Source organism: Quercus suber, unplaced genomic scaffold (genome assembly GCF_002906115.3).
Source record: "Quercus suber isolate HL8 unplaced genomic scaffold, Cork oak 2.0 scaffold_298, whole genome shotgun sequence".
NCBI lineage: Eukaryota > Viridiplantae > Streptophyta > Magnoliopsida > Fagales > Fagaceae > Quercus > Quercus suber.
In genome coordinates, this window is record NW_027069754.1 from 81,982 (window position 1) to 154,070 (window position 72,089).

General features: G+C 36.4%; 1 protein-coding gene and 1 non-coding gene across 2 annotated transcripts; both read left to right on the forward strand.

Moving 5' to 3' along the window:
- Positions 1-7,410: 7,410 nt before the first annotated feature.
- On the forward strand, positions 7,411-25,864 carry LOC111989218 (uncharacterized). Its single transcript, XM_065782328.1, has 11 exons — positions 7,411-7,960; positions 8,548-9,768; positions 9,893-10,220; positions 10,918-11,179; positions 11,273-11,489; positions 11,602-11,969; positions 12,113-12,616; positions 12,903-14,100; positions 14,265-14,618; positions 14,742-14,979; positions 24,816-25,864. Exons 1-11 carry the CDS (start codon positions 7,499-7,501, stop codon positions 25,862-25,864), a joined length of 6,201 nt encoding a protein of 2,066 aa, XP_065638400.1. The 5' UTR covers positions 7,411-7,498.
- A 13,598-nt stretch (positions 25,865-39,462) lies between these two features.
- On the forward strand, positions 39,463-39,536 carry TRNAN-GUU (transfer RNA asparagine (anticodon GUU)). Its single transcript has one exon. It is a non-coding gene; the product is annotated as a tRNA-Asn (tRNA).
- Positions 39,537-72,089: the final 32,553 nt, after the last annotated feature.

A 72,089-nucleotide genomic window follows, 5' to 3' on the forward strand; every position in this document is an offset into this window, starting at 1 on the left:
ACATCAGAGCTTCATCCCTGGCATAGACAGCCATTCTTTGGTTAAAATGGCTAACGTGCTCCACAGGGTCAGTTTTGCTGTTATAGATAGTGAAGGTTGGCTGGTTGAAACGCCGAGGCATCTCCGCTCCTTCGATCCTACGGGTGAAGGGTGACCTGGAAATCTAACTCAGGGCCTTACTCATGGCATCAATGCCCACCGCTCCATATGGTGGTCCTCGAGATCGCTTCTCACGAGGGCGCTCAGCTTCATACGAGAAAGTCTCACTGATTGGAGTTTGAGAGTTCTACTCATAGGTAATATCCTGCCCGTTGTCCAAGCCGTCATTAGGGTGTGTTACAGTGCGTTTCCTCTTCTCATGGCGTAACTCTCTCTTCAACCTTTCGATCTCTATTAGCATGCTGTTTTTCTCTGCATGGGGAGCGCACCTTTCGCTTCGAGGCTGGGTTCGCTCAGTGTGTGTAGTATGCACACTACCTTCACGGTCCTGCCTCCGCTCCAGGTTAAGAAAAGGGTCAATATGTTGGGAGGCCCCAGATTCTGCCGGTTGTTGCCCTTGACGAGCCATGACCAACCGCTGCTACTCTTCCCTTACTTTCAAGCTCTCCCCACAGACGGCGCCAATTGTAGGGTTCAGATTCTTTACGTAAACCCAAAGACAATTAATTTGTAGAGTATGGGTCAAAGAACTAGAATTGGCAAGGGATTAATAACAAAGGATTATCACTCTTTCAACTATTCATTGATCAGTTTCCATCATTCCATGGTTTGTTTCAAACCCTCTCCCTCTATTATATAGCCACTCTCACCCTCATCTCCACCGTCCACGTGGTCCCCATCCATGAACTTGCTCAAGTACTTGTCACGTCAGGCAGCTTCTTTTCATCTCTGTGTGAGTGGTTGTAGGTTAGGAGGCACTGTTCAGAGGTCTTCTCCACATAAATGCGGCCAGAAAAGCTGTTGCAATGCATTGAATACGGTGGCAGCAGCCTTTCCCTCAGATATTTCCTCATCCTTATCGTTCTTGAATATGCTTTGAGCTTATCTTGATCAGGTGGAGTCCTCGGACAATCAATCAGGCTTTTCCCCTACTCAGTTAGTCTTCGATATCATATCAAAGTAAAACATCTTCCTTGGACAGGTGATGTCCTCCTCGGACTGGAGATATCCTCCTCGGACAGCGATGATTCTCTACCAGGAGGATCCCAATTCACTCTGGGCCCTGCATTCTCCGCATCTTTCTCTTCGGATGTGAAACAGTCTTCTCCTGGGTATTCGGCCCATTAACTTGGGCCTGACCCCCTTATCCCCCACAGGTGTATTTCTGTGCCTTGGTAATTGGTAGCATGGAAAATCTACTTTCCTAAGCCCTTTGTTGATAACATGAGGTAGCTTAATTGCAATGTCTCATTATCAGCCAACAATGTAATATATCAAATCATAGTCGATGTACTGCAAGCACATCGTGCTAGTATTTTCTAGTTACTAGTAACAGTAAAATGTGCTCTCAGCTTTAATGATAGTAATTCCTTCTGCAAAATATAGTAGTAACTGCAATGGTGTCCCATCTTTGGACAGTTTTTTTTCTTAGATTCCTACAAAAAGAGAAAAAATAAGTTGAATAAAGCAACAGAACGATGTGGTAATTTGAGAAAACACTCTGATGGGCTTCTAATGTCCTTTTTGACGATAGAAGGTCCAAAACAAGGTTGAAGACTTGAAGCCGACAAGCAACAGTGTGGGTTTACCTCCATTCGAAATTTGCGTATGAGACCCCTATTGGTCCAAATAAGTGAACCTTTGCCAATCCCAACTTGGGTGTGCATTTAACTCGCTAATCTAACTCAATTCTATGTTCCTTCTCAAAAAAAAAAACTCAATTCTATGCTGCCTCAGATTGGTTTTTGTGAGTTGTTTAGTTGGGTTGGGTTAAAAATTTTATTTTGAGTATTGGTTGTGTTGGTTTGATAGTTTTTTTCAACTTATAAGATCCAAACTCAACTAACCAAATATATTAGTTTATATTTTATTACTCTTATTATAATTTTTTAGATATTTATTTTGGCATTATAAAAATTGGTTTTGACAAATATGAAATTGCATTATAATTTAGGCATATTATAACTGATCAAATTCGACCCACATGGATTGGTTTTTACATATATGCCAATAATAAGCCAATCGTAAATTTTACTCCACACTAATAAAACAACAAATAAACAAAAAAAGTGTAACGGAAAAGATGTATTGACAATGCACCTATGTTACATCTTACACGTTTATATTTTTGCTAAAATTACTGAAATCAAATCTTAGAAGATCCAGAGATTTGGCTCTTCCAAAGGTCTCTTTCTCTTCAATATTGAGGGCCTACTAGAGTACTAACTCATATCCACAAAGTTTAGGGATGTGGTTCGTAGGGTTCTCGTTCGATGTATTTATTATATTACTAGACGAGTGAAACTTTGTTTAATTTTGAGGAAAAAGAGAATAATTGTTCAACAAAAGCCACCATATCCCTATTATCAACCCACTTCAGCACCCATATCCAATCGTATTTTCTACACTCTACATGGCAAATGGTTAAGGATAGGCATCCTATGACATCAAACTAAAAAACAATAAGATATGCATCAAATTGCTCCCAAGAAATTGTATTATTTCAGCTTAATTCTTTACAAACCCGCCACTACTCTAGGTTCAGTTTTCCAGTTAATTTTTTATTTTGTAAATTTAAATAAAAATTTCAAAAATATTTTATCGCTCTCTGTGAGGGGGAACACAACCTTTTGAACTCAAGGGTCCGGTAATTTGAAAACCTTAATAGTATTTTTAGTGCCTTGAGAGTGTCTACTTCGAAACAAGATATGAATACAGCACAGTAATTTTGTAAAGCCATATGGAGGTGAAAGTAAAAGTTATCCATTTTATTATATTTTGCAAAGTAATTGGAAGGTGTGGAATGCTTGAACCAGTCAATTGTCCTTTTAGAGTCTTCTTGTACCTTCCTATCAAGAAAAGTTTTAGCAGAGCCAAAACCATACAAATATAGACCTATCATCAATCGTAGTCTCTACCTTTCTCTGTTTTTTCCACGTGAATGGCTTTTTTTTGAGAATGCTCTCCACGTGAACATGATCGACCGTATCGATAGCAACGACCCAGACGGAAGAAAATCACCATCAAGCAAATTTGTAGGCATGTACGTAGCAACATACCATGTCATGATGTGACCAAATGCAATACCTAACATCACTAAGAATGGCTTTTGTGCTAGATATTTTTTTCGAAGTTACAGGTAACTGACGAAGAGTTGTAGGCATATCTTATTGCAAATGGATGGTAGTGATAAATCGATGAAAGGACCAGCGTGGGAGGTGTGGTGTGGTAATTAGAGTACTCATATCACTTTACATGATACTTCAGATGATTTTTGAGTCATTTGACAGGAGTTGAGTGGTTGGAACAATGACACTTTAAAGAATGTGTAGTGCGTGCTCACAACGATAGTCTTATTAAGACTCTAGTGGTATACGTGATATTGTCCTTATTATCATATGGCGTTGGTGGATGAGTTCACATTAGAGACTCTCATTTCTTTCCTTTTTTTTTTTTTTTTTTTAGCAAAAAAAATAAAAGAAAAAAGAAGATAAATCGATGCAAAGGTGCAATTTTCTATGGAATGAAATTGCTGGTGTCTATTTTGTTGAAAATTTTAGGGATAGTTATTAGTGTGTTCGTATAAATCTGAGTTAGGCTTTAGTAACTCTCATTTAGTACCAACTTAGTTTTTTTTCCTGAAATTTTGAGGGTTTTCTTTAACTTCAGACAATTAGATTTATTTATTGGATATATGATTTTTTCCTCTAATAGTGTGTGATTTTATGCAACTATATAATTCACACACTATGAGAGAGATGGTGTATATTTCGATACATTTAGATTCTGGTTATGAGATATCTATTTAGAATCAATGAGTCAATAGACTATAGATGTTTAATTACGTCTAATATTGTGGCTAGTTATTTAATGGTGACACTTTTGAGGTTTCTTTGAAAGTATGAACTACTTGTGATGATGCTCTTAATTTATTCTTTAATGTTTATTGTTCTCTCTTCTGAGGCTACCCAAATACCACGAATGGGCATGCTTTTCCATTAGTTTTATCTATACCTAATTATTAATTAAAGAATCTTCTAGGCTGAATTCACTTATTGTATGTACCGACAGACTTTCTTAATTATACTTTAGACTGTTCAAATCGATTATAGTACCATTTCCTAACATAATTTTTTATTACACGATTGTGTTTCTTCTAATTCAATCTACTCTGAGGTGATCTTTTAAATTAATTATATATATATAATTATATGTCATTGTCATTATTATCATCATCATTCAAATTCTATCTCGGCCCTTCTAAGATCTCTAGCAATTTTTAATATGTATTAGGGGTACTCATAGAAAGCACTAGCTATATGAAAATCAGTGGTAACAAATCAGAATGAAGAACGCATTGAATTTGTTGAGAGAGATAGAGAAAGGAGGCCCATTTGAAAACAATTTCTTTGGACATTCTCATCTTTCTATAATGGGGTCGAGTTTGCCATTTTCAGCATTTGTGTAATTTTATAATCTCCTTTGCTTATCTTTCAAAAGACTTACCTATATAGTCCAAGTTTCTAGAGCCTTGTCAAGCAAAAAAGAATTAATAAAAAATGTTATTAGGGTGTGGTTGTTACACCTAAGTAGGATTTTGTATTTTTTAATGTGCTTAGGAGTGATCTTAAAATGATTATTATATCCAAGAGAGTATGGATTGGCGAAACTACGAGTGGGTTGGGATAGCAACGCGTTTGCATTGCTATCTGCGTCTACGTTTCCTTGGGTGGGTCCCGTGCACTGTTCACAGGACCCACAAATATCTCTTTCAGCAAATATAATTTCTAACTTGGGTCCTACGGTACTATTTACACATTTAAAAATTATTTTGTTATAGTGTTTTTAGTTTTCAGTAATAAGCGGTATTTAAAAGACCTTACATCAGGGTCGGTCCCCTCAAAATTGTAAAAATCTTATGTAATTCATTAAAAATATATTACTTATGTATAAATTAAAAAAATATTATACATATGAAAAGGCAAAGTAACTAGGCTTATAATGCTCTAAATCTCAATTAAAAATTTATATATTTATAAATAAAAAATATATTTTTAAAAAGTATATAATTTTTTGCAAGTTGTGTAGTAAGATTTTGTACTATAGATTGTAATTAAATAAAGATACTTACCTTTAATTATTATTATTTATTTTTGTACTTTTTTAGTGCCCAATAATTTTAAAAAATTTTCAAGCTTAATAAATACGCTTTTTTACAGTACACATGAATACTAATTATTCATATTTTTTTATTCTGTCCCCAAAGGACAAATCCCTGACTCTATCACTACGAAATAGTAATCATTGGTGGAAAAAAATTGCAAGGCATTACATCCAATGAGATGCAGTTTTATAAACTGTTTGACAAGTTGCAGTGCGATTTTAAAAAATAAAATAAAATAAAAGTCCTCGTTTGGGTTTCTATTTTAACTTTCTTAATGTGTGGTACGGTCTTAGACAATAAATTAAAATTAACATGAATTTTTTTTTTAAAAAAATCTTATATAACTTAATAAATAATAATTTTAAGGAGAATGCAAACGAGTACCTTTAGGGTACTAGTTAATCATTCATTTTAAAAAAAATTTTATATCACTTTTATGGGAAATGAAAAAAGCTGCCAAAATATTCATTATTATTTTTTTCATTTTCCATAAAAATTTTATTTAAATAGATTATTAACCAGTATTCTAAGAACATTCGTTAGCATTTCTTTAATTTTAATAATAATTATAATTTTATATAAGATAGAATAATAAAAAAGAATACATGTACTTAGTTTACGAAGGACCATAACTAACCCCAAAGCTTTGGCCGGATTTTTTGTTATTGTTGATCCGTGTTTCTAATTTAATGGTAGCTAGTATTAGCTAGCTAGGTGAGTAATGTAGAGTCCTAAACTGTACGTAATGATAACATAAAAGTGAGAGAGATTGATCACGTACATGATTGGAACCCTGTACCTAGAACATAAAAAGCTTTGAACTTTTAGGTTAACCTAGTGTTGCGACATGTAATCAAGACTGAATACGAAGACTTTCCTAACTATTAATTAAATCTCACATTAAAGGTATTAGAAATGATAGTAAGAAAGGCTCGAAAGATTTTGTCCAAAAAAAAAAAAAAAAAAGGCTTGAAAGATAATAAAAATGAAAGGCTCAAAAGATATTAAAAATAAAAGACTCAAAAAGATTTGACACGGGTTGTTGTGCAAGATTATCGGTGATAATTAAAAAAATAATGTTAATGATAGACCCAAATAAGAGTTAATATAAGCTTGCCAATTCGATTGTTGTAAAAAATGTTTTCACTTTTTTTTTTTTTTTTTTTTTTTTTTTTGGACAAAATATACAATATGATATATAATGTATTCTACATGGAATATTTAAATGTTTCATTCGTGTTAATGTTTTAAAAGTTTAGCATAAAAATTTAAAAGGAAAAAAAGGTTAAATTGAATTACATACAAGTATATTATAGATTTGAATGAATAATTGATGGCTTTATATTATATTATTTCTTTTACTATATTCCAAATGAATAGCATAGTTATGTTATTTTAAAATAAATTTGTAAGTTATCATTGAAGAACATATAATTTAGGACACTATTAGGTAATGTCATTTATATCCAATTTATAAGCTTTGTATTTCTCTGTGAGAGTGGGGATCGGAATTTTCATCGAATCTCCCTTAGGACCCATGGCTTTTTTTTCAAAACAAAAAGGGTTGTTTCCCTTTTCTATTTTTTCCCAAACTATAGTCAAGTGTATATTCAATTGAGAATCTAATACAAAGTTTCCTCTAAGAGATTCTATCCTCCAAACTTGTTGGTCTCTTTTACCCTAATAAAGTGTAGAATTTTACATGTCTATTTGTTGCACACTCTGCTGGTAGAGTAAAAGCCTAAGCCGTTACTTTATTCTTCTAGCAGACGATGTTTTTTAAATTAAAAGAAATTATAGATTACGAAGACAAAACTATATACTTGTTCTTATCATTTTCCTGGGGAAAGAAGTATTGAATGTACTACAAGAAAGTCAGTTTCTTGTAAAATTGCTATTAATAGTAAACTGTCCTTTATTTTGAATGCTTATTATAAATTGAATCTAGCATTTTTCATTAGATATTTTATCGAGAATACAAGTGAGCTTAGCAGCTTATATATTTAAGCGTATAAACCTCCATTGAATTTCTTTGGTACTCTATTTTGAGTTAACACCTTGTTTCATTCTTTATAGGTAAAAAAAATTCCGCAGTCCTTCGAATCAGTTGGCCAGTATTTTGGTTCATATTTTTACCCTTTATTGGAAGAAACTCATGCACAACTCTATTCAAGTATGGAGATTATATCAACAGCACCTTTTGCTGAAGTAATTGCACTTGATGAATCTAAGCCATACGGAGAAAATTTGTACGATGTTCAGGTTGATAACTGGAGTAACCAATGCAGTGATCGTAGCAAGGAGCCTTACAAAACGTTGCCTGGAGATATTTTAATTTTAGCAGATGCTAAACCTGAGCATGTTTCTGATTTACAAAGAATAGGAAGGTCTTGGGCTTTTCTAATGGTCACTAAAATCCTAGAGGATGATATTGATGATGATGATATTCGAGAGGATAATGATACATCTACTAGCTTTAAAGTCAAGGCATTGAAAGATATTGATGTTGACGGTGGGAAGAAATCATTGTTTGTGGTTTTCTTGACAAATACAATCCCTAACAAGAGAATGTGGAATGCACTGCACATGCGTAAAAATCAGAATATCATTAAGAAAGTCTTGTGCACTAGTTCTTTGGTAAGCAATTTGGGTATGAATGTTGAAGATTTAATACTACTGAGCATTAGATTCAGTTGCAAAATGGAATTGTCCCATTATGATTGACATATGATTCATGTGGAAACAACAGAATACTTAGCATGGATTATAGTATACTGATGTTGTTTTAATTATTATTTGACAAAACATTTTACTTTGGAAGAATTAAGAGGAAGATAATTTTTTTGTGCATTACTCTAAAGATGTTCTCTTAGTTGATCCTTAAGCAACAGTGCTTATTTACTTATCATACCAATGGAAGTTCCTACTTTTCTCTTTTAGAAGCTGGTATTAGTATTCACCACCCGCCCCCACCCCCCCCAATTTACAACAGTTGTGCCTTTAAACTGTTGTGATAATATGGTTTGAGTTTATTAGCCCTCTCTGTCCCTCCCGCACCAAATTTTGCTAATGAAATATCATGCACATGCATTTCGTTAATTAATCTGTAAGTCAATTGCAATGAGGGAAAATTGTTTTGGTTTTTCTAAAATTTTACTTGTTTTGCCGTCATTTGTTGCTAAGACTTTCTTTAATTATTTTCATTTTCTCATGTTGAACAACAGAATGAGGAAGACTGTGATCTCTGTTCTGCACAGAGTGATGGCAGCTGGGATGAGAAATTGGCAACGAGTATTACTTCAAAACTGAATGAATCCCAAAACAACGCAGTTCTTGCTTGTCTACGTAAGATACATTGCAGCCACAAGTTGTCTGTGGAACTTATATGGGGTCCGCCTGGTACTGGCAAAACAAAAACCACTGGCACCCTGCTTTTCACTCTTCTAAGAATGGGATATAGGACTCTTACTTGTGCCCCAACAAATGTTGCAATTAAAGAAGTGGCCTCGCATGTCCTAAAGCTGGTGAAAGAATCCTTCGAAACGGACATTGGAATTGATGCTTTGTTGCGCTCATATGGAGATATTCTCTTATTTGGGAATAAGAAGCGGCTCAATGTTGGTTTGGACATGGAAATTATATATTTGGATCATCGGGTCCAAAAGCTTACTGAGTGCTTGGGACCTCTGACTGGTTGGAGGCATTGTTTTACTTCAATGATTGATCTTCTTGAAGATTGTGTTTCTAAATTTCACATCTTCTTGGACAATGAACTGATCAAAGAGAGAGAACAAAACAATGAAGAAGAAATTAAAGAGAAAGAAAGTGAGGCTGAAACTGATGGTGGTGAGGGGAAGTGCAAGTCATTTCTTGATTTTCTGAGAAAAGGATTTGTTACTACTTCATCACCACTTAAAAATTGTCTTCTAGTCTTTTGTACACATTTACCCAAGAAATACATTCTCGAGCACAATGTCCAAAACATTTTTTCTCTTATTGACCTACTTGAGTCTTTTAAAACCTTGTTGTTTAAAGATAATGTGGAATCTGAAGCACTGGAGGAGCTTTTTTCACACTCAGAAGTAGGTCAAGATATTTCTGAGCCATTTATGGATATACCATTCCAGCTGAATATAAGGAGAAAAGAATGCCTTTCTCTTTTGAAAAAACTTCAGGGTTCATTTAATGAACTTGATCTTCCGAGCTCTATGAACAAATGGTCAATAATGGATTTTTGTTTCAAAGCAGCTTCCTTAATTTTTTGCACTGCTTCAAGTTCTTATAGGCTGCACTCTGTGGAAATGAACCCACTGAACATTCTGGTTATTGATGAAGCTGCTCAATTAAAGGAGTGTGAATCGACCATTCCCCTGCAACTTCCGGAATTAAGGCATGCTATTCTTGTTGGTGATGAGCGCCAATTACCAGCAATGATTACAAGCAATGTATGTAAATGCTGTTTGGTTTTTGTGACACATTCGTACCTTTGTTTACATGTGAATTGGTTTGCTTTGTATTTTTTTTTTTTTTTTTAATTTTCTTTCAAAATATTTTAATTTTCTTTTGTAGATTTCTGAGGAAGTTGGTTTTGGGAGAAGTTTATTTGAGAGGTTGAGCTCATTGGGTTGCACAAAGCATCTTCTCAGTATACAGTACCGAATGCATCCATCTATAAGTTTTTTCCCAAATGCAAATTTTTATGACAACCAGATTTTAGATGCTCCAAATGTTAAAAGAAAAAGCAATGAAAAACAGTATCTTCCAGGGCCAATGTTTGGTCCCTATTCTTTCATTAGTGTAATAGATGGTAGGGAAGAGAAGGATGATTCTGAGCGTAGTTGGAGAAACATGGTTGAGGTTTCTATTGTGATGAAAATACTGCAGAATTTATACAAAGGTAACTCCTCTTGAAGTCTCATATTCTATGCCAACCTCGAGATTGTCTTTAATTTGAAGAATAAGTTCAATCAGGCTTTATGTTGCTGATGGGCTTATTTTCACAATTGCCGTTGTCTTTGCTGATGGGCTATTTGTTCAATTGCACTTCATTCTTTCTACTCTATGATCTTATTCTTGACTTTTTGCCACCTTCAAGTCATTCGTTTGATGCCAGTATAAACTGATTTGATTGATCTCTAATTCCCTAGAAAATACAAATTGGAGGAAGTTGATGAGTTTTTACAAATGAACTTTGTTATTCTGTAAGAAATGATACAATTGCAAAGGTAGGAAAATCTATTGAGAAATCTTATAATGTATGTGTCTTGTTGCTTGTCAAGCAAGATACATTTTGATCCTTGCAGATGATGTACATCTTTACCCAAGAGTAAGTTAATTCAGCATGTGTTAGGATTGGAACATTATGGAGTCTCAAGGAATTCGAAAGTCAGCGTATTAAATCTTTTAAAAGACTGTAAAGTACACATTTTTGTCATTCAGAATAGTCATATGTTTGTCTCCGTTACTTGTATGTCTTTACCTCAACCTATTATGATGGAATCACCTCTGATACAGAAACAAGTTCTTAAAGTTTGTTTTATTTATTTTTATATTGATTTATTCTTTCCCTCTTTTGGCTTTTGTTTTTAATTTAGCATGGATTGGCACTGGCTTCAAACAGAATTACCACATTGGTGTAATATCTCCTTATGCTGCTCAAGTAGTAGCAATTCAAGAAAGACTTGGACGGAAGTTTGAGGCTCTTGATGGGTTTACAGTGAAGGTCAAGTCAGTAGATGGGTTCCAAGGTGGGGAAGAGGACCTAATTATAATATCGACAGTAAGATCTAACACTCATGCATCGATTGGGTTCACATCGAATCTACAGAGAACTAATGTTGCTCTTACAAGGGCTAGGTAATATTTTATGTAAGTTCTTTCAAAAAGTTTGTCTTTGCTTCCTTTTTAACAAGTATTGTAAATAACAATTGGCCTTGTAATGCCTTTCAGGCATTGTCTATGGATATTGGGAAATGACAGAACACTAGTGAATGGTGGATCTGTTTGGGAAACCTTGGTCCATGATGCTAAGAATCGTCAATGTTTCTTTTATGCTGATGAGGACAAGGATTTGGCTAAAGCAATATTAGACGTGAAGAAAGAATTTGAACAGTTTGATGATTTGCTTAATCGTGATAGCATACTTTTTAAAAGTGCTAGGTGGAAGGTATTTGGCACCCTCATATCTATATTTTTCATTATATATTCTTAATACTCTTTCTTAATTTGCTTATGTACTTATTATAGTTTCCTTTATTTCCTTTTCGCAATCTCCACAGGTTCTTTTTAGTGATAACTTTCTGAAATCATTTCAAAAACTGAAGTCTGTCCGAACAAAGAAGTCAGTTATAAACCTTCTACTGAAAATTTCCAGTGGCTGGAGACCCAAAAGGTTGAGTGTAGTTTGTGAAAGTTCTTCACAGATCTTAAAACAATTTAGGGTTGAAGGTCTTTATATTGTTTGTGCAAATGACATAGTAAAGGAATGGAGTGACATTGCAAAGGAATTGAGGTACTTTCAAGTTTTAAAGATCTGGTATATAGCACCTATAGAGGATATTCCAAAATTAGTGAAACGTCTTGATAGTATGTTCGGAAAATATACAGATGACTTTATTAATCGCTGCCAAGAGAAATGTCTTCAGGGGTATGTATATTTTTTTGCATTCTTGTAGATCCATAATAATGTTTCCAATTTTGAAACTTGGATGATGCCTTAGTTTGATATTTTAAATTTACTAGGATTTCTTTTTTATATTTTGAAACTTTTTCCCCTTGCTTTGTTTCTAGGGATTTGGAAATTCCAAAGAGTTGGTCAATATCTTTTGAAATCGTCCGGATTAAGAATCTTGATGACAATGAAAATGGGAGTGATCTAAGTGGTTGTGCTGCTGATGGCAGAAGTTATGTTGAGAATGCTAGAGTGAGTGAGAGTCTTACGCTGATGAAATTCTACTCCTTATCATCAGGCGTAGTGACCCACTTGCTTTCTAACCATGATGGTGGTGAATTGGATCTACCATTTGAAGTATCTGACCAAGAGCTAGAGATAATCCTTTTTCCTAGAAGTACATTTGTACTAGGGCGATCAGGTACTGGGAAAACTACTGTTTTGACTATGAAGTTATTTCAGAAAGAAAAACTGCACCATATGGCAAGGGAGTTATTGTATGAGGAAAAGGAGGTTGAGGAGTCCGCTGCTGGGATGAAGGAAAATGTATTGCACCAACTATTTGTGACAGTGAGTCCTAAACTGTGTTATGCTGTAAAACAACATGTTTCTCATTTGAAAAGGTGTGTAGATTATCTAATTAAACGGTTTTCGTGAATTTACTTTGCTTCTTTATGAATTAGTTTGCTTGATTTCTGACTAGAAACAATTGAACTTAGTATATACTTCAGTTTCTTCAGGTTTTTGAGAAATTGGAAACATGACATATGTTTGATATTTCTTTTTGTCCTTGACGTGGATTGGTTGTTTCATTTTGTAAATGTGATATGTACTTTTCTTTCTAGGCAATAATGTTGGTTAATATAAAATGAAAAGCCTATTGTAACAATTTTTTTTTTCCACATTCAGCTTTTCCTGTGGTGGTAATTCTTCAAAAGGAAGTAGTTCAATTGATATGGATGATTTTGACAATGCCTCTCAATTTAAGGACATCCCAGATTCTTTTTTTGATATTCCTCCCCTGTCATATCCTCTTGTCATAACATTTCACAAATTTCTGATAATGCTTGATGGAACTGTGGGTAATTCATACTTTGAAAGATTCCATGAAGCAAGGAAACTTTCTAATGGTCCAATAAGTGGTAGTTCAGTTTCCTTACAGAGCTTTATAAGGATGAAAGAAGTTAATTATGAAAGGTTTAGTACATCATACTGGCCCCGTTTCAATACCCAGCTAACTAAGAAGCTCGACTCTTCTAGAGTTTTCACAGAGATTATTTCCCATATAAAAGGTGGCCTGGAAGCTGTAGAGGCAGGTGATGGTAAACTCAGTCGTGAGGACTATGTTCTACTATCAGAGGGCCGGGTTTCCCGTCTATGTAGACGGAAGAGAGAGATAATATATGAAATCTTTCAAAATTATGAAAAAATGAAGAATGAAAATGGTGAGTTTGATTTTTCTGATCTTGTAATTGATCTTCATCGTCGATTAAGAGTTGAAAGATATGAGGGCGATGAAATGGATTTTGTATATGTGGATGAGGTGCAGGATCTTACATTAAGCCAAATTGCTTTATTCAAATATATTTGTAAAAATGTTGAAGAGGGTTTTGTTTTCTCTGGTGATACTGCTCAGACGATTGCGAAGGGAATTGACTTTAGATTCCAAGATATAAGATCTCTATTCTACAATAAGTTTGTGCTGGAATCAAAAAGCAGTGGACAAGATGGAAAAAAAGAGAAAGGAATAATCTCAGAGATCTTCCATTTGAGCCAGAACTTCCGTACTCATGATGGAGTTCTTAAGCTATCACAGAGCGTGATTGAACCTATTTATCATTACTTTCCTCTATCTACTGATGTTTTGCAGCCTGAGACTAGTCTTATATATGGTGAAGCTCCTATTCTGCTTGAATCAGAGAACAAAGAAAATGCTATCATAACTATTTTTGGCAGTAGTGGAAATGCTAGAGGAAGTATTGTTGGCTTCGGTGCAGAGCAGGTAATATTGGTACGAGATGATTTTGTTCGGAAGGAAATTACCAATCACGTTGGGAACCAAGCTCTTGTTCTAACTATTGTGGAGTGCAAGGGCCTTGAATTTCAGGTGCATAAAATGCATGTTTACTCGTTTGTTTTATTACTTTACAATTTATTTATATGTTAAAATATTATCACTTCATTTGTTCAAATCGAAATTCATTAACATTATCAGTAATTTATTGGGTCATATTTTTTGGCCCATTTATGACTCATAATTTCATTGTGTAGGATGTATTGTTGTACAACTTTTTTGGCTCGTCACCTCTGAAAGATCAATGGAGGGTGATATATAAATATATGGAAGAGCAAGATTTGCTCGATCCAACTTTACCCATCTCTGCCCCACGTTTCAATGAGGCTAAACATGATGTGTTGTGCTCCGAACTGAAGCAACTTTATGTGGCTATCACTCGTACCAGGCAGAGGTTGTGGATTTCTGAGAATTCAGAGGACTTCTGCAAACCAATGTTTGACTATTGGAAGAAAAAATGTCTTGTCCAAGTCAGACAACTGGATGATTCACTTGCTCAGGCAATGCAGGTTACTAGCAGTTCAGAGGAGTGGAAGTCCCGCGGCATTAAGGTTACTATTGATTATGATCCTATTTGAAGGATCTATTGTAGCTTCTCTCTCTCTCTCTCTCTCTCTCTTTTTTGGTGAAACCATTACTGTGGATGTCCAATTCTTATATCTGTTTTTTTGCAGTTGTATTTAGAGCATAAGTTTGAATTTGCAACCATGTGCTTTGAAAGAGCTGGTGATATTTATTGGCAAAGAAGGTCCAAGGCTGCTGGCCTTAGAGAAAATGCTGACCATATGCGCGGTTCAAATCTTGAAAAGGCAAATGTTATGCTTAGGCAAGCTGCTGAAATATTTGAAACTATAGGCAAAGCTGATTCTGCTGCACAATGTTTTTCTGATTTGGGGGAGTATGAAAGAGCAGGTATGCATTGGATTCTCTGACTTTGGTCTAATATAACCTAGCATCTTTTATGTTTATTTTGTTATTGTTCTAGTGTCGCAACTATATCATTATTATGGAAAATAACATCATCTAGAAATTTAATGTTTGAAAATTGAAAGTTAATATTTTGAGTTTTAATGTAATAAAAGTTGGAGAAGATAATTCTACGTTAGATAGTGGTGTTTTCCCTGGTTTTTTAATTATTTTTATTTTTTATTGTTTAGAGGGAGAGGGTTTGTTTTCTAGTGCAATGTCTAAGTCTCATCTTGCCAAGTGCAAGTCCAAGTGCTAGTGCATAGTCAAGGTTTGAGAGCAGACACATTATAAAAAAATTGATAGGTAGGACACTGTTCAAGTTATCCTTCTCTAAACCTCACTTAGATGGGACCAACATTGGAATGACCCCTTCTTGAATAAGTTGAGGAAAATATTTAAGAGGGGAAAGGTACTCCACATTGACGTAATTCGGAAGAAGTTCCTGTAAGAGAATACTTAAAAGACCAAAACTATTTGAAGCTTTGTTTGAAACCAAAACTGTTGAGTCCACATGACGAGGTTGGCAAAACATGATCAAATGTAATCAATTTTTAAGAGTCTTAGTGAGTATTTTGTGTGTTTGAAGTCCATTTCAAATTCGAGACAAGACCAAGATTGAAGAAGTTCACAAGTTTATGGAATCTTGATATGTGCTTGATCAAAAATCACTAATCTCAATCTATTGAGATTCGTGCGAAACAGATTCCAAGTATATTTCAATCAACCCTCATGAAGCTAGGGTATCATGGTTTTCAATCCAAGGTAAAAAAATAAAAATAAAAAAGCAATTCTAGGGCTTGCTTTCAAGACTTTTGGAGAGCCGTGTGGTATAAACAAACTATAGGAGATTTCCAAGTTCTCTTAAAGCATCAACTAAGGATCATTGTTCATGTTTTCAAAGATTTGGTGATCAAGGTGAAGTTGTTGAATCTGGTTAATAAAGAGTTATTGGAGTGAATCTTCAAGTGGGTACTTGAAGTTGTGAGCGGGTGTTCACATTCAATAGAGTTCGCTTGTATTAGATTTCGTGGATTTGAAGCTGTATATGGTCACATTAGTAAGTACTATTGGAGACAACAACATGGAATAGGGTAGGGGTGTCCACCCACCTGTTTGTTTTTAGACCCTTTAAAACACAATCGGATTAACCTAGTTAACAAGCCAAGTTATTACTTAATCCAAATTCCAGATCTAGGTTAACACAATCATATAATCATATCAATGCAAAGTGCGGAATATAAAGAAGACAAAGATATGATCACCTAGGAAAACCAAACCAGTAAAAAACTTGGGGAGGATTTAATCTAGCTATCCTCAAGGTAAACCTGAATCCACTATGAAAAAATCGAAGTTTTACAATAGCGACTTAGACCACTAACATCCTATTGCTACCCACCAGTAGAAAATTTACTGACACGACTACGTACAAGCTCCGAGATCACGGACTCCTTTCTTGGATTCTCCAACAAGTAGAAGCATTCTTGTTTGCGTATCTTTAAGCTCTTTAGTGTAGCAACTGAATGATTATCAAGCTATCAATGAAATCTCCTTCTTGATAATCCTAAGTATGTGTGAAGGCAATCACCTCTCAGATTTCACAAGAGATTCACACACAGCAAATAGAGCAACCCCTAAAACATGGCTAGGGTTTTCCTTTTATACCTAGGGCAAAACATAAAAACCTACACATTATATGAACTTAAGGTTGAGTTGGAAATTCTGCAAAAAAAAAAAAAAAAACAATTTACACGACTTTCGATCAATCGAGTCTAATTTTCGATTGATCGAGTCAGTCAAAATTGCACACTCAATTCTGCAGTTAACTCGATTCTAACTTTACATAAAAGATATACTTTGAGCAAGTCTAAAACAAGACTAACAACTTGTTTTAATTATGATTTGCCAACAATATAAATTAGAGTTCTAATACATTAGTTTCTAAGTACTTAGAAACTAAAACCACCCACTAGACCCAACCCATCCGCCGAAACTGACCAGAACTGACCCACCTGCAATCGACCCTAAAAACCGACTCCAATTGTTCTCTCCTCTAAAACCTGCCTCAACCGACCCGACCATGAAACTTATCAAAATCCGGCAATCCAAGCTCTTTTTGGCAAGTTTTTGGTCAAAATATTTCAGATCCTCTAAGATTTATGTTGGATTTGGGGAGATCTCACCAAATCTAGTGAGATCTCAGCCAGATCTGGTGGAAATCTTATCGGATCTAGCGAGATCTCTCCAGATCTGGTGAGATCTTTGCCGGATTTGGCGAGATTTCGCTTGATACATTGTTTTGGCCATCTTCTCTGCCGTTGACGGTTTTGACCTAACCGATTGCTATCTGACGTGAATTTGACCACTTCGATCTAACTCCCTCGTCGGTCAGCGGTGGGTCTAAAATTCCTCCACTCGATTTGGTCGGGTTGGTTGCGGGTTGGGCACAAACCCGACTCGGACCGACCCATGGACACCCCTAGAATAGGGTTATTCTATTTGTAAAAACTTCAATTCTACATAGTGGATCTATTTGCATCAAATTCAAATCCTAATCTTTGTTGGAAAAAGATTAGGAGCAGTCTATATAAATACTTTTACATAATTTGTCAAAGTTAACATAGGCATTGGGTTTAATTAGATCTTTCTAGCTTTGTTAAAGTATTTAGTTGTAATTGCCTGTTTCTTTGAAATTATGATTGCTTAGGAAATCTTAGTGTGGTTCCTTAGAGTTTCCCTTTTTCTCCTTCAATACACTAATATAAAACTAGACAATCCCCTCAGGTACTACCACTTAACACAAACGGTGATGTGTGTTGTCAACCTATTTGGCCGGATTTCAAGAAGTTTATTAGAAAATTTTCTTTCTTTGTTCTTTTTAGTTTTTCTGGAAAAAAGATGTAACTATCCAACTCATTTGACCTCCTGAATAGACCTATTGTACCAAATCTTTCCAATTTTCTTATTCTCTCAATGGTTTGGTCTCTAAACCATTGGCAGCTTAAATATTCCGATGTATATCTATATATTTATCTATAATCTATAAATACTATATAACCGAAATCTTTGACTTTTTATTGACAGTCTTATATTATGCCACTTAAGCTTTGAAAGATTTTACACATCATCTAATTTTTGTTATTTTTTAATGCTTATAGTCCCTTTTTTTTTTCTTTTACTGACTAATTCTTATTTTCAGCTGATGTTCCCGATACTTTTTCTTCCTCTCTTCTTTGACTCTCAGATCTCATTGTCTCTGTTCAAAGCCAAAAGCCCTCTCCGTATGTCACTTTATGTCCCAACTTCTCTTGGGTGCAATATAATCTCTCCTCTTTTCCTCAAACCTGATCTATTGGAAGAAGTATAGGCTGTCTCTCCTATCTCGATCTCCTCTTCTTATTCTTTGTGTTTTCTCTACTTTGCGTTGCTTCTTTTTCTTCATTTTCTTTGGGTTCTCTTCCGTCTTCTATTTCTTCGTTTCTTCTCTAGTTTTGATTTGTTTCTCTCTGTGTGACCGCTTCTCTTTATTTCTTAGTTTTTTCAATTTTGGTTGCACTGGCTCTACTGCATTAGACATTTTGATATAGAGTCTCAGGGATTTGAGCAGTGGCGGCTTTAGAAATTTTTCTTAAGGTATTCCTTAAGAAGCATAAATTATTCAATCTAATAAAAAGAGAAATTCATATATTGACAACAACAATAAAAAAAAAAACATGCAAATACGTAAAATTTACAATTGTTTTTTACGAGTTTTCATATTTTGAAATCGTTGCATGATAGTTTCATTATCAATGCTACATAGCTAAATCTCTTTTAATGTACACAACCAAACAATCATTCATCCACTGAATATAGAACAAATTACAGAGCAAAATTTAATTTTATTGGCATAAAAAAAAAACTAAGGTGTTCCCAAAATTTTTTTGAAGGGTAGACAAATAAAAAATTTTAAATTATTATATATATATATATACATATAAAAAATAAAAATCAGGTGAAGGTGGTCTTGGGACCACCCTGGCCTTAAGGTGGCGCCGCCGCTGGATTTGAGGGATATGGAAATTGAAGAATTTCTTATACATCCGATTGTGCATGAATGGGCTCCGACAAAAATTCCTCAGATAGCTAAATCTCTAACCTCAACACTAACCAAGAAAGAGAGTTCAAAGAGGCCAGTAGTGAAGCATCAAAATACTGATTGGCTCGGTAGGAAGTGAAGTGCATTGATGTGGTGGCATCTCTTATTGCAACTGTGGCCTTTCAATTAGTAGGTGGATGAGAATAAAAGAAGGTTAAAAAAATGTTGGTGGAATAGTTAAGAGTAAAAAAAAAATATAAATGTGCTAAACATACAACAAATTTCACCACCTAAATGTCACTAGTCATTTAAAAAAAAAATTTGATATTTGTTTATATTATTTATTATGATATTTCTATTTATCAATCACAATTATTATTGTATCAATTTACAAAATGTTATCTTATAAAATTTCTAGTATCTTTAGCATTGTACAAAACAATTAGTTTAGTGTATGTATATAGTGGTAATTCTGAAATGGTCTTCAATATGAAATTAACTCCTTGCAATGTACACCATTGTATTTGACAAAATGTCTCACTTATGCATTAGTTTAAGTCAACTTCATGATTTGTGCCTCTTGTTTAGTTTCCACTGGTCATCTTCTTCTTACTTTTTTTGTTTTTGTTTTTGTTTTTTGTTTTTGTTTTTTGTTTCATGTGCATTTAGGCATACTAGACCATCAATAATTGGTATTTTTAGTACATTAGAACTTTCATCAAAACAACCCAAATTGCAACATTAGAATAGTAGTTTTTTTACAATGGAATGTTTTAAGAATTATGTTTTTGTATTAATATACATTTGCAAAGATAAATAAAAAAAAATGAAGAAAATTATAAATTTGATAACATTTAAACATTAAGGGATAAGACCATTACTCAGTGAGAGATAGAGGGGAAAATTTCTTTGGAAAATATTAGTACTATTTTTTAAAAATATCTTTAAGTAGTTTTTCCATGCTATGCACGGATTAGCGACTAATAATATACAGTAGCAGAAGACGTTTGACTATTAGTTAACCTTTTAATATTTTACCACATAAGCTTTAGCTATGAAGCACAGGTGCGTTTCGAGGCTTGGGTATGGGTGCGGGACTTGGCAATTTTTGAAAAAGGTGGGTGCAGGTGTGGCGGGACTCGGCGATTAAAAAATTATTAAAAATATTATTATTTATATTTTTAATATATTGCTAAGCATACTTTTTCACATTATATAAACATATACCAAATTTAAGAACAATAGTAGATAATAACTAAAACATGATGTTCATAAATTAAATACAACCCACAAGATTGAAACTAAAACATTCCATGATGTTCGGAAATTATAATACAACTCACAAGTTTGAAAATAAAACAAAATAAAAGATTATCAACAAGACAATCAAACACCAACATCATCATCCTCAAGATCAATAGCTTCACTTCGAACTTCACTTTCACTAGTAGTAGCACTAATGTTAGCATTCCCGATAACCATGGCCTCCAACTCTAGCTCATCAAGTGTAAAGGCTGCATTCTCACTAATAGCCATGGCTTGAAGGCATCTTTTTATCAACTTCAACATTTTCAACATTGAAGCAAATCTAGTATCAGCAACTTGGAGCAGTTTTAATGGACAAAATTCATTAAACATTGCCAACCTCATTGAGATAAAAACACGTATGAAGGATGCATCATCAGCAATACGTGTAATCCAACTATATTCCTCATATGTAACTTCATTCTTTTCAGTGTTTTTTACTGCACAAATATTCTTCAAAGCTAGATTGAGAGTGTGGACAACACAGGGTGTCCAAAATATTTTAGGATTCTCACCTTCAATAAGAGCTCCAGTAGACTTTAGCACACTAGCATTATCAGTGATGACTTGGACAACTTTTTCATGTCCAATCTCTTATATAGCATCCTTCAACACCCCAACAATATAATGTTTATCTTTGAACTCACTTGACCCATCAATTGCCTTTATAAACACTGGACCCCCATCTGATACAGCCATACTATTAATAAGAGGCCTCCTTTATGGATTTGACCATCCATCAAAAATTATACTTACACCATTTTCAAGCCAAGAGTCCTTAATTGGTTTCAAAAGTCTTTCAACATGAGCCATTTCTTTTTGCAAAAGTATTGTTCTCAAGGCATTGTATCCAGGAGGAAGATAACCTAGAATGCTATGGGTAGCAGCATATGCATAGGAACTATGATAATATGGGATCTTTGCAAAGTTAAACGGAAGCCCACCGGTGTAAAACATCCTAGCAATTCTGCTATCCAAATCATGTCTAGCATTATTTTAGAATGCTTTCTCTAAAGGAGAATTCATAGTCACCTTCCTCCTCTTACCATCAACCGGATTTGTACTATCACTCCCTTCCTGTCTCTGAAATGGGGAAATAGGTATAGCAGGCCCACGGCCTAAGGGAGGTGGGGGTAAAGGAATTTGACTTCTCCATTTTGTCTCTAACTTATCATTCTCAACTTGATTATGCATTCGCTGCATTTCTAGCCTATGGCTCGATGTCGTCTTAAGGCATGCTTTAATACCTTTGCCAGAAATTTTTAACAAATGAGCCTTAACCCTAGAATAGGATCCCATATAAACTATACCACAATAGTTGCACTTAAAGTATGTGTTTCCACCTGATTTAACAGTAGCACCAGTTAGTTTTTCTACTTTAGTCATATACTGCCAAAGAGGAGATTCATCATTTGGCACTTCTTGATTAGATGAAGGTGAAGTTATTATGCTAGTAACTTTGTCCATTGCAAATTCGATAGATTCAATTTAACCTACAAATAATAACTATTAACTAAATAAATTAATAATAAATCAAACCCAAGTTCACAGATTCACAAATCACAATGAGTAATAAGTAATAACTATTAACTAAAGAAAACTAAGATTGAAACCACAAATTAGCTTGAAATCATAAAACTAAGATTGAAATCATAAATAAAACTAAATAAAATTGAGATTGAAAAGAAATTAAGATTCACAAATCACAGATTCACAGGTTCACAAATCACAAATCAAAAATCAAACTAAGATTGAAAGCTTTATATCAATACCTGAGTTGAGAATGCGTGAGAGAGAGCTGAAGTTTGAATGAAGTGACTGAGTGATTCAGTGAGGTAGAGAGTGATTTAGGGGAGACGGAGAGCAGAGACAGAGTGACGGACTGAGAGATGAGAGGTAGAGAGTGTTTCAGTGAAGCTGAGCACACCGCTGAGAGCACAGTGAATCAGCCATTTTGGCGTTTTGCCCTATACGGCCGATATGGCCTGAGTCGGTGCAAATCAACCTGATTCAGCACGAATTGGCCCGAGTCCGAGCCGCTTCGGCGCTAGTCAAGGAAAAAAAAAACACGTGGCAAGACGCGGCCCGACGTGGCACTGATGCGCGGTCAGCAGAGTTCCTCATGAGTCGCACAGCATCAGACACAGGTGAGGCTCCTTTGGCGCCGCGTCCGTGCATCCCAGAGCTTTAGTAGTCCCACAATTTTACACCATTTTTTATTAATTTTTATTTTGTCAAAATGAGAGTTTTAAACAAACTATTACTCAGCAAATTGAAGAGTTTTAAACCAAATGATATTTAGCAACATGGAGAGTTTTAAACCAAACTGTTATTATGTCAAAAAGAGAGTTTTAAACCAACTACTACTTAGTAAACTGAAGAGTTTTAAACCAACTATTACTTAACAATATAGAGTTTTAAAACAAACCGAAGAAGTTTGACTATTAGTTGACCTTCTAACATTTTGCCACATAAGTTTTGGTGGTCCTACAATTTTACACATCATTTTTTTATAAATTTATTTATTATGTCAAAAGAAGAGTTTTAAACCGGCTACTAATCAGTAAACTGAAGAGTTTTAAACCAATTACTATTTAGCAACATGGAAATATTTAAACCAAACCGACCTACTACTATATATATACAGCAGCACACCAAAACCCTCTATTCGATTTACCCTCTCTTTGCCATCTTTGCTCTATTGTTTTTACAAACTCTTCGTCCTTGGGCCTTAAGTTATCTTTTAATATTCTATATTTGTGTATCTTTTTTCGTATTTTTACTTCTATTGCCCTTGTGTTTTTGTAATATTTTATTAAGAACCAAATTTCTAGACACCATGTTTGATTCTAGAGTTTTTATAAATTGAGTAAATGCTAAAAGAAAGTTACAGGTAAGGGAAATATCTTGATTTTTTTATTCTCACGTTTGACATCTTTGTTTTGTTGGATGAATACTTTGTGCCATAGAATGTTATTTTTGTATCACTCTATTTGCTTTTTTCCCCCTAAAAGAGCCTCAATGGAACTTGAACAAAATTTCTCTCCAAACTAGTTTGGACTTTGGAGAGAAACTCTTCAAACTCCTTATATATATCTTTATATTGAGTGTAAACTTTGAAAATCTAACCGTTGGATTGAATGCTCTTATTATATCCTTCATGCTTGTAAATTTTCAAGAAGATCAAAGATCAGTTACTATGTTATCAAAAAAATGATAAAATTTCAAGTTTTTGTAACCTAAAATTGTGTATAAAAAATAAGTTTATTTATTGAATAGTAAATAACGTCTAATTTGAACGAAATTTGATATGTAAGTTAAGAACATAAGAAACATGAAATTCAACAATTATATTTTCAAAATGCACACCCAAAATTTTCAACTGTTGGAGAGAAACTTTGTTTGTAGAACTTGGAAAATTTTCCTTTGTCATCAAGTTATTGTATTTGTTGTTCCATGTTTTATAAAACTTTAAATGTGGTAGAAACATAAGTAGTGTGTCTTTATTTCATCCTATAAAAAAGACACCATATGGTTATTTTTTATATCTGATCGTTTTATAATAAGTTAAGAAATCCATTGCCCATTATTTTTTTTTGGAAAAGTGTTTGGAAGGTTAAGGCCCCTCGGTGTGTTTCTTTTTTTTGTGTGGACAGTTGTATGGGATAAGATATTTACAAGTGACAATTTGAGGGGTAGAGGGATGGACTTTGTTGACTGGTGCATTATGTGTTGTTGTAATGGGGAGATTGTGGATCATTTGCTATTGCATTGTGGTAAGGCTTACAGGTTGTGGAGTTTGGTATTTAGATCTTTTGGAATTGCATGAGTCATACCAAGATTAGTGGCAGATACTCTCTTTGGTTGGTGGAATTGGTTTGGAAAGCATTTGTCTAGTAATTGAAATTTAGCTCCGCTGTGCTTAATGTGGTGTCTTTGGAGGGAATGAAATTGGAGGACGTTTGAGGACTTGGAAGGTTTCGACGACTAGCTATTGGCTTCATTTAGTGGCACCCTTTTTAACTGGTCTAGGGTTTAGGGACTCACCTCTAGTGATTTTCTACCTATGTTCCTTAGCTCTCTCATATGTAATTAGTATCTTTTCTTTCTATTTTTTTCTTCGTTCTCTGTATTCTTTTATCTTTGCCTTATGTCTCTCAGCGTGAGGTAGTGTTCTTGAATATACATCTTTATTACTTATCAAAAAAAGTATTATAAATATTGAATAGTGAAAATATTTAAACATCATTAAATATCCGGTGGTTTGTTCCTAAAATTTGATCCAAATTTCATTTTTGTACCACAAATGTAAATAGTTGCAATGTCATCCCTGAAAATTTATTAGGTACAAAGTATGTCCCATATATTAACCGTTAATTTTAACTTCTTATTATTGCAGGAAGGCTTTATTTAGAAAAGTGTGGGGAGTCTGAACTTCAAAGAGCTGGGGAATGCTTTTGTCTGGCAGGATGTTATGAACTGGCAGCTGAGGTGTATGCTAAAGGCAACTTTTTCTCAGAATGTTTGAAAGTTTGCACCACAGGAAAATTATTCAACATGGGTTTCAAGTACATTCAGTATTGGAAAAATAATGCAACTAAGGATTTTGGTGTGTCTAGAAGAGGACAAGAAATAGACAAGATTGAACATGAATTTCTAGAGAGTTGTGCTCGTCATCATCATGAGCTTAAAGATAGCAAATCCATGATGCAGTTTGTCAAAGCTTTTCAATCCATAGATTTGATGCGCACATTTTTGAAATCTTTGGATTGCCTTGGTGAGCTTCTATTGTTGGAAGAAGAATCGGGAAACTTCTTAGAGGCTGCCAGCATTGCAAAGCTGAGAGGGGAGATTCTACGTGAAGCTGATCTTCTAGGGAAGGCAGGGAATGTCAAAGAAGCGTCCATGCTATTGCTCTTCTATGTGCTGTACAATTCAGTTTGGACACCTGGAAGCAAGGGCTGGCCACTAAAGCAGTTTACACAGAAGCAGGAGCTTTTGGCAAAAGCCAAGTCATTTGCTAAGAACGACTCAAACTTTTATTCTTTTATTTGTACAGAGGCTGACATTTTATCAAATGAGCAGAATGACTTGTCCATAACAAAAAGGTATTTGAATGCTTCTCATAGACATAATAGTGTTGGAGGTGAAATAATTTCTGCTCGAAAAATTCTAGATGCTCATCTTCAGTCAAACTCTGCAAAGTATGTGTGGCAGGATTATTTTGTTTTTGATCTGACAAAGCATTCGGAAGAGGTGATCTCTAGAAATCAGATTTCTGTAGAAACACTGTTTTACTTTTGGAATTTTTGGAAAGATAAGATTCTAAGCATTTTCAAGTATCTCAGATGTCTTGACACTCAAGATGTTAATGAATATAGAAGTTATGGAGATTTCTGTTTGAATTACTTGGGGGTGCGGAGGCAGTTTGGGGGGGGGGGGGTATAATGTAGATGATTCTAATAAAGAAATCCTTCTCACTTTGTTTTTTCTTCACAAAATATATATTAAAGTTATTTACTAATAATGAATTTGTATCTTTTTTTTTTTTTGGGTAAAAAATGAATTTGTATCTTATCTTTAGGACAATGTGCTCTCTCTTTTTCTGATTATGATTTGTGGGACATGAATGACATGATGATTGATGACGGACTTTATCTCCTCATAGGCCAAACGTCAATTAGTTGGGCCTCTAATACCTTATACTTCTTTTAGGCTTATGCCCGCAACACACAGTCCATGAATTTGGTATTCAAAGCTATAATCCAATAATGTAGTCTCGGCCCTTGACTCGATTAAGCCCAAGTATCCGACAAGCCGTGTTGTGTATAAAAAAAAAAAAAAAAAAAAAAAATCTATTGGCCGAAAGGGATCCTACAATTCCAATTTCCAAAATTTGGTTCTATAGATTGAGCTATTTATAAATAAATAAAAATAAAAACTTGAGAGGTGAAACAGATTTTACCCAAATATAATTTTATAAAAAAAAAAATTGTATTTAAACTAACAATGAAAATAAGCTGACATTTGAAAACAAAGACTTGATTCCTTAGGCTAATGTTCAAGTTCAAGATTAGTCCTTTGCTTTAACAAGAAAATAATATCTATTAGATATATACATCTTCCCTCTTATCTCTCTTATGACTTGAACTGCACTAAATAGTTATTTTTTTCGCAATCCACAATTAAGTAGGCTTTAAAGGCAATGATTAATAGCCAAGATCCTCGTAGGCTTGCAGCTCAACTGGTTGAAACCTTTTAGTATGTCCATGACATCTAAGGTTCGAATCCTCTCTCTCTCTCTCTCTCTCTCTCTCTCTCTCTGTGTGGGGAGGGGGTAGTCACAACAAAATCCTCTCTCTCTTTTAGGAGGTGGTAGTCACAGCAAATAAAACTAAAAAGTAATTGAACTTTGCTAAAATGAAGGTTTGAATCCTCTCTCTCTCTGTGATAGTTAACAAATAAAACTAAAAAGTAATTGAAAAATTAGTAAGTGTTTTACAGTAAAGTCCAGCCAGCTCCTAGCCCTCCAATAAGATTACTGACTTCTCCCAGAAATGAAGTCTCTCCGGTGTTGGACCCTGTCAATGATATTCTTAGCCTAGTAAGTAGTCAATAGAGAGATTGAGTCTGTTATTGATTTATGGGCCCGGGCTGCCACTCAGTCAGGCTGTTCCTTTTCTCAAGCTGGGCCCTACGCTGATGGAGCAAACCCACTAGGTTGGTCACTGAACCCTAAGGTCCTTGTTTGGTGGCTTCCCTTTTGATTGGTTCCCAGTGTGGTGAAAAGGGCTCCAGAATTTTATTTTATTTATTTTCTTGACAAGCTATAGAATTTTAGTACCTGAATTGTATCTTTGGGCTATGTAACAAAAGGTGTATGATAATATAATTCAATCCACTGAGTGTGACATGAAAATGTCTACCTTTAAGGCACTGAAACAATTTAGAGCCCAATTACTAATATCCACATTAATTAGAGTGTGATAGTGAGCCACAACCCACAAATCTTTCTTCTGTTTCTCTTCTGCCCAAGGAAAAGAGGACCTCAATTCTCTTGAATTATGTAAAATCTATTAGTTTAAAAAGCTAGCTTAGGATCAAGTGCAAATTTCTTGCCTTCATGTAATTCTGTTTAAATTGTTGTGTATTCACGTGTGAGTTAAAGTCCCACGTGGAAAAAAGAGAGTAAAGAAATTAAAATATAACTATATATAACATAACTAGACTCAAGCTCATAATCTTTTTTTTTTTTTTTTTGAGAAACAAACACACACACATAAGGGAGAGAGAAATGAGTTCTAACTTCTAACACAAAAGCACATCACAACTCCACTAAAAAATTGTGGTAATTTTTAAGAGAATGTAAGGCAAGTTATACTATACATAACAAAATTTTTTAAGTAATATGGGAGAATTACCATTTTTTTTTTTGTTGAAAAATAAACACACACAGAGGCTCATAATCTTTTTTTTAGAGATAATTACAACATGCTACTAACTCTGCAGTTCGAACTCTTTCCGCCTTAGACCTCCAAGCACTTTGTGTATGGAGAAGTGCCAATTCAGTTACAAGGTCTTTGGCGAGGCTCATAATCTTAATTCTTAAGTTTTTAGGTTAAATAGTTATTCATAACTGTTTTATATATATGAAAAGGCATACCATGTTTGTTACAACCTTCTAACAACTACCTTCTTCAATCAGTTTTTTATCATAAGGTGATGATTAAGTATCGTTATAAAATTTAGGAAGGTCATGAGTAATGTCTGGTGCTCATGCTGCTGCTAGTGCCCTTCATGTACTAGAAAAGTAACCTTTTTTTCAGCTTTTTGGAAAAAGGAAAAATGTTCACTTTTAGCTCCGATTGAAATAATGGATCATCGTTTTGTAAAATTGTAGTTCTCATGCCAAAAAAAAAAAAATCACCCTCTCCATCCAATTAAATCCCTCACTAATGTGTTCTGAAACCGTTGCTGTAGCAAGTTTAATATATATATATATATATTAATACCATATGCTTTCTTTTTTGTTTTCCTTATTTGTCAATCATATAAATAAAATTACCAATTCAACAACTAGAGGCACAAGCACAACACAGGAAAGTACCTTACGCTTACAGCACAAAAATAATGATGAAAAATACAAAACTGAATCTTGAAAGTATATATAGAAGCCGACAGCAGTGGCAGTCCTTTAACTTCAATAGTTGGATCCATAATACTCAGGGGTCATCAGTCAAAGAATGTATTTTTATTACAAACGTACTAAGTCAGTCATGTTAATAAACCAATAAGTCGATGTTATATCATACTATTCTATACTCTTTTTGATTCTTAAAAATATGAACTTATACTCTTTTATTAGATTTGGTCCTACTAATCCCCACATGTTATTTACTTATTAATTTATTAATATGACCTGACTTGGTATTCCTGTAACAAGAGATACTTTTTTAATAGCCTTAGAACAATTAGTCATATAAAATGTGTTAAAAATTATATTCCTTTATTGTAACTCAAGTTATACTTTCTTCTTCTTTCTTCTTCTTCTCTCTTTTTCTCCTTTTCTGTTCAACTAATTGAAGATTGGAATCAAAAGGGGAACAAGTCCAAAAGTGGAGGAGAAAAGAAAGCATGATTTTGCTTGCTGCAAAACTTTACCAAAATAGAGTGCACACTTTGCCTAGAGCAAGAGAAAGAGAATAGATCATAGAGACAAGGAAGAAAAAAGAGATACATGAAAAAAGAAAGGAAACTAAAGTCATTCATTCTATCTTATCTTCATTTCATTTCATGATAAAAAGGAAAATACATGAAAGGTGTAAGCGATGCATGCCTAGCAGCATTACAAACTATTACATTCCTCAAATACTTAAATCCCAAACCCACAATCTAGTCCCAAACCTTAGCAAACAAACAAGCTACTTCGTATGCATCTCTTACATCCCATGCTGTTCCAACCCAAAGAAAAAAAGAAAAGAAAAAGAAGAGTAATGGCAAAGACGTAAAAAGTACAATAAACCAAGGTTAAACAAGGCAAAAACAGAGTAAAAAACACAATTAGACCTAAAGTTAAAAGGTAAATTCGGACCGCTACCCTCAATTCCCCGCGATGCAACAATAACGCTCTCCCAATTCTGCCCTTTTTCAGTCACTCAGGCTAGAAACTCAGGAGAGTGCAATTGCAAAGCTTCTGTTTTTGTTGTTCTTTTGCCATCAGCTTTCACTCATATTTACAAAAGAACCTTTTTTTTGCCTTGTTGCTGCCACCACCACCACCACCATCACTTCCTTCGTCGTCACCACCGCCCCAATTCATGAAGCACCGCCATTGGATATTACTCATCTTGATGTTTCTGCTTAGTTTACAAAAAAAAAAAAAACTAAAACAAAAATGTTTAGAAAAAATGAGCTGAAAAATTGAAGTGCCTAGCTAAGCTGCCTAGATAGCAAGTAAGAGAGGCTCGAAAGAGTGTTTTGAGTATAGGATTGAGGGGACATTATGGGTCGTATATAAAGGCGAGATTGTAGCTTTTGTGGTTCAACATGAGTGGATATATATATTTTTTTAACCTTTTTTTTTTTTTTTTTAACTTATCTAATTTGGTGTTATATTTAATGTATATTTCTTAAAGTGAGGTTGAAATTCTTGGTCCAAGCTCGATAAGGGCATGTTTGTGGGGAATGCAAATAACTCCACTAACTCGGTTTCCAAGGCTCTTGGAATTTTCATATTATTCTCATGAAGCTCAAAAGGAAAATGGCCATATAGGCACCTATGCGGAAACTTTGCTGTAGTGAGACCCCTCTCATTGTAGTCATCATGAGCTCTCCAAATTTTCTATCATACTTGCATGAAAGCTTTAGATGTAAACCAAATCAATGGATAGCAGATTGGACCCATGTCTAAAATTTCAATGCAAAATGTTACGCATACAAGCAATCCACTTAAAATGAAGAGAAATCATTTCTAGCTTAAGATTATATATATTTTTGAATTTTACAATGTACATAATATTGCGTTATTTCAATTTTAACTGAACCAACATACTTCTAAATTTATAACGCTCAATTTTAATTGGAGAAGATCATTTTCCTTTCCTGTTGTGCTCAAATTTTCAATTAAATTATCTTTTTGTAGGGTTCAAGAAGAACAGATGTGGGTTAAAAAATGGTGAGTTCATCACTACTATTATGAGAGAGCTCTCATAGTAGAATCGCTCTTGATGGGTTTGGTTTGTCAGTATATGTGAACGTGGCTTTGCATACAGCATGAAAAATAGGGAAAAATAGGGGATAGTGTTTACAAATGATCTCACACGGCGCAAGACAGAAGTGTTCATGGCTAACTTTATAGATTTATTACCTTATTATTGAGTCTTGGAAAGATGTAGTGAATGGTGGGGCAATTATCTAGAATGGTGTGCGTAAAATTTCCAAAGCAGACCATTGGACCAAGTTTCAGCTGACCCTGCCTGTCTATGTGTAATTTGACTAATTTCTGCACTATGCATGGATGATTGAACAGCGAATAATGAACAATTATTACCCAAAGAGAAGAAAGAGCAATGAATAACAGTTCGTTAAAAAGGAAAAAAGAAAAAGGGAAAAACATGCCAAAAACTGGTAATCAGTGGATATACATACATACATACATACATATATATATATATATAATATTGTCAGTGAAGAATATTAGTAGAAATATAAATGCTAATTAACCCTGTTTGACTGCTATTTTAAAAAATAGCTTTCAGTTTCTAAAAAAAAAATTATAAAGCAAAACATTTTCTTGAAAACTTTGGATTTTTTTTTTTCTCCTGTTGATGGCAATTCATGATGGAATGGAACTTAAATGGTGTCAAGAAACTCGGGGGTGCAGTGATATGTCAGTGGTGCAGGGTTAGCTTTGTTACCCCTAAATAGAATCCAAATTTTTGTACTCAATTATTTGTTTTTGTTAGTAGAAGTGGTCTATTACTAAAGCAAAGAAGTTGGTTGATTTATATATTATGCTTTGTAAACAAGATTACTGTGAAAATTTCTAATGTTAATTTGGTTATGTGAATACATCTTTCCTTGTTAAGGTTGTGGTTATTGAATGACTCTATTGTTTAAGTAAAAGCTGTAACAGTATATTTAATAAATCAAAATTTTTTTTTACTTATTAAATTTTATTTTATTATAGTTATATTATAGACATGTTTCTTTTTTTTATAAATATTTTTCTAATTATAAAAATCTACTAAAAATATAATCTTGATTCTGATTTTTTAAAAAAGAATAAGAAAAAAAGAACTAATTGAATCTCAAAAATGTATCTTAGTAAATTTTTTACTGGCCATAAAATGTAAGAGGAGAATAACGATAGGTTAGATCTATTTCCAAAGCTAAAAATAAGGATATTGGAAGATAATATAATTCAATAGTAAATTTGTCAAAAAATATTTTAAATAAAAATTATGGATAAAGTTTTCTCCAAACAATATTGGAGCTCTAAATTATATAATAACTTATAAATCTAATCATGTAAATTATTTAAACAAATCATATAACTCATTAAATATATCATTTGACTAAAAGTACATATCGATATTTTTTCAAAAGTTATTATATGACATAATATTAACCAAAATTATGTTATTTGTAACTTAAATATATACACCTGAAATTAACATCATTAATGAGATTTCACTTGGTTGTTCTCTTCCCAAATACTAATATGGAAAATTAAAAGTGCTAAAAAGAATGTGCTTTGTCAAAATTTGGTGGGGAACACAGCCTTGGATTTGAAGAAATAATTGCATAAGTCATTATCCATGGTGAGACAGAGATAAATACTTTTAGGTTTAATGGAGGAAGAAGTGAATTGATAAACAAACAAGGAAAACTGGAGCTACAACAGTACTTTACCATGGATTTGTCCATGACATGAGAAAAAGCAAAGATATAAAGGACTCAGTGTAAGTCAGCGATTAGATTCTCCTAACCTTTCCTTTTGCTATTCAAGTCACTCTCCATTTTTTTCTTTTCCACTCTTTTCTTCCTTTCTTTTTACTTTTATTTTACACTCTTTTAATTTTTAAATAATTTCTTATGCTTTTCTGTATTCGATAGTTTAAAAATAAAAAATAAAATTAATTTTTAACTTATCTTGTTTAGCTCGGTGTGAGATAGTGTTGTTTTTTCTAATTTTTTTTGAAAAATAACTTTATCCGATCTCAAATCAAATAAGAAAAGTCAAAAAATATTTATTCAATTTAATTTAAATTCGCTACCCAACATTAAAAAAAAAGGAAGAAAATTTTCTTTGAAAATACAATTTAAAAATTAATTTATTTTTCAGAAAAATTAATGTCAAAATAAATAATGTGGGATCTCACACTCACAGTGTTCCACCACCAGACTACCAAAAAAGTTGGTGGGCTGTCTCAATAATTGCCTGATTGGTCTGGTTCTTTTTACTCTTTAGGATCATCACAACCTCGTACAGCCTTCTGATCTTGATCGACGGCTATTATTTAAGACTTAGCTCCTCGTTTATCATATGATATGATGTTGCATTTTTAGCTGTTGAAAGTTGACTACCAACAATTCCCATGGCCCTCATGATAGAGCAATAACAGATTAATGGGACCCATTATTGCACGGGGCCCTATAAGTTGAAAATTGGAACCTCTTTTTTTTTTTTTTTTCTTTTTGAGAAACGAAAATTGAAACCTCTTGGTAGTAGTTTTCATACACTTTGAGTGCTCCACTTCCCAATCAGTGAAATCACAGCCGTCCAATTTTGCTGATTGCTAACTTGATTGAGCCAATTAGGCCCCACCATGTTTAACGTCACCTCTGCGCCATTTATACGTCAAAATCAAATTAGCTTTAACAAAATTTCATTCTAATCAGTAGTTTATTAAGTAGCTGTACGAGCTCTCGGGTTTGCTCGAGACTCGAGAGTTGGGTGTAGTATCTTTGAAGGTGATTCAGAGTCTGGTAATAAACTCTCCTAAAGATGTTTCTCCCTCCTTAGCCCCTTTTGGTCTTTTAATGCAGACTGCAAATTTTCTTACGAAATCCTTCCATTATATTAGTTTTTCTTATATTTATTGTGAAAAAAATGCTGTTGCTTATGATTTTGTTTGATATGTTATTCATGTTATAAGTTTTTTAGTATAGACAGAAGATGTCTCACCATACATTTTTGTTGTAATTTAAGCTGATCTGGCTAACTTCACTTTATAAAATTATTCACAGCTTCTTTTCCAAAAAAAAAGAAAAAAAAAAGAAAGAGAAACTTGTTAGAAACAACTTTTGTCCTATAACTTATAACAATACTAATAGCATACTCATTTTCACAACTTGTTAATTTGTGTAACTATTAGTGATCGATGAAAAGTAATGAATTCATATAATTAGTAATGGGTAGAATTATCAATAATTCATAGTCGCACAAATTAGCAAATGGTTATGAAATTGGATGCAAAATTTTTACAATTTTTGTCATAACTTGAACTAGATTGTGAGTGGGGAAAGAAAAAATTGTAGGTGCATTTGTAAATGCAAATCATAATTACACATGTCATCAAATTATTGCAAATTAAGTGATCCCACCAAGAAGAACTGTTAATCAAATTTGCCTAAACTAGCCAATGCAAGAGTCCAAAAAAAAAGGTGAAGAAAAAAATAATCAATCATTGGATACTCATCTACGCCAAATTGTCTCGTATGGGAAGAAATCCTAGAAAGTGGCAATTGTGTATGTGCCCTTTTATTTTCATGTCTCGTGATAGCTAGACAGAGTGCGGCGCGTGAGGCCTTGAAAGTGTATCTAAGCTGGCACAAAAGTGGAAAGTGGGACCCACTCACTCCCCCGAGGCCCATTTGATTTGAGCCGTTTCAAGCCCAACCTGGGGCTACATTCGGTGAACACAAATGCTCTGCTTTTTACATTGGATCCCGTTAGGTAGTGTTCACCTTTTTTTTTTTTTTTTTTTTTTTACTACATGGTTAATGTGGTTAGGTGTGTAAAGAATTTGGAAGAAATTGAGGGCCAGTGAAAGTGTTTTTGTGTGTGTGTGTGTGTTTGATTTGATGTGCTTTTTGGAGATTTGAGTGGGTTGGCATTTGGAAATTTTGGCTACAGGGGATAAAGTTTGTCTTTATTGTTGACATTATGGTATTATTATGCAATTGCAAGGAAGTCACTATATTCTTACCTTAAAATATAGGTTTTGTTCAAGAAATTATAAAAAAGAAAGAAAGATGGGATTAAATGGTTTAATCTTTACGTGATTGACATGCTAGTGCATTGCTTTTCGTGGGTCCTAGTTATTTTCTCTTTTTCTTGTCTTCGAGTGATTTGTCACATTGGATTTGGCTTTTCATAGCCAAGGATATACCATGGGTGATGATAATGGTAGCTAGTCAGTTTCAAGTATGTCATACATGGGTCCCTAATTTGAACATTTTTAAATCTGGGAATTCGATTTTACATCTCATTTTCAACAATTAATTCATACCAACGTCATGAAAGCTTTATTGTCCAAACAAGAGATCTAAATCAAAGTTGGTTAGATAAAAAATGATAATAAAGAGAACCTAGAGAATAACACCGTCTCCCCCTTTATCACTCAAGGTCTAATATGCATCTAATTAACAACCCTTGCCTAAACCTAGGAAGATCTATATTCTTAGTAAATCAACATTCAAATAACAACTCTCACCTAAACCTCGGAAGATGTAAATTCTTTATACTTGATTTACGATAGAAATAAGATGGATAAACGACTTATCTATCTAATTTTAATAGGGTTATAAGTAGGTAGGTTGAAGAGTAAGAATCATGATAAGGGCTATTATCAAATAAAAGTGACAAACTATTAGTCTTTGGCAATGTGGGGCCTATTGGGAACGAACGACTAATAGGAATGGTCAAAAGTCGTTTGATCTGAAGATTAAACTACTATATGAACTCAGAAGAGGTTTAGAAGAGAAAATGCAGAGTGACAATTGTAGTTAGGAAAAAGGTATAAATCTTCATGAATCAACGGGGCGGGGGGTGGTTATCTACAAGCTTTTGTAGGTGGGGTTTGGTAAAGTGTAGGAGTTCTAATAATTCATCATCCCCTCAAGTTGAGTGGTGGAACATGAGTCTAGGGTGTTGTTTTCACTATCTCGTAGCATTGAATGTGAAATCAACAGTTGGTTATAAGATAATAAATACAAATATGATGGATCGAGGGCCCGACACTTCTTTTGAGACAACTTTTTTTTTTTTTAACAACCCTCACCTAAACCTAGGAAAATCTATTTTCTTTGTAAACAACATTCAAATAACAACTCTCACCTAAACCTAGGAAGATGCCTATTCTTTATACTTGATTTACGATAGAAATAAGATGGATAAATGACTTATCTATCTAATTTTAATAGGGTTATAAGAAGGTAGGTTGAAGAGTAAGAATCATGATAAGGGCACTTGTCAAATGGCTCTTGTCAAATAAAAGTGACAAATTATCGATCTTTCACAATGTGGGACCCATTGGGAATGAATGACTAATGAGGATGGTCAAAAGTCCTCCGATCTCAATATTATACTATTATATGAACTCAAAAGAGGTCTAGAAGATAAATTTAGAGTGACAATTGTAGTTAGGAAAAATGTATAAATCTTCATGATTCAAGGGGTGGGTTGGGGGGGGGGGGTTATCTACAGGCTTTTGTTGGTGGGGTTTGGTCATCATCCCCTCAAGTTGAGGGAGGGAACATGAGTTTAGGTTGTTGTTTTTGAGGGCGTGGGTGAATGTTTTCATTAACTTGTAGCATTGAATTTGAAATCAACAGTTGGTTATAAGATAATAAATACAAGATGTCTAACATGTAGTGCCTAAGTCTCTGTGTGGCCTAAACAAGCGCAAGGCATGCCTTTTCAAACGAAGAGTATCTAGACTCATAGCCCCCTATGTTGTCAGTGGTAAGGGGAGAGTCTTACTCAGATAAAAAAAAGCCCTTTCCCCTTTCTCTAAAAGGTAAGGGGGGGGGGGTTAATCTACATGCTTTTGTTAGTGGGGTTTGGTCATCATCCCCTTAAGTTGAGTGAGGGAACATGAGTTTAGGTTGTTGTTTTTGAGGGTGCAGGTTAATGTTTTCATTAACTTGTAGCATTGAATTTGAAATCAACAGTTGGTTATAAGATAATAAATACAAATATGATGGATTGAGGGTCTGGCACTTCTTTGAGACAATCTTTTTTGGGAGACCGACCAAATTTTTATTTATTTATACCAAACATGCTTTAGATGACTTATGTTAGTTACCTCAGCCACCAAGTAATTTTGTTCAATTAGGGAAGATCTTTAAGGAGATCATTTGTAAGTGGTTTCATTGTCAAGCTCAAATCTTTCGTTTTGGTCTAGCTTAAGAGGTCATGGATCCCTTAAACCTTGGGTTAGGGAGACTTGATCCCTTTAAGAATGATTATGACAAATTTCGTAAGAACAGGTTAATTCTAGCTTCATAAATAATCCAAAAAATCTAGACTTTTCACACATGCCATACATTAATATATACCAAAATCATTTATTTTTTAATTTTTAATTAGGATTCTAACGGGCTTGGCTTGGTTTGATAGGTTTGAGTATTAACTAAATGATAACTTCACAGTAAGACTAAATTGAATCAATTATTGTAGTAGGCCCATGTGGTCAAACTTGCTCAAATTTCAATTTGTTTGACACATGGAGATTGTTGAGGGTCATTTTTGTAAAACAAGAAGGAAGCACAACTTAGCAACACAGGCAGCAAATAGAAGTGGTAAGCATAGAATAAAACCATTAAGTCCAAGCGGCAGGAATAATGAGTCACATGTCCATAAAATAAATAGATAGGCCTTGAGGAAGCAAGTGAGCTCGAAAGGCCCGGAAAAAGAAAATAACAAACTCATAGGCAACGTATGATGTGAAAAAGTAAGAATGAGCCACGGCAGGCTCAAAGTAATGTAGGCAAAGAGAATAGGGGATTGTTGGCAAACCCACAAACCCCAAGGATGAGTATGGAATAATTGAGCTGAGGAAGCCCAATGAAGAAAGTAAAAGCCTATGGGAACACAAAGTTAGGAAAATGGCCGAGGAAGCCCAAAACAAGTAAACGGGCCGAGCATGCTCAAAACAAGTAAATGAGCCAAGGATGCCCAAGGGGACACAAGAGCCCCTAAGTAAGAAAGCTCATGGTCATGCAAAGCCATTTGGGGAAGAGAGTAAACAGTAGGTCTAATAGAGGACTAGCAGGACCAAGTCATTACAGCAGGAATGATAGAATAGTATGGCAGGAAATGATGGCAATCAAGAAAGGGGCTAAGAGAAACATAAAACCCAGTATCAAATGAAGCCCAGCCCCTAAAGGGAAACAATGAATTATAAAACGGTCCACATAAAAGAACAAAGAAGCGCGGTAGACTGTGCAAACAAAGCTTCAGGTTGCGGCAAATGCACAAGCAGCAAGCAAATTTTGGACATACATAACAGGGAAGCATGCGCAAGGCCCAGGCACCACTAGCCTGTATCCAGCCAATATGGGACGTGGTGGGGTCATGGGTCAGCGGTAAGAGGTAAGGGGGGTGTGGTTTGGTGGTGGGGAAAGAGGAAAAGACCTATTTTGAGGTTCCTGCCCAAGCCTTTTTGGGAGGTATGTTCTGCTGGGATGACAGACAGCCAAAAAGAGGCAAGGTTGAGGGAGGAACCGTTGGGTGCTTGCTGTGGGAGAGGGAGAAAAAGCATTTACACCATGGCAGGAAAATGTGTCACGGCAGACTAACAAACGACACAAACCTGCCTTTGTCTGGTGAGGGTAAGTGGTACACAGACGAACTCCTTGGTGGTCGGCAAGTACGCCCAGGCCAAACAAAGGCGGTTAAGGGGTAAAGTGGTAAAATCCGGACACGGCAGGCCCTATAAAAGGATCCTTGCTGTGCCCTGTAAAAAGGATCGAAAAGAGAGGTATTAGGAAGTGAAAAGAAAGCAAAAGGAAAATAAAGGAAAGAAAAAAGATAAAAGAGAAAACAGAAAACAAAAAGAAAGAGAATATAATGGGCATGCACCAGTAGGTCGGTTCCCTTCTCTCCCCCTCGAAATCCCACTCTGTTGGAGACAATTAAACAATAGAGATTTCTTTGGGAACTAATCATTTAGGTCCGGTTCTCTTAAAGTCATTAATCCCCACGGTAGGATCTTTTCCTGGGAGATTAATTTCTTTGAGAAGAGGAGTTCTTTCTTTTTGGTCTTTGCCTCTACAAACCCAAACTTGACTTGATATTATTTACTCGATTAATTCATATTGTCACTTAATCCTTTACTTCTTTTGTAAAAGCTATTGTTATTACTGTGATTGTCATATATAGGAATTACTTGGTCATTTTTCATTAAGAAAAGTCACTATATTTCTATTCTTCTGCTATTGTTTTATCTGTCTGCCGTAAATCATTTGAAACAGTTCTGCCTATCGTAAAGTACACTCTTAGCAGACGAGACCTAATTTGCGCACAAGCCGGCCCAAAGTAAGTTACAGTTGGGTCGGTCTCAACTCTCCTACTCAGAATACTCGGGCCCATCACCGCAGAAGACAGTCCAGCCCAACGCACAACACAAAAAAAAAGCCCCAACAGAGATTCAATAACTTTTGAAATAAAGATTTATGTACATTTAAAAATGAAACATTTCTCTTATTTGTTTTATTTTGTTTTCCGGTTCTAATGCCAACACTATATTTGTCTCCTAAAAAAATGATAGATAAGAAAGAGAAATTTTGAATCCTAAACATTTTTATTTAAAACTCTAAAAAATACCAACTATTTGTTACACAAATTTTGACATGCAATGTTTTGAATTTTAACAGGCTCATAATTTGCAAAGTAAAATATACTAGTTCATCTCTTTAATGCGCAAAGTTGGCAACACTGTTTCAACTTTGGCGGGGAGCTAAGTGAAAATAAAGACGATACAGCTCTTACGGTTATTCACTCTTTGAAGTAATTTTGTACATCCCAAGCAACAACAGCTGGAATAGCTCAGTTGGTTAGAGCGTGTGGCTGTTAACCACAAGGTCGGAGGTTCAAGCCCTCCTTCTAGCGCTTTTTCCATACCATTTTCAACAATTTGGTTAGGTTATGTCCACAGCCTGATTATCTTATATTTTTATAGATCCTGGATCAAAGGAAATCATTCAATTATGGGAGAACTTTGTCAAGGTTACATCTCCAAGGAAATACAAAAACTTCGGCTAGTGAAAATCTGTATATTTCATTGCACCTCGGGCTATTAGACTGCTATCATTTCTGAGTGGAAATTTTGAAACAAGCAAACCATTATTCTTCATCACCAATGAAAGCAATTATCAATTTTTGACCAATATAATTTAGTAGTATTAGCATTAACACGGAATGTATTTGATATATGCATTTTACCTCTTACAACATGTGAATCTTACAGAACTATATACTTATATATTGTGAGAGGTATGGTGCATATGCCAAATGCATAAGATAATTATCGATTGTAAATAACCTCACTAAATCACAGACCTCGAGTGAATGTGTATGTACTTAATTATGCTTGGAATTTGAGAGGTGGGTTGGTCTTTTGTCTTCTTTATGCAAGCTCTTAGTAGTTAGAAATGTATCATACCTTAATTTAGAAATAAGAGGTTATACCAACGAATACCAAACACATGACTTCATTTTGCCTAGAATTTGAGGGAAAAAGGAAAAGTTAGAAATTTATCATGCCTTTATCTAGAAATAAATACCAAACACAAATTTGTATAGTCGAATTAAGTAATAGAAATGGACATTCTTTAGTAAAAGATTATTGGCCTATAAATTATAATTTATTAATAAAAATAAAAATACTTAATAAATTATCAATTAATCTAAAAGTTTAAGCTATTAAAAATGATAATAAATTTAATTATTTAATCTAATAAAACCATTTAGCATTTTTGCGACAAATGTAAGAAATAAAATCTTCCTTGCTTTGGTATGAATTCGCTCAAGATACCACATGAAGTATCTTTGTATTTAACCCTTTTCTATAAATAGTTGTAAGAATCGGTTTATATATGAACATTTGGGTTGGTGTTAGAGTGTGGCTGTCAAGTCATTTATGAAGACAGTTCCTTTCACCTTTCTGATATGATGCTTCCGAGTACAAATTAATGTCATTTGCGGTAACATGCTGCCGTGGTTAGTTACTTCACTAATTTGGTGTGGCGTTTTTGAACCCAAATTTAAACCAAATACACCAAAGTGAATGAGCGTTATGAATGAAAAAGTCTCAGCTTAACTTTCACAAGAAAATTAATCTTGCTCCCAATAGCTTAGATTGCCTTTTTTTTTTTTGGGTGCATACCTGAACTTTCATACAATCATGAAAAAAAGAAAAGAAAAGAACTTTCATACAATGATGATTACGGTGGGATGTTTCAAGATTATGTATCTCCTTAAAAAAATTTGTATGCCTATATCAAAAAAAAGAAAAGAAAAGAAAAGAAAAAAAGAGTATCCCTTTAAGAAATTCCATAAACATTGGCTTGTAGGAGTTACCATTTAAATTTGAATTTTCCATTCTCAAAGTCAAAGAAACATGTATCTTATGCATTGAAAATTTTTGAATAGGAAATTAAATTCATTATTTACAGTGGGTTCAAGATATATAATTTTCACAATTATTAATAAAATGTTTACAAAATTTCTTCCAAGAAGAAATCTATTGAGACTAAATATCTTTATATATGAGGCTATATGTCAGTCTCACATAGGACGTATGCGCCCAACTCATACAAGATTTTCTCCTATATATGAGCATTGACAAACTTTACAAACTTGCATTCCTTTTTCATGTGATTTGGATAATGGAATCCTTTGACCCATAAATAAGAGAAATGTTAACAACTCAGAATGAGATACATAGGCATTGAAAAAAAAAAAAAAAAAAACGTTGTGTCATATACTAACATGTAGGTATGCCAAGTGTTTTATTAAAACGATAAAATTTAGAGGAACATTTAAAAAAATTTCCTTTTGTTTTCTTTTCCTTTTGTTTCATAATATTTCTTGAAAAGAGAACATGTGACATGTATGAAAATTTAATTAATCAGGGTGTACAATACATCAAACACTTCATTCAAATCAAACTTTTGTTTTCAACCCAATTCAATCTATTACAATCGATTTAGCGTATCCCTAATTGGAGTTGTAGAATTGTGGTGGCTGACAATGTGATATGAATAGAAGAAGTCGCATCTTCCATATTGAAAATTTAGATCAGACCCAGAAGTGTAAGGGATATAACAGAGATTGTTGTGGGGCCTTGCAGTTTAGTGAATGAATAGGCATAGCTCTTATCTGGGGCAGTAGAGTTTGAATGCTCCTCCTCAGAGTTCTCGTCGCTGTCATGAGATGAAAACTTAATCTTGCTCTTACTCCTGCCTCCTCCAAATCCTCCTCCACGTTTGGCATCTATCGGGGAAAGGAGGAGGATCATTAGGATTAGCGCAATTGAAAGTTTGACATGGTTCAAGTTAGCCATCTTCTCCAACTGCATGTACAACACACAGAGGCAAAGAAAGACTACTTGGGAAATATTGGCAGAATGACAAAGTTTAGCTACAAAATTAGTTGTAGTTTAAGGTTACAAACTCACTCAATAAAATAAATATTACAACATATTTTGAAAATCTAACCATTGAATGGCATGTTCTTTACACCCTTAATACACATGTTAAATTGTGTGTTAATCGAATATCATTTACTATATAATCTATAAACTTATATTTTGTGCATAATTTTAAATTACAAAAACTTACAATTTAAAAAATGTATTGATGACATAGCTATTGATTTTTAATTTTCTTGAAATTTTGCAAGTATGGAGGATATAAGAAAATGATGTAATCCAATGGTGGATTTGTCAAAATTCAAATCTAATAAAAAGATATTAAGTAAGTTTGTAGCCTAAAGTTACAACTAATTTTGTAGCTAAACTTTGTCCTTGGCAGAATACACATCATTATTTATTAAGGAAAGAATACTAAAATTAAAATTGGTTAATCAACAAATTTTAACCAAAAAAGTAAAACAATTTTTCCTTCATGTGGAGGTGCTTTCTATGGTTGGCAACAGCCGTTATATATACCACTAAATGATAAACAAAGTAAGTTTGCCATGTCACCTTACTAGAAAGATAAGTAGAGTTCCAAATAATATAAAAATTCATCAACTTAAAGTAGAGATGCAAAAAGAATATAATAAAATCCACCAAAATTTGTTTATCAGTCAAAATTTTTGAGAGGGTTATGAATAAGCTAGCTGGTTGGAAGGCAAAATTTTTATCATTTGCAGGAAGGTCTGTATTGGTGAAATCAGTCATGTCATCTATCCCTAATTATGTAATGCAGGCTGTTGCCCTCCCTACTCATCTTTGTGAAAAATTAGACAAAATTAATCGTGATTTCTTGTGGGGTTCTTCTAGTGAAAAGAGAAGGCTGCATTTGGTGGGTTGGAGTAAGATTATTCGGCCTAAGGAAGAGGGAGGACTTGGGATTCAAGCTGCTAGAGCTAAGAATTTGGCTCTACTAGCCAAACTAAACTGGAGAATGTATCAGGAAAAAGAAAGTCTATGGGCTAAAGTGATCTTGAGAAAGTATTGCTCGATAGAGAGAAGGAGAGCTAGAGACCCGGATAAGCTTCCAGGTTCTCCAAATTGGAGAGTTATTAAGGCGGGGTTTCAAACATTTGCTGGCATTTGTTGGGGGGTTGGAAATGGAGAAAGAGTAAAAATTTGGACTGATAATTGGATAAGGAGGAGTTCCTTGAGAGAGTTGATTGAAGGCCCTCCAACTCAAAGGGATACTGATATGAAGTTGTCTGAATTGCTTATTGGGCCAATACAGGAGTGGAAGTGGGAAGTTTTATCCTTTGAGTTGCCTCCTGGTGTTAAGGAGAGGATTAAGGCTATTCCAAGGCAGCAGGTGAATAGAGGGGAAGATGTCATTATGTGGAAATGTTCTAAGGATGGAGAGTTTAACACCAAGTCTGCCTATGCCTTGTCAATGGGTATGCAGCAAAATTCTGCGCCTTTTCCATGGGCAATGGATATGGAAGATAGACACAATGCCAAGAATTATTAGTTTTCTTTGGTTGTGTATGCATAACAACTTGCCTGTGAGGTCTGTGTTAGCTATGAGAGGCATAATAACTGATAGTTGCTGCCTTTTGTGTAAAAATTTCCCAGAGACCATAAGCCATCTGTTGAGAGAATGTGTGGTGGCAAAAAAATTCTGGTATAAACTTAAGGTCCCCCCTGAAATGGTTAGTTCTTTTATTGATATGGATTTGATGTGTTGGTTGAGAGTTAACTATCAAAGTAAGGTGTCTCATTCCTCTTTGGTGCCGTGGAGCTATATTTTTTCTTTTGCCATTTGGAATTTATGGAAACAAAGAAATGGAATGGTGTTCAATGATAATACCTTGAATGTTACTTTACACAGAATTAGTAAGAATCAAGCTTTGGAATTTTATTACTGTGTGGGTAAACTCAATAGTCAAAGGAGGAAGGTGGTGTGTACTGTTAGTTGGAAAAAACTCCTTCGAGTTGGCATAAGTTAAATACGGATGGGGCCTCTCTTGGTAATCCAGGTATGGCAAGAGGAGGTGGGATTATTAGAGATTGTGAAGGTAGGTGGGTGAAAGGTTTTGCTAGGTCTATCGGGTTCACTACTAGTATTTTAGCTGAGTTTTGGTCTCTAAGAGATGGGTTGTTGTTGGCAGATCAGATTGGGGTGCAGAAGTTGGTGATTGAACTGGATGCTAAGGTTATGGTTGAGTTAGTTTAGTCTGTAAGAACCTCTAATGCTTTCTACTCACCTCTGTTGGCTGATTGCAGATCTCTTATGGGCAGATTTCAACATTGCAAGGTGCAACACGTGTTCCGTGAGGTGAATAGAGTGGCAGACGCATGGGCTAAGTTTGGTTGTAATATGCAAGAGAATTTTGTAATTATGGACAGATCCCCATCTGATGTAGTTTCTAACTTTGTGTACTCTGATGCTATTGGGGAGAACTTTTGTAGGCCTACTGCCTCTAATTTAGCCATTTTGGCTTAGTTATATGATATTTCCGTTTCACCAAAAAAAAAAAAAAACCTTTTGTGTGTAAAAAAATTATGAATAGAATAGAAAAGAGAATTGTAAATTTATAGAAAAATGAGAGAAATAAGAAAAGTAAAACAAAAAAAAAGTAAGATAAAGGGATAGAGGATAAGTGATATTAAGGTAGAAAATAGTGGGGAGATAGAAAGGTAAAAGGGAGAGAAAAAGTTTGAAAAAGTACAAAAAAAATTTGGAAAATTTTTAAGAAAAAAAAAATTAAAAATAAGAGAGTGAATAATGAAAATAGATAGTTCATTCAAGATACTACACTACATATCTTTGTATTTAAATATTTTCTATAAGGGCATATATTAATCATCTATTTTGAAAATTATTTTATTATATTTAAAAATATTGTCAAAAAATATAACAATTTTTTTATAATAAAAAAATTTCTTAAAAAAATTTACTAGGGCATATGTCAATAAAAACCCTTCTATAAATAATGGTTAAAATTGGTTTTTTTTAGAGAGAGAGAGAGAGAGATAGTGGTTGTCAAATCGTTTATGAAAGACAGTTCATTTCACCTTTCTGATATGACACTTCAAGTACAAATTAAAGTCATTTGCAGTAACATGCTGCCATGGTTAGTTATTTCCCTAATTTGGTGTGGCTTTTTTGGACCCAAATTTAAACCAAATACAAGAGTGAATGATGGCCATTTGCTTAGAGATTTACGGAATTATTGTTCAGTTTTTAGTCTTGTAGAAATACATGTTTGAGTATTATAAAAATATATGTTAAAAATGTTAGAGCATCTACATCAGTATGTGGATAATCTTCTATAATACAAAAACTTCCTCATTTTACACATTTTGGCCAAAAACCCTCCCACATCAGATCGTGTAAAACTGTGTAAACTCTTCTAAAAATTTCCATGAGCTACAATAACCATGGATATATACACGGTTACTATAGCTCGTGTATAGATTATTTTAATAATTTCTAATTTCACTACTTTTTTTTTTCTCTCTCTTCTCCATTTGCACAACCAACCCCTCATCATTTGCTTCTTCCTCCGATGGACACTCCCATAAACAAAATCAAAAATCAACCACCACAAAATCAACAACAAAATAACCCACAGACATCACAAAACCAAACACACTCACACACGGACACACCAATGGAGATAGAGAGAGTGGATTGGCGCTTGTGGCGGATCGGCGTGCTTGGATCGGAGTGCTTGGATCGGCGTTCTTCTCGTTGTGCTTGGATCGAAGTTCTTCTCGCCGTGCTTGGATTGGAGTTTCAGATCGGTGCCGTGCTTGGATTGGAGTTTCAGATGGAAATTTCAGATCGGCGATGGTTCGGAGCTGTGGATCGGAGCTCGTGGGAGCTGTGGATCGGAGTGGTGGTTCGGAGTTGTGGATCAGAGCTCGTGGGAGCTGTGGATTGGAGTTGTGGAGCGGTATGGACCGAGAGGGAGAGTTAATTCAGAAATACCAGAGATGGGTTGTGGGCAGAGAGAGAGAGAGAGAGAGAGAGAGAGAGAGAGAGCAAAATAAAAAAAAAATGGGCTGAGAGAGAGAGAGAGAGAGAGAGAGAGAGAGAGAGAGAGAGAGAGAGAGTATTTAGCCATTTTGGCTTAGTTATATGATATTTCCATTTCACCAAAAAAAAAAAAAAAAAAAAAACACAAAAAAGCACTATGACGAGGGCACCCTCATTTCTCTTGTGATGCACTCTCGTTAGGGTCAACTGTGATTTTTCACATAAAAATATTGTACTTTCTCACTTCTCTCTCACACATATATCTCATCCCACGGCATAAAAAATTAGTCGTTAACCCGTGCTATGCATAGGAACCTATCTATTTGTGAGGTAAATTAAAATAATTTTATAAAATCTTAAATTAACTAAGAAATTATATCATTGCATGATTAACTTTTGTATGACTTCAATTTATGTTACAATTTGAAGAAGAAGTCATTACTTGAACGTGCAATGGCTTACAAAAAAATTTATCAGAGAGTTTCAAATACTGCAAAAAAATAACTCAAAAATTCAGATATTTAAAACTTTTGAAAGACCAAAAAGTATTAAAGAATTAGATGATTCACTGCTTAGAAATTATTGAAACAAAACCAAAACATATATGACTAAACAATAGAGAAATATAAGAGGGTTACATTTAAAAGCATAAACCATGACTATAACTATTGAAAGGAATTAGGAGATTCAGAGCCTACAAATTATAGATAATATATGTGTGTGTGTGTGTGTGTGTAACTACATAAATTCAGATGTTAAAATTTTCAAAATGCCAAAAAAGACATATAATTAAAGAATAAGTTATTGAAACAATTCAGAAAAATATGACTATTCAAAAGAGAAATATAAGAAAAAGAAAAAATATATGGAAAAAAAGTACACGAACCCATAGAGCAATAAGTTTTAAATTTTAACGGGTCTAAACTTTAAACGAATCTTATTAGCATATGGTCCACGCTAAAAAGTGTTGAGCAGAAGCTTGCGTTGAAATAATGAAAGTCATACCTCCACTTAATATACTTTCATATCGTGAGATGAAGTAAAGACATATGCAGTAGTAGCAACCTTCAATTTCAATTATTGCAAGTTTTTTTTTTTTAATATATATATCTTGTAAAAAACAACTAAAAATAATTTGGTTGTTCATGTACGAAAATTACTTTTTAAAATTTACATGAAAAACCATAATTTTTTTTAATCAAAGTAGAGGGGAAGAAAAATAATAGAAGAAGAACTCGTACGTCTACTTGGCTTTTAAATATATATATATTGGGGTTTGCACTACTATTATAATGTTTATGATTAACCTCACAAATTTGGAGATAAATTATCAATGTTTGAGTTTGAGTTTAAGATTGAACTTGTTAGAGAGATAGAGTTTCACTTTTTGTTAAGTTTGGATTAAACAAGAATAATTTACAACCAAACGGGCATCTAATAATTTACAACATATTTTAAATGAAACACTATATAGACCTTTTATTTAAAACATATTTTAAAAATCTTGTCTAATGTTCTGAATCTATGCTACATCTACTGTATTATGTGAGATGACTGATTTTTTTTTTTTTTTCCTTATAAACTTTATATTAAAAAAAAAGTTAAAGTAAATCAATTATTTTTGAGAAATTATAATAAATCATGGCAAAACATAAAAAAGGAACACAACATAGATAGGGGAGACAAAAATTTTATTGAGTTTATCCAAGGAAATGGTAATTGATCAATTATCTATGAAGAATGGCAATGCATGAAAATAAGAAATTTATATACTTTGAGTTCGAGTTTAAGTTGGATTTGTTAGAGAGATAGAGTTTCACTCCTTGTTAAGTTATCAATGTTTGAGTTTGAGTTTGAGTTTAAGTTGGACTTGTTAAAGAGATAGAGTTTCACTCGTTATTAAGTTTGGACTAAACAAAAATAATTGTGGTGAAAAGTTAAAAAGAATTTAAAAAAAGAAAAAAAGAAAAAAAGTGATGTGAAAAATTGTGGTGCCAGTAGAGGCTTTGGATATATATATATATATATATAGCCAAGTTTTTTATTCTATTTTATTTTTCAGAAAGACCAAAGGAACCAAGTTGATTAGAGAGAGAAATCATAAAACTGCGTCATTATTATTAACTTGAGCATAATTCATATATGGGGATGCAAAAAATATCTATTTTACATTCTTAAAACTTACTTTATCTATTTTACCAACAAATAATATAAACAAATCAATTCTACACTGATGTTTCAAAAGAGAGAGAGAGAGGAGAGAGATAATAATTGAGAATAAAAAACTTTTACAACCTAGCTAAAATGAGTTCTTATTTATAAGAACTCATTGTAGATACATTGTAAAAAATTTTGGAATTACACCTGAGTAAATCATGTTTTTGATGTATGGGTGTAAAATAACAACTTGGGGGTTTTACGCCCGCAATGCTAATGCTTATTATTTTATTTTATTTGCTGAATAAAAATCTTATTGAACCACATCAGATACAATAGCCTGGGATGCCTTAGCCAAGATAACATTAACAAAACTTCGAGGGCCAAATCTCATATCAAAATAACCAAAAAAAGACTGGCTAAGGGACCACCTGGCTAGCACATGCGCAGCCTAGTTAGCCTCCCTATGAACCCAGTTAAAAGATACATTGCCATTGTCACTAATTACATTCTTAACTAAGTCCACAAAATTCAATATTCTCCAAGGAATTAACTTCCCACTAGCTTTAATGGCATCTATACAAATTTTACAATCACTCTCTATAATGCAATTACAGAAAGAGAAATTCATAGCAAAGTGAACAACCAAAAGAATGGCATTAGCCTCTGCTTGATCAAGGATGTTGGTGTTAACTTTCTTTGAAATCTCAAACACCAACTTCCCTCTCCAATCTCTGGCAACAATAGCTATACATGAAGAAAGATCACCTACTGTTGGATCACAATTCAACTTTAGCATACCTTGGCTTGGACAACACCACCTGGCACTGATTCTAGTTAGGACACTTGCCAACACTGGGACTTTGGGCTGCCAATGCTCCAAATACAGCTTCTGAATGCTTTTGTTAACTTGACCCTCCACTAGAAGAGATCTCTCATTAATTGCTTTGTTTCTCCACATCCAAATCATATCTAAAGTTAGAGCTCCAAATAGTAAGAAATCATTTCTTTGCTCTTTATCAAGCTGGAGAGATGGCAGAGGATCAATAATTAACTCAATCAAATGGGACGGAGATTGAACTTGCCATCTATCAATTCTAATGTTCCAACGACTACCAACCCATATTGCTCTAGCAATGTGGCACTGAGTAAATAGGTGCAGGGCTGACTCAGTCTCAACATCACAAAGAGGGCAACTATCATCAGAGGAGGGTGAAAACTCACTCAACTTGTCCTTAGTGGGAAGAAGATTGAATGCTATTTTCCAAAGGTGCATCTTAAGTCTCTCATGAATGCTGGCCTTCCATATTTTCCTTGTAAGAGAAACACTATTAAATGAATTGCCTCTACTAGTAATGAGACAATAACAAGATTTCAATAAGAACTGCCCATTTTCAGATTTGGTCCAAGTCCATCTATCTTCTAGACCAAAAGACCAAATTGGGATGTTTTTAATAGCTACAATAGACTCATGGTCGAACAAGTCATTTAACAAAACATCATTCCAACTTGAACCTGAAGGATTTAGAAGCTGGGAAACTAGCAAACAAGAATTGTTTACTTGAGCCCTTGGTGTTGGAATAAAACCTAACTTGTCAGGTAACCAAGGATCTTCCCAAACTAGAATAGTATTCCCAAAACCTACTAATTTACATGCTCCCAACTTGATTATATCATTCACCCTTTCAATACTCTTCCAAACCCAAGATGCATTAGAGACTTTAGGAGCTCTAAGCCAATCAGCTCTAACCTTGTACTTAGCAGCCAATTGCTTCACACAAAAACAAATTTTCTTTGAAAGAATCCACCAACCCAATTTGGAAACTAGAGATTAATTCAACTTCTCAAACATTTTAAAACCAAGCCCATCTTCATCTTTCGGCCTACACAAATCATCCCATGCCATAGGAGTGAAAAACTTGTTAGAATCCTCTTTTGGCTTCCACCAAAAACGTCTCATTGCCACATCTAACTTGTCATTAATTTTCCTTGGAAATAAAAAGGTGGACAGTATAGTTAGGGATGGTTTGGGCAACAGATTTAATCAAAGTAGCTCTACTTGCTCAAGATAGGCTTTTACTCTTCCAACTAGCCAATCTTGCATCTACCTTCTCCTTAACATAGGCAAAATCTCTGGCCTTGTTATTTGATAAGAATAATGGCACCCCCAAGTACTTAGTTCCATGCCGGAGCTTTCTAAATCCCAACTAGTCTTTAACTTGTCTAATAAAATCAGGATGGACTCCTTTCAAACTAAAAATTCTAGATTTCTTAACACTTATAATTTGCCCAGGCCATTTGCCATAACAATCCAGACAATTCAACAGAGTTCTTATTTTTGACTACTTGGCATTGCAAAATAGCATCACATCATCAGCATAGAAGAGCTTTGTGATAGCTGGAACTCCATTCGCTAAATGCACCCCTCTAATATTACCCTTATTCTCCTCTCTATTAATTACCCTTGCCAAGACCTCGCAGCCAATGATGAAGAGATAGGGAGATAGGGGATCCCCCTATCTCAGACCCCTAGATGGGTTGATTTTTGCTTCATGACTCCCATTAATCAATAAGGTGTAGCTGACTGTGGATATACATTACTGAATTAAGGTGATAAATCTCTCACAAAACCCAAAGGCCTTAAGTGTAGTCAACAGGAAACTCCACTCCATTCTATCGTATGCTTTTTGAAAATCAATTTTCAAACCAATGCAACCTTTTTTTCTTTCTTTTAGTTTTGAAACTGTGAACAATTTCCTGCACAAGAATTATATTTTTAGCAATATTTCTATCTGGAATAAAAGCTACTTGAGTTGGATCAATCATCTCATTTAATAAAGGTCTTAGCCTAGAGACTAAAATTTTCAAAATCACCTTGTAGCAAATGTTACGGAGACTGATAGGTCTAAATTGATTGAAATTATGAGCACCTTGAACTTTGGGGATAAGTGTGATTCAACTCACGGAGCATACATCCCTCTATGAAGAAACTTTGAACAACAGCTACAAGTTGATCTCCAACTATCGACCAATAATGTCTATAAAATAAGCCAAGCATTTCGTTTGGCCCCAGAGCTTTGAGGGGGTGCATTTCAAACACTACTCTTCTAATATCATCAGCAGATGGCACAATAGTCAACATTTCATTCTCCTGAGTTGAAATACAAGGTTCAATTAGACCATCTAAATCTGGAGGGACATTGGGAGAGGAGGAATGGAACACTTCTGAGAATTTGGAAGAAAATTACACCCCAATCTCTTTCCTATTCATCAATCGAAGCCCATCCTCTTCCTTTATCTCTATAATAAGATTTCTTCTTCTCCTCACCAGAGTGGACAAATGAAAATACTTTGTATTTCGATCTCCTTCTTTGATCCATAACTCTCTGGATTTTTGTTTCCATTTAAGGTTCGCTCTTTCTAGCCATTCATCCAGCTGAAGATATAAAGCTGTTTCCAACTCCAGATTTTCTTTAGTAGGAGCTTTGTCTTGAATTTTTTTTATTCTTGCTTTTATTTCTCTAATTTTGGTCTTAGCATAGCCAAATTGATTCCTATTCCAAGCTTTTAAATCATGTCTGGTTTGCTGAATTTTCCTAGCCAAATTGAAACAATGAGAACCTTGTACATTACCTTGCCAAGCTTTTTCTACAATCCCAGTGCTTGAATCATCTTTGGTCCATATTGCTTCAAATCTAAAAGGCATAGCCCTCACTGATTGATCCATATGAGTGTCCAATATAATTAGAGCATGATCTGAAGTAGGGGCAACTAAATGCTTAACTCCAGCTTTTGAGAAAAGACATTGCCACTCATGGTTGCACATAGCTTTGTCCAACTGTTCTTTAATGTTAGCAAGACCTTCCCGTTTGTTGGACCAAGTGAATCGAGAACTGATAAAACCAAGATCAATTGCCCCAGTACCATGAACAAAATCGCTAAAGCTTCTAGTTGAACCTTCACCAAGATATCTACCACCTCTTTTATCCAAATTATTGTACACACAATTGAAATCCCCCATTACAAACCAGGGGCCTGCAAAGGCACTAACCAAGTCCTCCAAGCACTTCCAAAATCTTGCCCTGCCATTTACGTGGGGAGGGCCATAAATCAAAAGAAAGAGCCAAGGTGAGGAAGGAGGATCAGAATAGACCAGAGATGCAATAAAATTTTTATCAGAGTACACAATCTCTAAATCCACTCCAGCTTTCCAAAAAATGGCTAGACCTCCAGATCCAAATAATTTAATTGCATGTGCTAATTAACCATGCAACTACCCACCTAACTAACTTCCTAAATGGATCCAATTGCCCCTATAATGGAATTTGTTTAGCATTGGCTTATCTTCAAATCTTTTATTTTATTTTATTTTTTTTAATTCTTACTTTTTTCTTCTCTAACTTTTTTGTTAATCTTTTTTTTTTTAATAGCTAATATGAGTGTCTAATACTTTTTAAGTATACGACTATTCTCCCTAAGGTGTATGGTTATGAGAAAACCCTTCTTGAGATAGCCTTACTTCATACTCACACACATAAGACTTGTAAACCATTAGACGAACCTCTTTAACACTTTATTTTATTTTATTCTTTGTTTTCTAAAAAATTTTTATAACACATGGGAGTAGTTGTCTCACGCTTTCAGTTATTTATTTATTTATTTTAATTTCTTATTACTTTCTTATGCCTATAGAATTACTATTGTTGATGCCCACTTTTGACAAAGGGCCCAACAGCCGAAGAAGCCCAACAATATAGAAAAGGTGAGAAAGGGAAAATAGTAAGGGAATAAGGAAACAAGCCTAGTAGACTGAAAATGACAGGATTGATGGTTGGCAAGCCCACAGCAATAAAAAAGAGGTAAAGAAGAAGTAAACGAGTTGAAGAAGCCCAAAGAATGAAGTAGTAAGCTCATGAGAATAAAAAGAGGTAAAGAAGAGGTAAATGTGTCGGGGAAGCCTGGGAAATGAATTAGTAAACTCAATAGGTTGGCCTAAAGGCCAATAAGTCCAAAAAGCAATAAGAGATAAGGATGTGGTAATTGGGCCAAGGAAGCCCAAAGGATCTAGCAAAAAGCCTGTGAGAGTAAAAGAGGTAAAGAGGAAGTTGTTGATGCTCATTTTGGGAAGCCCAGTAGAAAGAAGAAGCCCAACAACATGGGCAGAAAAGAGTTAGTAAATGGATAAAAACCATTAAGCTCAAGTAGCAGGAATAATGGATCACAGGCCCACGAAATAAACAAATGGGCCTTGAGGAAGCAAATGGACCTAAAGGAGCCCGAAAAGAGAAAAGTACCAAACTCATGGGCAGTATATGATGTAGAAAAGTGAGAATGGGCCATAGCAAGCCCAAAGTAATGCAAGCAAAGAAAGTAAGGAGTTGATGGCAAGCCTATGAGCCCCAAGGATGAGGGATAAGGTAATTGGGCTAGAGAAGTCCAAAGAAGTTAGTAAAAGCCCATGGGAATGCAGAGTTGGGAAAGGGACTAAGGAAGCCCAAGGAAAGCAAATGGGCCAAGGATGCCCAAGAGGAAACAAATGGGACACACGAGCCTGCAAGTAATGTAATAAAAAGACCAATGACCATACTGATTCATTGGGAGAAGAATAAACAGTAGGCCCAAAGAGGCCCAACAGGGTTGGGTCAAATAACATCACAACAGGAATGACAGAGTGGTATGGCAGGAAATGATAGCAAGGCTACGGAAGGAGTAAAAGAGTAGGCTGAATGAAGGAAAGCCCACAATTCGGCAAAGCGCAGCCCCCAAAGGAAGCAAGGCATAGAGAATGGGAGATCAGAAAACAACCTACGCCATAAGAAGCCAAAAATGACCGGCAGAATGTGCAAACAAGCCTCCAGATCATGGCAATCAAATAAGCAGTAGGCAAGCTTTGAACATACATAGAAGAGAAGTAAGCGCAAGACCTAGACATCATCAGCTTATACCCAGCCAATATAGGACATGGTGAGGTCACGGCTCAGAGGTAAGAAGGCATGGTCTGGCAGTAGGGAGAGGGGAAAACTTATTCTGGGGCTCTAACTCAGGCTTTTTTGGGGGAAATGTCATGTTAGGATGACATGCTACCTAAAAGAAGCAGGGATGAGTTGGAGCCACTAGGTGCACGCCATAAGGGATAGAGAGAGAGAGAGCACCCACATCGTAACATGTAAGAGGGCCACGACAGACAAACAAACAAAATAGCCTTCTTTGTCTGATAATAGGAAGTGGCATAGCCAGCACAGGTAACTGGTGATGGTTGAACAACTGACGAACTAGTAGGGGTCGGCAAGGACACCCATACCAGACAAAAGTAGTTAAAGGCTAAAATAGTAAAAACCAGTTATGGCAGGCACTATAAAAAAGGGCCCTTCCCGTGCACAGAGGGGGGTCACAATCACGGTAATAGGAATCTCTAGGAGAAAATCATAACATAGGAGTAAGCACTGAGAAAAGAAGAGGGAAAAACAAAGGAAAAACAGAGAACTTAGAATGGCAGGTATGCACCAATAGGTTGGTCTCCTCTCTCCCTCTAAAGCTCTGCTCTCTATCAAAGAAAAAGGATCCTCATTGAACATAAACCATTTAGGCTCATTCCCTCAAAGCAATTAATCTCTTTTCCGGGAGAGATTATTCGCATTGAGGAAGTGGTTTCCTTTCTCGGTTTCTACTCTGTAGCATTACTTGGCATGGCAGGCTGATTTTCCCCCTTGATCCAAGAAGCCCATTATTATTTCCCCATTTATTTCTGTTACCTTTTATGTACCGGAGGGGGGGGGGGACTTCTTGTCGCTCCCTTTTATCCATTCTATCTAGTATTTCTTGTGTTGTCTTTATTATATCTGTCTGCCATAACTTCCCTGTAATGGCTCTGCCTGCTATGGGTATGTGATCAAAGTCTGGTAAAAAGGGGTATAGTTTGTGCATAAGCCAGACTAAAGTGAGTTACAGTTGGATCGGTCTCAACTCCTTTACTTAGAACACTTGGGCCTAGAACCGCAGGAGGTAGCCCAACCTAACATTGCAAAAAGGCCCACTAAATTAAATTGGCGACTTCACTAGGGAGTTAAGAAGTAGATAGGGACAGAAGCCCTCTTAAACAAATGCCTCCAAAATCTAGGATGACGCGAAACATAAGCGTCGTGCCCTCATAAGTAGAGTCTAGGCCAATAATGCCTCATCAACAGTAGCCTAACCAGATGGAAGGTTCCAACAGAATGGGGGCTAAACCCCAACCACAGCCAAGAATCCCTACTGACAATGCCAACATCTTCAAGAGGTGTTGCAGTCCCTATAGCACTCACAGCAGCAAATGATGGAAGAAATCCATCAGCTAAAAGCAGACAAAACAAAGGAGCATGTGGCAGACAAAAAGGAGACACCAGCAAGAGGTGTCTCACTAAATGTGGAACAATGTTTCATCACTATAGCTAAAGTAGCTGCCCTCCTGGAGTAGGAGAGGGCCAGAGCACCTAAGGAAAGATTCTATGCACGAAGACCTCCGTACCCACTAAGGGTGCTCAGTAAACCATACCTCGAGAGGTATGAGCCGCGGGCCTTTGCGCAATATAATAGCAGGAAAGGAAGTGTCGTTGAGCACATGAGCAAGTTTATTGATACTTTTGGCCCTTACACTGCAGATGAAGACTTATGTCTTTGGGAGTTTTCCAAATCACTATGTGACCGGGCATACACCTAGTACATCGGCCTAAAGCCAGGATCAATCCCAACTTGGGATGAGATGGTGGACGTATTTTGCACTAAATACTTCCATGGGGAAGAAACAGTAATGTTTGTAACCCTGCAAGCAACCAAGTAAAGAAGTGGTGAGGATTTAATGGAATATATCAAAAGGTTCAGGGACATAACACTTGACTGCTATGATTATTGTGAAGAAAGAACATTGGTGGAAATGTGTATGACAAACATGATCAGGGAGTACAGGGCAATCCTGGAAAACTTAGAAATCTCCTAGTTTGCACAGTTGTTGCAAAAGGCTAGGAAGACTGCCTAGTCGGTGAAACCAAGTTCCGATAAGAGGAACGCTACACAGGCTATGGCGATATCCACTGGCGAACGGAGAAGGAAGACTAACGAAAGGGAATACGATACTCCCCCGTCAATACCGTGTACCCCAAAGGAGTTAGATGTGCTCCTAGACAAGTGGATAGTAGACAGAGTCTTTAAGCCTAATCAAGTTTCTAGAGAGCCCATAGAAGAGGAGCGGAAGGACCTACGCTTCTATTGTTTGCACAACTATGTGCAACATCCTAACGCAGAATGTTGGGTGCTCTGCAGATTGGTGCACTGCAGGATCAAAGAAGGGACTCTAGAACTATTGCAGCAGGAAGTTCAAAGAAATCCACTCCCAAACCACAAATGGAAGGTGTAGCAGTGATAGTAATTTACATAGATTCAGGGGAGGAAGAAAAGGAGAATCCAGTTTTGCCTGCCGCAGCAATCACCACCTTGTAGCAAAGCTCCAAATTCAAAAATTTGTTTGACTAGTTGGGGCTTACAACAAAAGAGAGAAAGATAGCCACAGAGGCTCAAGTGAGCGGCAGGAACAAAATGTTTATCAATAGAAGTCACAGATGACAGAGCCTTCTTATAAGAATCAAGTGAAATCTCTTTTAGCAATGAGGATATAAAGGTAGGGTACCCAGACCACAAGAGACCCCTCTACTTAGCAACATTCATATATCAAATCCCCATCAAGAGAGCCTTGGTAGATATAGGTGCTTCTGTAAATCTCATTCTATTGAGCACTTGAGCACTTTACAAGCAGCAGGAATTTCAGAAAGAAAGATTCAGGGGTGCTCAATGGAAGTGATAGGGTTTGGCGGAAGGGGTGAATACACCACAGGCCACATCCAGTTATGGTTAAAGGTGGGCCCCATAGCTTCCTTAGCCCAGTTCCACGTGGTAAAGATAGAGGTCTCATATTATGTGCTGTTAGGAAGGCCATGGTTGCACAAACACTGACTAGTCCCATCCATCTACCACCAGTGTGTGAAGGGAAGATCGAATGGTAGAATGATATGCATAGTAGCAAATCCCTTGCCATTTAAGCAGGCGGAGGCTCATTTAGTAGAAACTATGTTTTACGATCAATGGGCTCCATTTAGGGAAAGCTTAGTATCAAAGCCACGAGGCACCTTCGTACCTAAGTAGGAAGACATCCAAAGATCCAGAACCTGATCTAAGGGAGTTGCTAGCATGAAAAAAGAAAAGGAAGTGCCCACCGCAGAATCAGATGACACACCACAATGTGTCAGAGTCCGGGGCCCTGATGGGAGGATTGTATACAAATTATGAAGGTGCGCGGGGCCCACGAGTGAAGTACAAGCAGGCCTCAGACAAGAATGGCAACACAAAATCTTAGTGTGTTGCGTGGCTTAAGAAAACTCAGAGGAAGGGAATAATGAAGAGAAAGAGGAGGAAGTTGTGGTAGAAAAGGATGAGCAGGTTGTGGTGGAAGAAAAGTTTGAGGAAATTAACTTAGGATCCTACTTGTAGGAACCAAGGCCCATCTCAATCAGTTCAAGATTGTCAGAAAAGGAAAAATTAGTGTTGATAGTGTTGCTGAAGGAATACAAATATGTCTTTGCATGGGATTATAATGAAATGCTAGGGTTGGATCTAGGGCTAGTAGTGCATACACTGAATACGGATCCTAAGGCCAAGCTAGTAGCCCAACCTGCCAGGATATTCCACATCGAGACAGAAGGACAAATAGTTAAGGGGGTATAGAAATTGCTAGCCGTAGGATTCATTAAGCCCATTCAGCACCCGCTCTGGTTGTTCAACATAGTGCCAGTAAAAGAATGGGCAGATAAGGTGTTGTGTAGATTTTAGAAATCTTAACAAGGCTTGTCCGAAAGACAAATTCCCACTGCCAAACATAGATTTACTGATAGATGTTGTGGCAGAGAGCGCCATGTTTTCATTCATGGACGGATTTAGTGGGTATAATCAGATCAGAATGGTGCCAAAGGATGTGGAGAAAACTGCCTTCAGAACACCATAGGCAATTTCTATTAAACAGTAATGTCGTTTGGGTTGAAAAATGCTGGCGCGACTTATCAACAGACAATGACTGCTATATTTCATGACATGATGCACCAGGAATTAGTTGACTATGTGGATGAGATAATAGTAAAATCAAAGAAGCGAAAAGAACACGTCCAAGTGTTGAAGAAAATATTTGAGAAGTGCAGAACTTTCAAACTGAGGATGAACCCTCTCAAGTGCGCATTTGGAGTATCCTCGAGGAAATTCTTGGGTTTCCTAGTTCACAGTAGAGGAATAGACGTGGACCCGGCCAAAGCTACGGCCATAGCAACCATGATTCCTCCAGCCAAAGTAAAGGAGTTCAAGAGTTTCTTGGGGAAGGTCTCATATATCTGAAGATTCATCCCTAGATTGCCATCGATAACTTCTTCTTTTGAAAAATTACTTAAGAAGGGACAAAATTTCTAGTGGGGAGAAGCACAGCAAATGGCCTTTAAAAGGCTATAGTAGATTATGATGAACCTCCTTACTGTGCAAGCCCCAACCTGAAAGAAGCCATTATTGCTCTACCTAGCCACCAACCAGTGTGCCATAGGCACGTTGATCGCCCAAAAAGATGAAGATGGCATTGAGCAACCAGTTTACTACATTAGTTGTGTTCTAAAGGATATAGAAACTCATTACCCAAGGGCAGAAAAGGAATGCTTGGGTATTGTGTATGCCTCACAAAGGCTGCGCCATTATTTCTTAGCTTACGAGGTGTGGCCAATGACTAAGTCTCATGCAATCAAAGCTTTGTTTTAGCAGCCAATTCTCTCTAGTAAGATATCCCAGTGGTTGTTACAATTGTCACAATATGAACTGAAAACGGGAACACCGAAAGCAATAAAGAGTTAGGCTATAGCAGATTTGTTGGCACAGTTTCCAGGAGAAGAAGAATTCCCACTGGATGATGAAGCCCTAGGAAAATTAGCCATGGCAGAAGAAGTAAGGGAGTAATGGGTAATGAAATTTGATGGGTCTTCTACCACCTAGTTAGAAGGAATGGGGGTAGTTTTGTATCATAAAGAAGACAAGGTTGTGGCACTATCATTCAAACTAGAATTCCCCTGCTCAAACAACACAGCAGAATATGAAGCCTACCTGATCGGGCTAGCCACGGCCCTCGAAATAGGAATCAAGCATTTAAGAGAAATGGGTGATTCGAACCTAGTGGTCTGCCAGACCAAAGGGAGCTTCTTCTTAAAGGAACCCAACCTAGCCCCGTACAGAGCAATGGTCTAGAAGATGGAAGAAAAGTTTTTAACCTTTGAGATAGAGCATACTCCAAGGAACGAAAACCGGTTTGCGGATACGCTGGCTGCATTAGGCTCACAAATAGTTTTCGAAGGGGATAGCACTAGGATAGACGTTAGCAAGAGGAAAGAGTCTATTATTGAGATGTTGAAGGAGAGGTTCCAAGAGGAATAATGTGAAGGAGATTGGCAAATTCCCATAAAAGAGGCCTTGATGAAAGAAGAAGATGCTGCAGAGCTAAAGGTGCTAAAAGACTACGCCTTGGTAAGAGAAGAATTGTACCGTAAGATGCCAGGTAAGGTCTTGTCCAAATGCATAGGGCAGAAAGAGGCCTAGAGAAAGTTAAAAGAAGTACATGACAAGACTTGCGGAGAGGTCAAACTTTACTACAGACTTCAAAAGGCAGACTTCTATTGGCCAAGTGTGGGTAAAGATGTAGATTAAGTCCAAACCCAATGTGAGACCTACCAGCTTATGGTAAATAGAGAAGAAAGTTACGTTATGTTCGCTAGAGAGGACTGGAGAAGTCCATTCATGTAGTACTTAATAGAGGGTATCCTGCCACAAAAGCACACTGAAAGATATAAGCTTAGAGGTTGGCAACATGCTACTTTTTGCATAACGAAGTCCTTTTCAAGAAAAGGTATGATGGGGACTACTTAAGATGTCTAGGTCCCAAGGAAGCAAAAGGAATGATAAAGGAGGTGCACTCATGAGAGTGTGGGGAACATCAGGAGAAGAAGAAGCTGTACAAATGCCTGCTACAAATGGGTTATTACTGGTTCACTATGAAGAAAGACATGGTGGAATTTGTAAAAAAGTGTCATGGCTGTCAAGTAAAGGCCAACCTAATTCACACCCATCCACAGAGCTTACACATCATTGTCACCCTATGGCCCTTTCACAGTTGGGGGCTTGATTTGGTGAGACCAGTTAACCCACCATCACTGGAAACATATGGATCCTAGTGGCTACAGAATACTTCATAAAGTGGACAGAGGCAATGCCACTCCGTAAAGCCGCAAGAGGAGCAGTAGCAAACTTCATCAAAGAGAACATAATTGTGAGGTTTGGGGTGCCCCACAAGATTATCAATGACAATGGCACACCCTTTGTCAACAGTGATGTAAGGAAGATGCTAGAATTTTACCAAGTTAAGCGCCATCGTTCATTGCCCTATTACCCTCAAGGAAATAGGCAAGTAGAGGCGACAAACAAGATCCTCATAAAGATCATCAGTAAAATGAGCTAAGAGTATACAGGAGGATGGACAACGCACTTGCCAGACGCTCTTTGGGCTTATAGAAATTCATCAAAGTCAGCCACAGGGTTTTCACCCTTTACCTTGGTCTACGAGATAGAGGTAATGAGTCTAGCATAAGTAATGACTCCATCATTGAGAGTTATGCAGATGCAGAAGAAGGAAAAAGAAAGGGAAGTCTTTGCGGTAGAAAGGTATGAAGACCTAGAAGGGCTTGATGAAAGGAAGGAAGAGGCCCAAGAGTGGACTAAAGCCTATGGCAGAATGACTAAAGAGAGAGTGTTCATGGAAGGGAACTCGTGTTAAAAGTAGCGGACTACGTCAGGCAAGGCATGGCAGGACCATCTAAGTTTGCACCAAAATGGGAATGACCCCTTATGATAAGAGAGGCGCATCCAAGTGGGTATAACCGTTTGATCCAGATGGATGGCAAAGACCTAATGGATCCCATCAATGGGAAATGCTTGAAACGTTATTATGCTTGAAGAGAAGAAGTTATGTAGTTGTCCTTTTTAATGCTTTTTCTTTTGTTTCCTTCAAGTTACTGTGTCATAAGACATGATTGTAACATGCTTTTGATAGTATGTAATAAAAGCAGAAGGTACGAAGTATTATAAAAGTATTCTATGTCATAGCAATAGCAAAAGTGGTAACAAAGTGTAGCATCATAGTTACAAACCCAAACTGTGGCAAAACTTGCCAAATAAGTGCTATAGGGAAACATAAAGTGTACTAGATGAGGTAGTAAGAAAAGGAAAAAAACAAAAAAAAAGGGGAACTACATTATCATCAACAAAGCCTAGAAATAAGGGGCCGATCTCTAAAACGGCTGGATCCACCAATGCTGGAAAGAAGACGCTCACGGCGGCTCTCCAAGTCAGCCACATCCTTCCTTAGAGCCTCGATGCATGTGTCGATGGCATCAACAGCAGGCTAAACCTTCCTCATAAAGAAGGCTCAAGCAATCTAATGGAGATGATCCAGAATGAACTCCATAGCAAAGCCTACGCTAACAAGCTTCTGAATCGCAGCCCTACACTGTAGGATCCTCTCTGTAGAAACAGTGTCAACAAAGTTATGCCCAATATTGTTCATCACACTCCCCAGCATCTTCAAGAAGTGCTCTCTGGCAGAACGGCCAAGGTGGAATCCTTGCATAAAGTCACTATGGCTATTGTAGACTGCCACCAAATGAGAAGCATAATCCTCAGGAGCTCTGAAGCCATGGAAATCTATGTAGGGAGGCTTAGAACCCCAGAAGTCTACAGGATTGAGGTCATTAACCTTAGGCTGATCAAAACGAGCAAAAAAGGCTGCGGCCTTACTCACAAGGTCTGGAATTGTGGCAAAACTGCCACCCATCTCAAACTAAGAAGGGGGAGTAGGGAGTGGATCTAAAAAGAAGACATGAAGCATGGTGTGAGAAACTATGAGCTAAGAAGAACGAACTCACAAGGAAGAAATAAAGAAAGATATGAGAGAGAGAAACACACCAGGACCCGTAAGTGTAGGGGCTGAGGAGACAGCAGGAACTGGTGTTAGGGGAATGGCAGAAACTGGTACTGAAGGTATGGCAGAAATGGGTGCTATAGGTGTGGCAAGAGAAGTGGCTATAGGCATATTTGTGTTTGCTGTAACTCCTAGCTCCTCAAAGGTCTCTGCAATCAAAAGAATGGACATGTAAAATGAAGGGAGACCGCAGCAAAGGGGTGACATAAATACATATGCATAAAGAGAGTAAGGAGGGAACTTAGCAAAATAAAGAGACATATACCCATGAATTCGGCCTCATGCTTAGCACTTTCCTCCTCCTTAGAATCAGAAACCCTCTTTTTCATGGTAGGTTCGTCATCAGGATCCTTGAGAACATCCTCAGATCCCTCGGAAGACAAGTCTACATTAGGTCCATATGTGGCAGAGCTTGGGATGGAAGAAGGAGTAACCACCAAGAAGGAACCATCCTTCACAGCCTGAGACAGAGCTGCGAATGGATCACTGATATAGATAACGAGAGGTGTGGCAGGAGAAGCGACCTTGGTCTGAGTAATAGTGGAAGGAATAACTCCCTCTTGGGGAGTAAGTGTCTCGGTAGGAGCAGTCTCACTAACCCTCTTCATATGAGGACCCTCACCTATGGGTACTAGCTTAGTGGAAGGGATAGAAGCCTTAGCAGAAATACCCTGTGTAGTAGTAGGAGGGGCAGGTGTTGCAAATACTACATCAGCCTCGTTAAAGAAACCTTCCATGGGTGTGCCTATAGAGGCAGAAATCTCCTCAGTTGTGGGGTGGTATACAGAGATAGGCTCAAGCTCATCCTTAAAAAAAAAAAAAAAAAAAAAAAAAAAAAAAAAAAAAAAATGGAAATATGGGCAAAAAAAAAAAAAAAGAGAGAGAAGGAAGAAAAGGTGGGGGGGGGAGACATACCTCAAACTCGAGCTTATCAAGTGATATAGGATGGGTGGCAGATACATCCTTCTTATGATTAGATTGCGGAAGAAAAGAAAGCAGAAAGCAGAGATGAAGAGATGAGTTAACAAGTGTATGAGGGCTAACCATAGGAAAAGCCCTATATATATATATATATAAAAGAAAGGGGAAAAGTTAGGGATAACATACTCTTCGCTCAGTGGAGGTGGCCGCAAGGAAAGAAGAGGTCTTTCTTTTACTGCCTCATGTCCTATTGGAAGGAGGAGCATCAGAAGACAGTCGCGGAGTAGTGAATTTAGGCTCACTGGCAGTGGAGCGCATGCTAGAACAGAAACGGGTAGAAGCAAAAGAAGAGCTCTCCAAAGCTATATTGCCTATGGGAGGGAGGCCACTCTCAAAAGGTACAACATCTAAATAAGCCTCAGAAGAATCACCACAATTTTTGGCGGATTTAGGCTTGGTAGAACCTTTCTTACTTGGCATAGGAATGTTTATCACCTTTATTTTCTTCTCCCAACTGGCAGGATAGTCACCGACATGCCATAATGACCCCCTATTCTCCTCATCCCACTCAAAGATGGTAGACCGACTTTGTTTCCTAGCATATGCCAACATAGATTTAAAGGGTAGAAGTAGTCGAGTGTTGGCTGAAATGACCGCACTAAGCCCGTCAGGAGGAATAAGAGAGAAACCCCAGTTGCCCATCAATTCCTGCTCAAATGAAGTCATTATAGCCTGCTAGTACTTGTGCATAGCAGGAGTGCAAGTGCCATTTCTCTGTGAGCCTGGAGTGGTGGTCTTGGTAGTGTCAACAAATAGACCCATAATAGAGTCTGCACATGTGTAACCCGTACCTAAGTTCCTATAAGCTCTCCAAGAAAACCCAACTCCTTTATCAAAGAACTCAACAGCAGAATGATCAATTGGCTTTAAACCAACCCAACGAAAAGCCAATGGGAAGTCAAACTCAAATCTGCCACAAAAATTGGTAATGATCCTTGGACACGACTAATAACAGACGGGCCTACACTTTGCCAAATGCCTAGCACAACGCTCATATAACAAGTGTTGCAGAATAGTACTGTGAACGGAAGTAGTGACTATATGACAAGATCCTGCCCAATTCTCATCGCTCCACATGATGTCTAATTGAACATACAAATGCCCCAAAAACATGGGAGCCAATGGCAGGCTTACCCCAGCAGATATCTTGATAGCTAATCAAAAATATAAAGGCTTCAAAGTATAGTGGGGATGAGAGCCAAAGATAAACTTACAAAGCCAGAACGTGATAAAGGCCACACGGCGAGTAGCAACAGAGATCTTAGCAGTGGAACTAACCCAAAATGACAACTTTGCATTGCCACTCATTCTTTTCTTCAACTTGGCCTCCACAGCCTTTTCCTCTAGAGAAAGCTCTAAAGTGCCAGGATCAGCATCACCAAAGATAGGCAAAAGCAACTGATTTGCTAAATCTTCCAAAGTCATGGTGATCTCACCATAGGAGAGAAAGAAAGTGTGAGTGGTGGTACACCACCGACGGGCCAAATGGCAAAGGTTGAAGAGGTCCCTATAGTTAGATAAACAGCGGGATGAAATAATAGCCTTCAACACATCGGCTCGCTGTAGCAACCCCATGAAACTCGTATCGGATAACTTCCTATCCATCCATTCCCTCCAACCTAAAGTGGTGCTCGATCCAATGGAGTGAAGTGCCTTGGTGGATGACGAGATCGGAAATCGAGGAAGCCAATGGAGCCTAAGAAACGTTTGTATTGCAACGGCAAAGAGCAAGTCACACACAGCCCGATGGTGGCGGCGTGTAATCACCAGGAACCTTTGGGAAATAGGGATGAATATCGTACCAAGGATCTATAAGATGAGAGCATTCGCTATCCGGGGCACGCTGCATTTCCTCCTTGTCGAAATGGTTCGATTCGGAGTACACGGCCTCTTCGCCTACATTACATGCGGTGGGAGGATCGAAGACAATCTCTTTTCCCTTACAGCAACACTCGCAACTTTGCAAGGTTCTAAATAGAAAAGCGGTGAAGATCTAATAGAGTACATCAAAAGGTTTAGGGACATAGCCCTTGATTGCTATAACCACTGTGAAGAGAAGACGCTAGTGGAAATGTGCATGGGCAATATGATCATGAAGTATAGAGTTATCCTGAAAAACTTGGAAATTTCATAGTTTGTGCAGCTATTGCAAAAGGCTAGGAAGACCACCCAATCAGTCAGGCCCTGCTCTAACAAGCCCAAGGAGTGGAGATCCACACCATAGGCCATGATAGTGTCCACTGGCGAGAAGAAAAGGAAGTCAAATAGGAGGGAGTACGAGAGCCCTCCACCAATGCCATGCACACCAAAGGAGTTGGATGTGTTCCTAGAATAATGGATTATAGATGGAGTTTTTAAACCCAAGCAAGTCTCCAGAGAGCCAACTGAAGAAGAATGGAGGGACCTATGTTTCTACTCATTTGCATAACTATATGCAGCACGCCATCGAAGAATGTTGGGCACTTCGCAGACTAGTGCACAATAGAATCAGAGAAGGAACTCTTGAGTTGTCTCAACTAGAGGTGCAAAGAAACCCACTCCCTAATCATAAAGGGAAGGGGGTAGTATCAGTTGTAATTTGCGTAGACTCAGGTGAGGATGAAGAGGAAAGGTTGGCCCTGCCTATCGCAGCCATTACTACCTTATAGAAGAGATCTCAGTTCAAGAACTTGTTTGACTAACTGGAGGTCACAAGAAACAAACGAAGGATGGCCATGGAGGCTTTGGTAAGCATTGTCGTAGGAGTAGGAGTAGAATGTCTTGTTGCAGAGGCCAAAGCTGACAAAGATTTTTTGTAAAGCACTAATGAGATTACTTTCAGCAATGAAGACTTGGAGGTGGGGTACTTAAACCATAGAAGGCCCCTCTACTTAGTAGCCTCTATAAACCAAATTCCCATTAAGAGAAATCTGGTTGATACAGGCACTTTAGTGAACCTCATCCCACTTAGCACGCTGCAAGTAGCAAGAATACCAGAAAGCAAGATTCAAGGATGCCCAATGGAAGTGACGGGGTTCGAAGGAAGAGGTGAGTACATCGTAAGTCACATATATCTATGGTTCAAACCTATCCTCGGTCAAGTAAGTAGAGGCCCATTTGATCGAGACCATGTTCTACGGTGAATGGGTGCCATCTAGTGAGGGTTTAGTGTCTAAGTTGTAAGGCACCTTTATCCCTAAGTGGGAGGACATCTAGGATGACCTAGAGCCTGACTTGAGAGAGTTGTTGATGCAGAAGAGGAAATGAAACAAACACCAACTTTAGAGCTAGGTAATACGCCACGATGTGTTAGGGTCCGAACACTTGATGGCAAGATAGTATATAAATTATGAAGGTGTGCATGGCCCACTTGCAGTATACAAGGGGGTCCCAGAGGAGAGCCACAGCATATGACCCTAGTATACTATATGGCCCAGGATGGTTCGAGGGAAGAAAGTGACACGGAAAGTGAAAAGGAGATTGCGGTAGAAAAAGATGTGCAAGTAATGGATGAAGAAAAGCTGGAAGAGATTGGCGTGGGCACAAACCCACAAAAGTTGAGACCAATTTCAATAAGCTTAAAGTTGTCGGAAGAAGAAAAGGTAGAATTGATCCTGCTATTAAAAGAATTCAAAGACGTCTTTGCATGGGATTACAACAAGATGCCTGGGCTAGTCCCATGGTTAGTGGTACACCATTTAATGTGGATCCTGAGGCCAAGCTAGTAGCTCAGCTTGCTAGGGTGTTTGACACTGAAATAGAGAAGCAGATAATGAAGGAGGTGTAAAAATTATTAGTGGCCAGTTTCATCAAATTGATCCAACACCATGGTGGTTGTCCAACATTGTATCCGTGAAAAAGAAAAACAGGCAGATACGATGTTGTGTCAATTTCTAAAATCTTAATCGGATTTGCCCCAAAGATGAGTTCTTATTGCCTAACATAGACCTGCTGATAGATTCTGCTGTGAGAAATGCCATGTTTTTCTTTATGGATAGATTCAACTGGTACAATTAGATTCAGATGGCATCGAAGGATGCAGAAAAAACTGCTTCCAGAACACCTATTGGGAACTTTTATACCACTATGATGCCCTTCGAGCTAAAAAATGTAGGTGAAACCTATCAGCGCTCAATGACTGCCATATTTCACGACATGATGCACCAAGAATTGGAGGACTATGTGGACGACATAGTGGTGAAATCGAGAAGGTGAGAAGATCATGTCAAGTTGTTAAGAAAGGTATTTGAAAGGTGTAGATTTTTCAAGCTAAGAATGAACCCACTAAAATGCACCTTTGGAGTGTCTGCCAAGAAATTCTAGGATTTTTGGTCCACAACAAAGGGATAGATGTGGATCTAGCCAAGGCAGTGGCCACAGTCAAGGAGTTGAAAAGTTTCCTGCGCAAAGTCTTCTACATCAGGAGGTTTATCCCTGGTTTAGCATCAATCACTTCAGCTTTTATGAAGTTACTAAAGAAAGGACAAGGCTTTGAGTTGGGGGAAACACAGTAGACAGCTTTTTGGAAGCTACAGCAAATTATGATGAACGTCCCCATAGTGCAAGCCCTAGTTCGCAAAAAACTGTTGTTGCTTTACCTAGCCTTAAGCCTGTCTGCCATTGGGGCTGTCATAGCATAAGAGGATGGAGGCGGCATTGAATAGCTAGTTTACTACGTAAGCCATGCCTTGAGGGATGCTAAGACTCGCTATCCTAGGGTGGAAAGGGTATGCTTAGCAATCATCTATGCATCGCAAAGACTACGCCATTACTTCTTGGCTTACAAGGTACATTTTATGACGAAATCCCATGAAATCAAAGCTCTTCTTTGACAACCTATTCTGTCTAGTAGAATATCTCAATGACTATTACAGCTATCACAGTACGATTTGAAGGCGGGAACACCCAAGGCAGTGTAAAGCCAGGCCATAGTAGACCTTAGCTCAATTTCTAAGAGAATAGGAGTTTTCGCTAGATGATGAAGTACTAGGAGAAGTAGCTATGACAGAAGTGACCGAAGAATAATGGATCATGAAGTTTGATGGTTCCTTTGCAGCAAACTCAAGAGGTGCGTGAGTGGTCCTTTATCACAATGGTGAAGAGACCATGGCACTCTCATTCAAGTTGGAATTTTTGTGTTCAAAAAATACAGCGGAATATGAGGCCTACCTGACAGGGTTGACAACAGACCCTGAAATGGGGATCAAACACTTAAAGGTGGTAGGTGACTCCAATTTGGTAGTCTACCAAGCTAAGGGGAGGTTTTTTTTTTTTTAAAGGAACCAAGTCTAACCTTGTATAGGACATTAGCCCAAAGGATGGAGGAAAAATCTTGTACATTCAAAATAGAGCACACTCAGAGGAGCGAGAATCAATATGCGAATGCATTGGCTTCATTAGGCTTACAAATAGCCTTTGAATGGAACAGTACTAGAGTTGTGATTAATAAGTGAAGAGAATCCTTAATTGAAATACTCTAGGCAAGGTTTCAGGAGAAGCAAGGATGTAAGGACGATTGGAGGGCTCCCATCATGGAAGCCCTATTAAAGGAAGAAGACATGGCAGAATTGAAGATATTAAAGTACTATGTCCTGATGAAAGGAGAGCTATACCACAGAATGCCAGGAGGAATTTTGTCAAGATGTGTAGGGCACGAAGAGGCCTAATGAAAGTTAAAGGAAATGCACAATAGAACTTGTGAGTTCTGTGGTGAGATCAACCTATACCGAAGGTTGCAGATAGCAGATTTCTATTGACCATGTATGGGCAAGGACACAGACTTAACCCAAACCCAGTGTGAAGCCTGCCACCTGGCAATAGACTAGGAAGAGAGCTATGTCGTGTTTACCACGGAGAATTGGAGAAGCCCGTTCATAGAATACTTGATAGAAGGCATCCTGCCACAAAAGGATGGAAAAATGTATAAACTCAGGAGGTTAGTAACCTGCTACTTCCTACACAAGGGAATTCTTTTAAGAAGGGATATGATGGGGACTCGCTACGGGTCTAGATGAAGCTGGCGAGATGTTAAAGGAAGTACATGCAGGAGAATGTGGAGAGCATCAGGGAAAGAAGAAGTTGTACCGGTGCATACTGCAAATGGGCTACTATTGGCCTACTATGAAGAATGATGCAATAGAATTTGTGAAGAAGTGCCATAGTTGCCAAGTGGAAGCCAATTTGATCCACACTCACCCATAAAGCTTGCATAGCATGATCACTCCATGCCCCTTCCATACTTAGGGGCTTGATTTGCTAGGACCAATCAACCCACCTTCCTATAGGTACATATGGATCTTTGTGGCTATAGAATATTTCACCAAGTGGGCTAGAGGCTGTAACACCCCGGTTATTAATTGTAATTTGGAAAAAGTTTGATGGGCAGATTGGTAATTTACTCAGAAGATATTTTTAGGGCAAATCAGTAATTAATCTTTTCAACTTAAGTCAGCCCCCCTTTTCTTCCTCATTTTCACGTTGATATGCCTCTCTCCCTCTTGACCGGCTGCCTCTTCTCTCCATCTCTCTATCCTTCTATCTCACCCACCCACCGAAACACAACAAACACACTCTAGCTCCTCTACTTCTCTCACTCCCTCACCGGTAAACCAGCCATCCACCACCACTTTTGGCGGATTTCACCAAAGAACCCCATTAGAAATCCCATATGCTCCATTCTCTCAAAGCTTTTAAGGTAAAACTCTTAATTGTTTGGTAGCTTTTCAAGTTTTTCTAAGATTTGTTTATCAATCTAAGCTACATGAGTGGTATACATGTGATTGAGTACGTGGGTTTTTGATTTGGTGGATTTATTTGTTAAATGGTTAAGGGTTTTTACAAATGATGATCATTTGGGGTTTCTTCATGGTTAAAAAAACTTGGGTTTCCTTGAGCAAATCATGTGGGTGGATTTTGTGGAAGTTTGGGTTGATTTTTGGAAGTGTGTTCTTTGCATTTTAAATGACTTTGGCATATGTGGGTGTGAGTGGAGTGATAACTACGAATTTATGCAAGTTAAGTGTGAGCATGTGCCTTTGCATACCAAGTGTTTGATAAGTTCTTTATATGAGATTTTGGGTTTGATTCCTTGTTTTTAATATGCTTTAAATCTGGTGGTTTTAATGTGAGAGTAAATTCTCAAATAATTTGGGCTAGCCTTACAACTACAACAATTTTCTAAAGCTGTCATGACAGGTTTGAGTCAGCCGCAATGCATGATTTTTAATAAATTACAGAAAAATCGTTTTGGGCTGAATTTTCTGTGGTACATTGTATACATAAAGGGGAATGTTACCTTAAAGTTTTAAATTAATCGGATAACTTTTCATTGACCAAACAATTTTTACAAATGGCTGCCCTGTTATGTACTGAATCTGAAATCAAGACAAAAATGCCGAGAAATCGTGAAATTAATCCCAAACCTCGGTTGATCTTATCTTGGCTTAAATATATTATTTAGTACTCAAAGAGATTCATGAGTATGTTATATTATCTCATGATGCACATTTTTGCAATAGTGAATTTAAAATGTTTTGGTTGTGTCAGCACTATGAGTTTCTTGGATGCTTGTTTGGTTCTTGCATGGGAAGGGTACTTGTCTTAGGACGGGCAAGCTAGACTTTAGGGCCTTTGGTTTGATTTTAGGGTATTGTTACGATTTATGGAGATAAGTGTGATGGTACTTTGTGAAAGGCCTTGTTATTGATAGGTTTGATCATTGTGTTTCTAGGTTCCAATATTCTTGGTGATGGACCTAGTGACTGAATTAGTTGATTTTGTGGTGCCCGGTTGAGGTAATTTTGGAATGGACTACTAAGGTAAGTAGCTTTTTAATGGATTTTGGAAAATTACCATGTTTTGTAAATGTTATTTTTGGATCAAATACATTTTTGGAAAATTATATATGGATATATATATATATTTTCATAAAAGCATTGTGTTTTGACCCTATTATATATTATTATATATAAAAAGAGCATCATATTTGGTATTGCATTTGGGGAAATGCATGAATTGTTGATATGAAAAAATGAGCATCTTTTATTTAATCTTTGATAGGAAAATCATGGATTTTATGGTATATTAGAAAATTTAAAGATGCTTATCTTATCTTATTATGTGGGAAATTGATAGAAAATCTCTTGACAAGAATGAAGTTGAAAACCTTACAAACTTTGTAGAAGTTAGATTATTTAAGGTTTTTCTGAAGCTACCTGGATATGAACTATGTGCTTCAAAGTAATATAACCTGTGAGCTTATGGGGTTTTAACACCATGCCATGTGTGATTTCTCGGTGATCACCCGATTTGGTTTCTGTAGTCTTTGCAACGAAATCAAGTCTAGGTCAGTGCCCTTTCACTTTGGATGACACGTTCTTCCCTATTGCCCATGGGGGGAAGAGGTTCCTTAATTATGTGTGGGTGAGGTTGCTGCCCATGGGGCCAAGAGACCACATGCAAGAGAGGTCCTATTTGACGCACTCTCTTTGCTACCCGTGGGGGGAGAGAAAAACCTTAAGGGTATGGGTGAGGTTGCTATCCATGGGGCCAAGAGTCTGCATACCAGATAAGACAATATCATGCCAGTTGTGAATGGGTGGATCCCCTGATTGATCTAAGTTGTAGAGTGGTATATTTGTTATAATTTAGCTTATGTTAGATGTTATGGCTTTGGGAATTATAGTGTTAGTGCTCACAGATTATAGTATATAATTTTAAGGTATTTACTTTGAGAAACTTTGTGTTTCATTATTAAATCATTCTTGTCATATAATTATTATTGAAGATGAA

Coding starts and splice junctions, on each gene's coding strand:
- LOC111989218 (XM_065782328.1), top strand. CDS start 7,499: ATGGAGATTATATCAACAGCACCTTTTGCTGAAGTAATTGCACTTGAT. Junction 11,180..11,272: donor GTTGCTCTTACAAGGGCTAG/GTAATATTTTAT, acceptor AATGCCTTTCAG/GCATTGTCTATGGATATTGG. Junction 11,490..11,601: donor TTAAAAGTGCTAGGTGGAAG/GTATTTGGCACC, acceptor CAATCTCCACAG/GTTCTTTTTAGTGATAACTT.